General features: G+C 37.7%; 1 non-coding gene across 1 annotated transcript; it reads right to left on the minus strand.

The window, feature by feature from the left end:
- Positions 1-9,438: 9,438 nt before the first annotated feature.
- On the minus strand, positions 9,439-9,569 carry LOC121823626 (small nucleolar RNA SNORA76). Its single transcript, XR_006065137.2, has one exon. It is a non-coding gene; the product is annotated as a small nucleolar RNA SNORA76 (small nucleolar RNA).
- Positions 9,570-72,089: the final 62,520 nt, after the last annotated feature.

Below are 72,089 nucleotides of genomic sequence, written 5' to 3' on the forward strand. Positions count from 1 at the left end.
TATTGACGATTGGATATAAATAGTCAGTCCATCAAGGACAAGAATAGAAACAAACAATAATCCATGTGGTCAAGGAGATTTAAAAAAAAAAAGAATATGCAGAGATGCAGAGGTGACAGAATGAACATGGCATAAACATTGAGTTTGCCGGTGGTGATGGTAGGAGATGTAGATGAGAAGGCTTCCGATTTTGAACTGAAGGGTTAAGTAGAAGGGAAGTTTTGAGGAAACAATCCGACATCAGTCAGTGAAGCTACTGTTGAGAAGAGCTCTAATGTAGGAGACAAGGTTAGCAGGAAAGAGTGATTAGCCTAGATGTTTTTCACTGTTATAAGAAGCATCCTAACAGTTGAATTATGATTGGAAGTGAAGGTGTTTCTGAACTTAGCAGGAAGATATGTTCAAACCCTACCACGTGCCCCTTGTCCTCCCTCAACCTAGAAGTTAGCCACAAAGTACACTGCAGAATGTGGATGGCTTCTTCATTAGATTCACAACTGACTGGAACTGTGCTGACCCTATCACCCACTATTGAAAGAGTGTATCAGAGTGCCTCCCTCAACATTCAGAGCTTGAAGTCCAGTTTCTACTAAATATGCATGCTTTTCACGCTACTGCAAATTTGAAATATCAAGAAGTAAAACGGCTTAAGTAGAGGAACAATTGGGTAATACAAAATGTGAAAATCTTAGGCTCTGGGGAAGGGAGAGGCAACAGGCAATGTACATAAAGGAAAACAGAGAACCCAGGAGACCATTGTCCTCCCCACCCAAAATACCTGTGGTGAAAGGAGATGATGCAGAGCGAGAAAATGGATGGATTGGTCAAACAGAGGTGAGCAATAGGATAAAGGCTTGTACTTAGGTAAGCAATAGAAGTATAAAGATTTCCTAAGAAGTGATCTGTTTGGCACAGACCCTTTGAGGAAGTTGGACTTCATCTTTTATGGAAATGGAATTCCATACGAGGAGTGGAACTTCTACCACACCTCTGCATATGGGAAAGGGTTAGGTAGTGTTGTTATTTTCCCTCTACATGAAAATAGAGGGAAGGTTTTGGTTTAATTTCAGGAATACATCTCACCCCCCCTCCCATACCTTTCCATTCCAAACAAGAGTTAGATTTTCCACATAGGTAATCACAAAACTCCACTAATTTTCCTAAGCTATGATTTAAGTTGTTTTGTTTTGATTTCTATTACATAAATACCATGAAAGGAAAGATAGAGTTCGATTATCAGCTAAATTGTCATCCAAGCTGAAAATGAAGTGGGTAGAAAAGCTTGGGAGCCACTTATAAATAATGTTCAAGCTGAGCAGAAAAAGATAGTCAAGTAACTAAATATTGTCTTTAAACATCACATTTATCTTGGTGTCTAGGCAAATAAATGCTATTACCAATGTTTCCTCTAGTGTTCAGATTACCATTGTTCTTGATTTTCGTTTGTCTTCATAAAACATGTGACCTGTTGTCAGAGAATGTTGACTGGTTGCACTTACAGTAAGTATCTCATGTAAATAAAAAGGTCACAAAGGACTTTTTGCCTTTTTATTCACAGGCACGTGAGTGTTTTATGTCAAATGAAAATGTTCTTCTCTCAGCACCCATTAAACAATGTCATTGGTGAAATTCTTTTATGAATAGAGTAGCATCATTTTCCTGAATATAAAGATGTGGTATAAGGATGTCACTCAAGACATTGTCATCATTCTTTTGGTAGTATTAGCTGTTTGCAAACTTTTCCTTAAGCCAGATTAGATTCACATATTTTTCTATCATGCAGACAATTGCTTCTGAACCCTTGGGACACTTGTCTGTAAGCACTTTTTTTACAGCCTCACGTTTTATAGATTTTTGAGAAAGATTCATACTTACTCTACTGCAGAAGAAATATACTTAACCATTTATATGTTGTATTTCAAACTCCCAAAAGGTAAAAGAAGGATGTCTATCATTATGATCAGCAGGAACTCAGTTCACAAACCACAAAAATGCACAGGATTATCAAGATATATGGAGGCAATCTTCCAAGAAATAAAGCATTAAAGTTATGTGCAGAGACAGGGCACCCCAGAAGCCAGCATTATTTTAATAGGACAGAATGGAAAGTGATTTATATAAATACATTTTTTATACAACATTACTTACCATTTTGTTGTTTAGTATGTGTTCACTGGGGAAAGTATGTAGAAACTATATATCTCAACAGAATGCCACAACACCTATTTTCTCTAGGAATTCCTGTGCAAAAGGATTTGAAGTAGAAAAATTTTAAATTGTAACTGTGCTGGATTTAAAACACAGTTCAAAAGCAAGTGAAGCACTTAATATCTAGAGCTATCTGAAACTGCATGAGAATTCATAAGTGTGAGGGAAGTAAAGACAAATCTAAAAACCAAAACATCAACTGGCATTCGGTTTCAGACAAAAAACCTAGTGTCCCTCAGAGCACTTAATATAACAGGTGCAAAATGTACCACTGATTTGCAAAAAACACAAATCCAGTTAATAGATATGTAGCTGAAGACAAGAATCAGGTTGTTTGAAAAATGATTATAAAATTCTTGAATATTTTTAACTTAAAGGGCTAAATCCAAAGTGAACTAAGAGCTATTTTCTGTAATGTTTATGATTGTTACTAATAATATGCAATGAAAACAAGTACAATTCAGCCATGAATAATAATGAAGTAACTTCTAGCACAGTATTCCAGTTGTGTTGTAGAATATTATTTTAAAGTGTGTTACTTTTGTTTATCTTGCATTTGTTTAACTCTGTGAAGTTGTGTTACTGTGCCTGTTAAAACACCTGATGGTCTAATAAAGAACTGGATGGCCAATAGCAAGGCAGGAGAAAGGATAGGCAGGGCTGGCAGGCAGAGAGAACATATAGAAGAAGGAATCTGAGAGGAGGAAAAAGAAAAGAGATGGAGGAGTGAAGAAAAAAGTAGCAAGAGAAGGAAGAGAAATCCAGGGGTCAGCCACCCAGCCACCCATCTACACACACAGTAAGCCATGAAGTAAGAGTAAGATTTACAGAACTAAGAGAATGGGAAAGGCACAGTGGCAAAAGGTAGACAGAAAAATTTAAGTTAAGAAAAGCTGACTAGAAATAAGCCAAGCTAAGGCCAGGTATTGATAATTAAGAATAAGTTTCCCATCTGTGATTTATTTGAGAGTTGGGTGGCAGCCTCTCCCCCAAAAAGAAAGAAAATAAACAACAATATAGTAGTGTACAAAGAATGAGGCATATGTTAGTCATGCCCCATAATAACTGAAGTGTGAGGACAAACCTATTTTAAAATCTTCTGATCATAACTTTAGACAGGTAAGCTTTGAATTTGGCCACTTTCATTGATCTCTGCAGATCTGTGCCTATCAGGCCTATAGCTACATATCAATTACTTAAAAAATAATTTCTGTAGAAAAATGACCAGTGATTAACACATCTCATTTTTGCAAATGTTCCCTACTAGGAGATATTAGAATAGACTACAGAATAAAAAAAAAATCAAAATGATTGTTGTATGTGGCTGAATTGTTAAATTTTGACACTCCCGTTTTATGTGAATCTATAAAATAATTTAAAAGAAGGAGAATTACTTTGCCTGCCTGGCGCGACACGCATGGCCAGAGATGGAGAACTGGCGAGGGATGTCGAGGTTAAGCAGCACTCAGGACACACCGTGATTCATCATCCCAAGAGAGCCCGTTTACTGACTATCCATCAGCCTTATATACCCTGCTACTTCCTACTCTCCATGGGATCAGGGTACGGTCCTCAGGTTCCCATCCGTGTCCCAGCAGCTCAGCCAAACAGGAAAACCGCAAGCAGAGAGCTGATTCTTGAAACAATGTTCCAGCAACAGCTATATCGTAAACATCCTGTGATTTACTGACCACAGGAAAGGAGGAGGGACAAAAGGACACCTTAGGGCAACTTAGGGCAAGCAAACAGGCTATTCACAAGGCCTGTTCAGCGTCTGCTGCCAACACCTGCCCCCATTTAGTCTGCGCTTCCCAGAGTAGTGGAAGACTTGTCCAGCAAGACAAGACCTCCCCCAACCTTGCCCCAGTGACAGGACTGTACTTTCTGCTGGATGGGCACCTGTGTGACTTCTTTCTAGACATCTTCACTCAGAATCAGAAAAGGTCTTGTTTCTCTGAAATTTAAATTTTCTCTTCAAAGGTTCAAGCAATCATGATTTGTCAAAAATATTTCAACATGTTAGAGGACAAGGATGAGGTTTAGATGTAATCTTGCATAAAGTCAATCAATGAATGAAAAGTATACACTAATTGATGAGCAATTTAGACTTATAAAATCAACCCAGAGACTGAGACAGCATGTACAGGGCCTGCACAGGTCTGCCCCAGATGGGGTCCCAGCTGAAAGGAGAAGTGGACACATGCCCCCATCTCTAACCTAGAAACTATATTAAATTGATAACCATTTGCAAGTAAAAACTTAGTTTTCTTCAAGGGAGTCTCAATAGGGAAACAAAATACTTTTTTTTTAATTCTCTCATATATTACATCTCTAACATAGTTTCCTCTCCTTCCCCTCCACCACCCTCTCATCTCTCCCCACCACCAATCTGCCCTCCCTCCTTCCTTCATCTCCCTTCAGAATAAAGCAGACATCTAGGAACATCAACCAAACAAGGCATAATGTGGTACTATAAGACTATACTATTACATCGTGCCTGGGGTAGATGACCCAGTAGGAGGAAAAGGGTCTCATAAGTAGTCAAAAGAGCCAGCGACTGCCAATGCTCCCACTGTTAGGAATCCCACAAGAGCACCAAGCTACTCAATCATAACATATGCAGAGGACCTCAGTTAGACCCCTACAGGATCCTTGATCTTTGTAAATCCTCATGAATCCTGATCACCTGATTCTGTGAGCCTTGTTCTCATAATAACTCTGACCCCTCTGGTTCCTCAGATCCTTTCTTCCCTTCATCCACAGGGGCCTGAGCTTCACCTAATGTTTGGCTGTGGGACTCTGCATCTGCTTCCATCAGTTGCTGGATGAAGTCTTTCTGGTCTCTTTGATGAGGATTCTTCTAGGTTTCCTGTCCCAGAACACTCTGCATGCAGAACAAACTGTAGGTTGACATTTTTGAGGCTGGGCTGGTGTCCTAATCACTCCACTTTAGACCCTGCCTGGTTACAGAAGATGGCCAGTTCTGGCTCCATATCTCCATTATTAGGAGTCTTTACTAAGGTTATTCTCATAGATTCCATGGAGTGTCCCTTGCACTAGGTTTCCACTTTGCCCTGAAATGTGCCCCCCACATGATTCTAGTCCTTTCTCTCAGTATTTACTCCCTCCCTCAACTTGATCCCTCCTGTTCCCTATCCCTCCCACTCCCAGTCCACCAGCAAAAGCTATTCTATCCCTGCTTTCCCCTGGGAAATCCTTGTGTCAACATTCAAGCCCCCCTTGTTACTTAGCCTCTCTGGATCTGTGGATTGTAACATAGTTATCTTTGACTTTGCATCTAATATCCACTTATGAGTAAGTGCATATCATGTTTGTCCTTCTGGGTCTGGGTTATCTCACTCAGGATAATTTCTTCAAGTTCCATCCATTTGCCTACAAATTTCATGATGTCATTGAATAAACTACTTTTAAATATAGGCCACATGCCCAGCAGTAGGTGGTCAACAGGAAAAGAACTCAATGGCCTTTTTAGAGGTACCTTGTCTTATAATAAGGGCTTTTAAAAATTATATAAATACCATCTCTCTGTCTCTCATCTTTGTGTCTCTTTGCATCTTTCTTTCTCTTTACCATACAGGTCCTTTGTATATATATTATAGTTTCCTGTTCTGTGTTTATATGGGATTCCTAAGTATGCAAATGAGTGAATTTCTGCATCTATATATGTTTCTTGTGATACATATTGAGTTGTTTTTCACCTGTATGTTTGTATGTGTATTCTGATGTGTTACTTTTTGTTCTATATTATTATATTTTATTTTATTGTTAAAGAATCAAATGCCCAGGAGAAAAATGTCAATTCTTTTACAAAAAGCTGTCAGTAATAAATTCTTCTTACATTTGATATGTTCACAGAGATTGTTTTCCCCTCTATGTTTTAGGCTAGGGCATCTGCTATTTTATACGTAATTTCTTAGGAGTAATAACAGTGGTAGACTTTGGAGGTCGTCCTGCCTCACTTAACAATGCATACATGTTCTAATGTATGCATCTTCAATGTATCTCATCATGTTCTGGATATCGTAATGTGTGTTTACACAAATGGAGATGATTAAATTCATCAGTCAGAGTGACCTGGGGTGACCAAACAATGTAGTATAAGAGCCCAGAGGGGAACACAACATGGAGGTTCACAGTGGTATTTTTCTGTAAGTAGAAATAACATTCTAAAATAGTAACAAAGTCTTGCATAACAAATATATCAACCAGTCAGACAGCCATTTTTATCATTATCGGATATGTTTACATTATTTTTATGCCACTGACAGTGTAAGAAGTTCATTACACCAACACAGCCACAAGCAAGTGAGTGCCACATCACTCTATGATAGTAGGATTGATGGGATATGGAATTTTCACCCGCATAGTAGTTCTATAGGACTTATGGTATTTTGTTTGTACTTGAATGAGAAATCATGATGCAACACATAGCTGTGCTGTTGATTATTGTGACGAGGATAGTGCCATGGTCCTACATATATTATATATTATACATATATACAAATATATATATTATACACACACACACATATATATATACATATATATATAGTATTCCCAACAATGTTCAATAATACTATTTGCAACTTACAAGTGAAGAAAATGAGCAACAGAAAGTTTAAAGATAGACAAGCATATGGATGAGATGTGAACTCAGATAACCAAGAATTAATACTCCTATGTTTTTCAGCAATACCACACTATTTGCATATAGCCCCCAAGTGGTAGATAATGTATCTACTATCCTCACTGCTGCTTCAAAACCCAAGGTCTATTGGAAGAAGCATGAGTACTGTCCCCTCATTGAGAGGAACAAGTATTTCCATAAGGTTTCTTTCATGGTGAGTGTTTCACAATGAAGACTAAAGTGTATGGTAAATTCACAGTCACTCAGGTCAACTCAACTGTCCACAGCAGTAAGGGAGAGTGTTGTGTAAGCAAATGTAATCATCCTTGCCTAACATTATTTTCATCCAATATAAAGTTTAAAAACTCATATAAATAATTACTCATTAGAAACTGGATAAAATTTGTTACTTCCCAGTAATTTAAACACAAAATTATCACATTTGGCAAACTAAGCTGTTGATAAGGTCTTGAGACCCATGTAGACAGCTTTGAAAATGTTCTGGGAAACTGATAAATAAAGGTGTCCTTAAATCAAGAGCGGTAACCACAAAGCCTTGCCTATGGGCTCTGGCATTTCTAAGGAACTAGACATGATAGAGTTCTAGTTCTAGTTTTTCTTTTCTCTCTCTTTTTTAAGTGACAATGGCTAAGACACTAAGAGAACAAGGATTCAGGTTGGTGAGATAAAACAAAAGTTTTCAATACAACTCAGAGCTCATTATAGCAGTCAACTGAAGAATTTTGCAGCCTCAACCAATCAATAGGGAAGTGGATGCCATTCTCCTTCAGATACACATGCATAAACTTTGTGTAGTTTTTATCCCTTTTTCCTTCAAAATGCCTCAGTGCTTTCCTATTACTCAGTTTGGGCTTTTAATAAAAATGATGTTTCCCCCTTTTTTCTCTGCTTTATCTCATAGAAGTTTAAGGTAACTTAGAAGGATTTTTCTTTGGGCCACCAGCTCACAAAAACTGAAATGGAGACCTATTAATCATGAAAGTTTGATCCATATCTTAGGCTTGCCTAACTCTCATAACTAGCTCTTAAATTAACCCATATATATTAATCTACATTTTGCCACATGGCTTTTTACCTCTCTTCCATCTTGCACCTCCTGTTTCCTGACCATGTCCTGTGGTGTCTCTCCCACGCCTAGATTCATTGCCTCTCCTTCTCTCTCTGCCAGGAAATCCCACTTAACCTCTTCCTGTCTAGCTATTGGCCATTCAGCTCCTTATTAAGCCAACTAGAAGGTGACTTGGCAAAGGCACGTCTTCACGGTGTACAAAAATATTATTTCACAACATTTTCCCTTTTTTGTCTAAATAGAAAAAAGGAAGGTTTTTAACTCTAACACAGTAAAACTATACATAATAAGAACAATTATCAGGTAAGAATTGTATTTACAATGTCCAGTTCATTTGCATTTATTTCTTTATGACTGTAGCCAGAATTTAAACCTTGAATAAATATCAACCTTGAAGGAATCTACAGCCTTTCATTTTTCTGTGGAAACAAAAACATAAACTCTTCCCTAAAGCAATATGTTTATGGCTTCCATTTTAAAGTTAAGGCATCCGTAAAGTATCTAGGCTGGTTTAATACAGCAGTTCCTCTTACAATCCCATGTCTCTCAGCAGCTGTCATTCACTCATCAGCAATCAAAAAATTCAAAGTCAATAAAACACCATATATGGTCCAGACTTTCTGTGTGTTTTCGATCTTTATGTGGCATGTCCATTTTATATTATTTTATTCTCTTTAAAGACCATATCTTATTATTGATAAACTATTTCTTCTATGACTGTCTATACCCATTTTCCTTTATTTTTAAAGCCTACACATATGTTTAAACATATTGCACCCTTTTAGAGGTTTTATGCATGTGAACCTGGTTTTACTAAGCATCTGCAGTTGTCTCTGATCACGGGAGACAAATCTTAAACTGCTATGTCAGCCACTGTTGTTGCTTAGCTTAGCACATGGCACTCTAGCCTGCAGGCAATGACCAGTAGCTGCATGTCTGTATACTGCTAAGCCTACCAGAGAGTCTGGGGTCACCAGGAAGCAGCAGCTGACTCTGTGTTCTGAACTTATTTTAAGCTTTCTCAGGCCTTATATATATTATACATGGCCAGACATTGGGTGCCATGTGTAGGCAGATTTTTCTTTGTGCCTTCAGCTCACACACACACACACACACACACACACACACACACACAAGACATGGAGACTTAGTATAGATTATGAAATCTCAGCCTATAGCTTAGGCTTGTCAGACTAGCTCTTATAACTTCAATTAATCCCTTTATCCTAATCTATATTTTGGCTCGTGTCTTTTTATCTTGCATCTTCTGTTTCCTCTCCTTGTCCTCTAGCATCTCTACCATGCCTAGATTCATCTCCTCTCCTTCTCTCTCTGTCAGAAGTCCCACCTAATCTCTTCCTGCCTAGCTATTGGCCATTTAGCTCTTTATTAAACCAATCAGAATATGCCTTGGCAAAGACCCATCTTCACAGTATACAAAAAGATTATTCAACAACAAGGTTGCACTATGTCCTTTCTTGGACATTTTTTACCCTGTAGCTAGGGGTTAAAAGGGCTGCCTAAGATGGACAGACAGCCCCAGTTATAGACCAGGAACTGCTATGGTGCAACAGATTAGCCTACAGTGCCACAAAGAGGGTCCCAAGAGTTCAAAGGCAGTACATTGACAATTTAATACTGAATCCTACTCTCTCTCCTGAGACTGAAATACAGCAACCACCTGTCTCTTGATTCTGTCTCTGTCTGTCTGTCTGTCTCTGTCTCTGTCTGTCTCTCTCTGCCTCTCTCTCTCTCTCTCTCTCTCTCTCTCTCTCTCTCTCTCTCTCTCTCTCCTCTCTCAGCTTATTTATCTTAAATTAGCTATACTCACATGTTATCATCTAATACTAGTCTATCTACTACTGGTACCATTAAATTTGCTGGTTCTTTGTGTAGTTAACCTTCTGGAAATAGTTTCTTCCTATAGAAATGTAGTCCCATCTTTCTTTGGAATTATAAGCACAGTCTAGTATTGAACTTTTCACTTTTCACACCTCACTTATATATTTATCCATGTCCAGTCATATCACAGTTTTTCATGTTTTTCATCATTTTTCTTCCTTTTCAACTGAAACATATATTGAATGATTTTTTATGTAATATGTCACAAGTTATACACACAGGTATAAATTTATATACAAACAATAAAATCTATTTCCCTGAACTCAGTGTTCTACACAATAATACTGTGCTATGCATCCTTCCTATGAGCTCTCATGCTATCCTGTTTGTTTCTGCTTCCAGAAGAGAATTATTTTCTCAAGTTTTTCTTGCAAAATAGCTTTTGAAAAATTTGATCTCACACACTGTTACTTATAAACAATCTGTTTTGCAATCTTTCTTCAGTAGGCTGTATGAAATTGCATCATATTATATACAGTCTTCTGAGAATTGCTTCTATCTCAATATCATATTGGCACTTACACTTGTAATGCATTACTTTTCCTTGAAGGATGAGATTATGACATGTGAGTGCACATCACAAATTATATTACATACGAATTTCTCTGTTGATGTGGGGGGAGTTGTTTTTTCTTTTTCTTTTCTATCTCATGTTGATTAAGACTGCTATGAAAATCTGATACATGTCTCCTGGCAAACACTCATATGGGTTTATATATGAATGCTGCCGAGGAGTATGAAAACTGATGGCTTTCAGGATATGAGGATGTCTAAATTAAAAGAAAATGGTGAATTGTTTTTCAAAATATTTTACAAATTTACACTCCAACCATCAGTTGTTTTCTCTAAAAACTTCTTAGACCAATCTATCTATCAATTAATTTTTCTACCTATTTTACTACCTCCTTCAACTTCCCAAATCTCTTGGGAGAATTGCATTGTTAATTTTCTTGCTTTATAGGACTCTGCCTGAATACCGGAGCAGGTCTAAGATTTTTTTTTTCAGACAAATCAGCTGTCTTTCTGCCTCCTATAGAGTCTCCCATAACCTTCATCTATGTGGATAGATGCAAATTCATTTTCTTTTCCTTCCATTGTAGATTAGCTGCAGGAAATTCGATGCATTTCTTAATGTACAATTTTACTTCCTCTGATCTTCCTTCTTGGCAATCGCAAAACTTGGATTCTGTGATGGACTGACTCCTGGCCTCACTCCACATGGTTTCCATTATAAAACTTGCTGGAGGGTTTAATTCAAGTATGTCCACTCCTAAGCAAACTGTTTGCTGTCCAAAAATGTTTGAGTCGTATTTAGTAGTAATTTCTTGCCTTTTAAAAAACCATGGACATGCCTAGTGAACATAAAAGTATTAGGATAATTTGGGTAGTAATCCTGAGTGAAGAACTTGTCCTTTATGCATTTTTCTCAGGGATTATCCCTTTAATTGGTTATCCAATATCAAGTTATCAAGCCTGCAGTTGTCTATACATGAGTGACACTAAACAGAGTCAGCATGTTGTATTTATATATTTATGAATTGATATGTTATATATGTATTTACTTATATATTCATATATAATAATCAAATGAAAAGAGGCCATGAGTTATAGAGGGAGTAGGAGGCACAGGATGGGTTGGAGGAGGAAAAGGCAAGGGGGTAAAGATGTAGTTATGTTTTAACTCTTTATGTTGTTGTTAAAAAAGAATCACAAAATTACCTTTAAGATGCAAAAATCTTTGCATTGTATTTTTTTATTACCTAAAACAATGAGATCTTTTGGTTCCAGAGAGAAATTTTTATTTTTAAGTGGTCTATTTCAACTACATTGAACCAGGGGAATGTGACCCTCATCTGGCTACATGACACAGTTCCCAGTTATACAGAAAACAAGATTTTCTTTGTTTCTGATCAACTAATGTTTAGTATTAAACAAAGTCACAAAACACTCTAAAATTATTTTTACTCATGAATGATTTGTTAGGTTTGCCTCAATGGTCCAAAGGGCTTTCAGTAGAGGAAATGTGTGTTCATGTGTGCCTCTGTGTGTGTGTGTGTGTGTGTGTGTATGTGTGTGTGTGTGTGTGCGCGCGCGTGCTCGTGTGTGTGTGTGTGTGTGTGTGTGTGTGTGTGTGTGTGAAATGGGTACATAAACAGAATTTTTTGGCATAGTAGGAGTTTTCTTAAGCCTTTTTGACTGAAGGAAAGTGTGATCTTTCTCTTGAGTTTCGAGATCATCGTGTCATCCTTTCGTTTATGTTCATTATGAATTTAAAACCATTGGTGAGCCCCATCCTGGCCTTTCAGAATTTCTCTTAGCAGTTTATTTATATTTCATGATTTAATCTACTTCAATATCTTCTCCAAATATCTTTCTGTTCCTGTTCATTTTTCATTCTGTATGTCAAGTGGCTTCCAACAATGAATGGCATATACTATACCAGAGACAGGTATGGCTGTCTTCTGCTTCTCACCAGTGCACATTATGAAAGTTTCAGCATTTGTCTCACTGCATAATTGCTGCATAGATTACTTCTTTCTGTTCCCGTTGGATGTCTATATTAAACACCAGTAAGGAAAACTGTTATAGTAGTGTCTAGATACTTTGCCCAATAACATAACTGCATATCCCTAAGAACTTTTGTTGCAACTCAACAAATAATTGCTTAATAAATAAGAGAGAAACACATTAATCAAGAAATCAATTAGTTTAAAGATAATAATATATGCATACAACCCTTTGCACCATCTAGACTGAATATAAGTGCTCTAGCATTGAAATGAATTCCCAATGAAACATCAGGCCATGCAGGCAGCTTTGTCTGTATGTACACAAGGTGCTATCCAGAGATCTCCATATACCTAACAAGTCAACATATGTTTAGCACAATCCATTGTAAAATACAGAAGAATGGTCCCTGCAATGCTATGAGATCTTTGAGTGATTTTTCTATATAACACTAATAGAGATTTTATTATTTGTCATTCATTAGCTTCTTTGTCCAACCAATATATGTATCATACCATTGTCATTATCTTTACAAAAGTTCTGGGATATTATGTGTCTTGATTTTTAATTCTCAAAATAGAGAAGATATTTAACAACTGCCTTCCAAAGCAAAGTAAGATAGTGTCAACATTTTCCTGGTGTTCTAACAAAGGAATATAGTCCATGTAACCCACATGGACTACTAAAATTATCTATCATGTCTTCAATTTATAGCAAGTATATTAATTCTTCTTCCCAATTGAAATTAAGGAAATTTCCCCTTTCTTCACAGCCTCACCATCACTTGATATCTTTTTGAAGCCAGTGTAACAGATATGATATTATATTTTATTATGCTTTAAATTAGATTTCTCTGAAGATCAGCAATGCAGAACAATTTTGTATACATCTGTTGGCCATCTGTATGTCTCATATGGAGAACTGCTTATTCTGGTTCTTTGCCCATTTTCATTTAAAACACTTTATTTTTGTGTAATTTGCTTGATTCCCTTATCTGCCTTGGAAAGCAACTCATTATAAGATATGTGGTTGGCACAGGAGACCATTTCCTAAATATCACACCTGTAGCACAGATACTGAGAGAAAAAATTAATAAATGGGATGTCCTGAAACTGAGAAGCTTCTGTAAGGCAAAGGACACAGTAAATAAGATAAAATGACAGCTTACAGAATGGAAAAAGATTTTCATCAACCCCACATCTGACAGAGGGCTGATCTCCAAAATATATGAAGAACTCAAGAAAATATATATCAAAATAAAGAACAATCCAATTTAAAAATGGGCTATAGAGCTAAACAGAGAATTCTCAAAGGAAGAATTTCAAATGGCCAAAAGACATTTAAGGAATTGCTTAGCATCCTTAGTCATCAGAGAGATGCAAATCAAAATGACTCTGAGATACCATCTTATAACTGTCAGAATGGCTAAGACCAAAAGCACTGCAGACAGCTTATGTTGGAGAGGATGTGCAGCAAGGGGAACACTCTCACACTGTTGGTGGGAGTGCAAACTTGTACAGCCAGTGTGGCATTTTCTCAGAAAATTTGGAATCAGTCTTCCTCAAGACTAGCTATACCACTCTTGGGCATATACCCAAGGAATGCTCAATTGTACCACAGGAATGAATGCTCAATTATGTTCATAGCAGCATTATTCATGATAGCCAGAACCTGGAAACAACCTAGATGTCCCTCAGTTAAAGAAAGGATTACAAAATGTGGTACATATACACAATGGTGTACTACTCAGAAGAGAAAAACAATGACATCATGAGGTTTGCAGGTAAATGGATGGATCTAGAAAATATTATCCTGAGTGAGGTAATCCAGATTCAGAATGACAAACATGATATGTTCCCACTCATAAGTGGATACTAGACATAAAGCAAAGGATAACCACACAGCAACACACAATTTTAGAGAAGCTACCTAATAAGGAAGATCCAAAGAAGGATGCATGGATCACCCTGGGAAGGGGAAATAGATGAGATCTCTATGAGTCAACTGGGGTTGGGGGTGGGCAATGGAGGGTAGAGGATGGGGGATGAGAACACAAGAGAATGGGATGGAATGGGAAAACAATGAGAGAGATACCATGAGGGAGGGAGATATCATGGGGATAGAGAGAAACCCAGTGTTAGGGAAGTTGCAAGGAAACCCCAAGGATAACCTCTGCTTGGACTGCTAGCAATAGTGGAGAGGGTGCCTGAACTGAACTGGCTTGCCCCAGTGACCAGATCAGTGAACACCCTAACTGTCATCACAGAGCTTATCTCCAATGACTGATGGAAGCAGATGCAGAGATCCACAGCCAAATACCAGACAGAGTTCCAAGAGTCCAGTAGGAGAGAAAGAGGAGGGTTTCTATGAGCAAGTGCATCAGGATCATGATGGGGAAACCTGCAGAGATGACTAAGCCAAACTAGTGGGAAGTCATGAAAGTTGGATCAATGGATGTGGAGCCTGCATGGGACTGGACTAGGCCCTCTGCATGGTGAGACAATTGTGTAGTTTGATCTGCTTGGCAGGGGGGGGGGTCCCCTGGCAGTAGAATCAGAATCAATCCCTGGTGTATGGGGGAGCTTTTTGGAATCCACTATCTATGATGGGACACCTTGTGCAGCCTTGAGGCAGGGGAAAGGGCTTGGACTTGCCTCTACTGAATGTGCCTCCCCATAGAAGACCTTGCCTTTTTGTTGGGGGGAGTAGAAGGTAGGTTGGGGGAGGCTTGGGGTGCAGGAGGAGGGAAGATGGGGGTCTTTGATTGGAGTGTAAAATGAATGAAAAAAATTCTTAATAAAAAATGTGGTTTGCCGGGCGGTGGTGGCGCACGCCTTTAATCCCAGCACTCGGGAGGCAGAGGCAGGCGGATCTCTATGAGTTCGAGGCCAGCCTGGACTACCAAGTGAGTCCCAGGAAAGGCGCAAAGCTACACAGAGAAACCCTGTCTCGAAAAACCCAAAAAAAAAAAAAATGTGGTTTGCAAATGGTTTCTTCCTATTCTGAAGTTTTCTGTAAAATTATTACTTCCTAATAATGTAATTTTATTTATACATTTTGTTTTAATTACCTGTACTTTGGAGGCCATCACCAATAAATGATTGGTCAAAATAGTATCATAGAGATAATTCTCTATTCTTTACATTTTCAACACTTGTGAAAATAATACTTTATATCATTTGTTATGGTAAGATATACCATTTTATATCTCATGTTTAACTCTAATACATTTTTAGTTTATTGCATTTATTACGTTTGTTAACCATCCAATTACTAACATCCATGTGTGGACATCTATATTTTCAACTACACTAATTAAAGATACCATCTTTTTCATTAGATGTACTTAGTACTTGAAAATGTATAGATATATTTTTGTACATTCTATACATATATATTGGCCTGTTCTATTGGCCATTATTTCTATTTTATACTAGTATCATGTTGCTTCAATTCCTGATGCTTCATGGCATATTCTGAAATAGATTATGCTATTTTCAACTTTGTTCTTTTTGTTAAAGGTTTCTATTAAGAATTTTCATATTTTGTGATTCTACAAAAAAAAATCAGGATTCATTTATCACACACATACAAACACATTTGTGAAAAGGAGGCGTCATTAAGAAAAATAACGGGAAAGAACATACATATAGGTATATAATAAAATTACTATGTAATCTATAAATATAACATCTAAATATAAAGATGAATACAAATTTGCTTGTGTGAGAATACCCATACTTCAGTGATCATTGCACCATAATGAACCACAGACAAAACATGGAAGTAACTTGAATGCCTATCAAATGTCAAAAATTGTGGGTCAAAGATGGTATAGATATACAATGAAATTATGTGCTACCTTATAAAAGAAGGGAGTCAGTTTGTAAGAAATGAATGAATCTAGGGCATATATGCTAAGCAGGTTTAACTAGACACACAGAGAGAAATACCCTATTTATTATTATTCTAGAGAATCTAGCAAGTTAAATTCACTGACTAGAGAAAGGAAACAGTTTTCACTAGCTAGCATGAAGGGACATAGATAAAAATTTCTGTTGGATAGCTGGGAAAAATATTGATTGGGATGGAAATTATTGCTAATATTAATAAATTATATATTCAAAATTTCTAAAAAAGTAGATTTATAAAATCAGCTGATAGAAATCAATAGCCTTTCTATGCACCAATGACAAACATATGAAGAAATAAATGAGGGATACACTTATATTTACAACATCCCCCTGAAAAACATAAATATCTGATAGTTGAGAGACCACTACAATTAAATTTTTATCTCTGAAGAAAGGGATTGTGGAAGACAATAATGTGTGAGAAGGCTTCCCATAGTCGTGGAATGGTTGAATTAATATTGTAAAAAGACTAGTCTACCAAAATCAATCCATAGATTGAATAAACTGGAATTAAAACTGCTATAAGAGTCTTCATAGAAATAAAAAAATCACCCTTAAATTTATATAAAACCAAAAGAGACCCCAGATAGCCAAAGCAATCATGAGAAAACAGATTAATGCTAACAGGCATACTATTCCAGATTTCAAGATATAATACACAGTTATAGTAATAAAAACATCAGGGTACTGGCACAAAAAGGGACACATAGATAAATAGGAACAAACAGAAGACACAAACATGAGTGCAGACAGCTATAACTATGTGATATTTGACAAGGATGCCAAGGCTGAATGCACTGAATACAAAGAGCATCTTCAACAAGTCGTGCTAGAAGCTCTGCATGTCCATGTGCAGAAGAATGGAATTAGAGCCTCATCCATTATCACACACACACAAAAAAAAAATAGCGCAAAATGGATCCAATACCTAACTATGAAACCTGAAACTGCAAGAGGAAAATATAGACACTCACATTATGTGATACAGGTGTAGCAAGGCACTTTGGGAACAAGAACTCATTTACCCAGGAATTAAGGCTAAGCAAAATTAACAAATGAGACCTCATAAATATAAAAATCCTCTTTACAGAAAAGGAAGCAATCAACTCAACAAAGAGAAAGCCCACAGAGTGGGAGATCTTTGTCGACTATATATTTTAGGATTAATATTAAGAACACATAAAGACTAAAAAACAAGGAACCAATAAAAACAAATGACCCAAATTTAAAAAATGGACTATGGGTATAAACACACACACACACACACACACACACACACACACACACACACACACACACACACATTGCTGAGACATATCACAAAGAGTGTTCAACATCCTTACCAATAAGAAATACTGGAGGGGATTGGAAGAAGAGAAACACTCATTCACTGTCGGTGGGATTCAAACTGGTTCAGCCACTATGGAAACCAATGTACAGAATACTCAAAAATATAAAAATAGATGTGTTTTATGATCCAGCCAAACCACTTCTTGACATATGCCCAAAGTTGTTGTCTGACTCTAATGACACTTGTTCAACTTTGTTCACTGCCACTCTAGTCACAGCAGTGAAGAAATGGAAACAACCTGTCATTCAACTGATGAGAGATAATGAAAATATGATACATAAATGTTATGAAATTCTGTAGATCTGTAATGAAAAGTAAAATGTTCAGGAAATAGATGGAATAGAATATATTATAGTGAATGATTAACCCAGAAATACAAATACTGCATGTTCTCTCCCATTTGTGGCTCTTAGCTCTCAATCTATGCATGTGAGAACAAAACCTAGGGTAGCTCTCCAACCAGGAAAATAAAAAGGGATTTTGAAAGATCAATAGGACACAAAGATTTCTAGATTAGCGGATAGTAGTGCGTATATGATACCAAGAGTGGAATAGGGAAATGGGGGGGGGGCATTGTCTGGGGATGTAGAAGGGCAACACAGAGGGAGAAGGAGAGGGAGATACAAGGAGCACTAAAAAAGCAATATGGAAATATAATATTTTATGTTTACTTAAAAATATATAATGTGCATGAGTATGTGTATACATGCATAAATAAACTAAGTGAGGTCCTAGCACTTGGAGTAATAATGTTTCTACCCCAAATCCATAGCCTATCTAACAAAATACCCAAAGAGAGACATGAGTAATCTCATTTTTAGTTGTTATTAGGGGGAGTCCAGGAGAACCCCAAAATAACATAAGCTATTCAACTGTAAAACTTCATACAGTATCTCCTATCAGATTTTGCTTAACTAGGGCTAGATCTAGTTAGTTAAATTACAGTTTTCTGTGATACCCACTACTTCTCTAGTTCCCTGGGATCAATATTTATTTTAATATAAGATTAACTATGAATAGTAATCATAGTGTCAAAATGTAAAGGACTTTTTGAGTGTGTGTGTGTGTGTGTGTGTGTGTGCATGTGTGTGTGTCTGTGTGTCTGTGTGTTTGAAGTGGAGAGAAACTTGAAGATATGGAAAAACCTAGAAGATAACTTGGTTATGATTAACTTAATTTTGAGAAATAGAATCATAAAACACCAAATATAATCAGTTACACATTTAAGAGGATTTTAAAATATGGACACTTTGACAACATGAGGTGAATTGGGCAAACAATTGATACTTTAATTTTTTTAAATGTCACAGCCCATATTTTGGAGTAAGAAACTCTAGAAAACATATGATTTCTAAGGTTTCTCTTTGTGATAATTAATCTTCACTGTCAATTTGACAGGATTTAGAATTATCATGGAAATTGATCTCTAAGTGTGTATAGAAAGATGTTTCTACTTAATCAGAATCTGGACAGCAAGATCCTGTGGGCTGGAATGTTGGACTCCAAAAGAAAGGAAAAAGACAGCTAAGCTCCAGTATTCATCTTGCTCTACATCTTGAATGGGGGTCTTATGTGACAAGCTGTCTCCTGCCACAGCCACCAAGTCTTTTCTCATCCCTAGTGGTGAACTGTAAACCTTCCCAATATGAGCCAAAATAAATCCTGTCCTCAAGATAATGAGAAAAGTAATACATTCTCCCTCTTATTTCTTTTTTGAAATTAGCACTTCAGTAGTCATAATGTGAACTCATATTGTTTTAGATAAACTATTCTTGCTTATTATACCTAATATTCTAAGAGAATATCATAATTTTAATTAGCCTTGCTATCAGTGGAGTGTCTAAAATACTTTCAAAGAAATTAGTTTCTTAAGTGCCTTATAATTTTAGTTTAAAGTCTCTTGGGTTAATTATGTAATTCTTGGCAAAAGTTCACTCTGCATAATCGATTTTATTTAAAAAGTAGATGGCAAAACTGTGAACTTAAGATTTGAGAATCACAAATTAATGTTTCAAAAATATGTCCTGGCTCTTACTGAGCCAAACCTGTTATTCCAAGTTTCAAAGTGAGACATTTCATATAATTAAATTCAGAAGGAATCTCACTTGACTTGTGACTGTTGTCAGTAGAATAAAATATAAAGCTGATTTGATTTCTTTTCATTCAGGTTTTGAGTCCTCTTGTATTATATATCAAATTTTCTTCAAAACTTGTCTGGGCCCCTTTCAGCCTCACCTGAGACACAAAAACAGTCCTATGAGTTGTAAGTCATTAAAATACAAATATTTCTCCTAGAGTGATCTGCAAACTGAAGAAACGTTGAAGCCAAGTGAATTCTTTGAAGAGGTATTAAAAGTGACAGTCAGGAGCAGCCTGTGAACATACGCACAAAGGAATAAAGCGAAATCACACAGCAGTATAAAGGCAAACAGCATGTGTTCTCACTTAAAGTAGAGAGAAAAAAAAAGTCATGGCATCCACACAGTGCGTGGTTAGGATGAATAGAGAGGAAAGAAAGGGATAGGATGATGTACACAGGTAGACCAGAAGGAAAGAAGGGAATATTATGGTGTGCACAGGTACAAAAGAGGGGAAAGACAAAGATAGGACAGTGTGTCCAGGTAGAATTGTAGGAAATACAGGGATAGGATGAGGTGTTCTGGCAGAATGGAGGGAAAAGGTGAGTAAAGGATTGTGTGTGCAGGTAGACCAAAGGGAAAGGTAGGAACAGCATGATGTGCACAGGTATAATAGCGGGAAAGGATGGGACGAGGATGGTGTGTGCAGGTAGAGGTGAGAGAAAATATAGGGGTAGCATGGGGTACAGGTAGAATGGAGGAGAAAGATGGGATAGGATTGTCTGGGCATCCAGGAAAATAGCGTAAGTACTTTCAAGTACCAACACTCCATAATATAGAAGAATAATTATGCTTGATCCAAATTAATTTTGTATCTACAAACAGCTAGGAGAGAGATCATTTTAATGTTTTCCTCACAAAGAAACAATCTATGCTCAAAGTGATGGATATACCAATTGAGTTGACCTGATCTCACACAATGCATACATGCATTAGAATATCACAATATATCTCATAAACATGTACAACTATTTTGTTAATTAAAATTACAAAATGTGTTTAATATATTCATTGAAAAAATATTTTAAAGCCGGGCGCTGGTGGCGCGTGCCTTTAATCCCAGCACTCGGGAGGCAGAGGCAGGTGGATCTCTGTGAATTCGAGGGCAGCCTGGGCTACCAAGTGAGTTCCAGGAAAGGCACAAAGCTACACAGAGAAACCCTGTCTCGATAACCAAAAAAAAAGAATATTTTAATGTCATATGTCTGTATGAATGTATGTCACATGTGTGCAGGTGGCATATGAGATCAGAAGAACTGTTAAATGAAAGTTGTTGCAGTGACAGACAGTTGTTAGCTGCCTAACATTGGTCCTAGGAACCAAATTCCTATCTTCCACAGAGCAGCAGGTGCTCTTAAACACTGAGCCATCTTTCCAGTCCCTCTTCTAACTAATTTTATACACAAATACAGACATTTTAATGACTATGCTGAAAACCATCATCTTTTGTTTTCATGAGTGCCTGTTTGTGCGCCATTATTTTTAAGTGTTTGAGATAAAACAATGTACGTTTTGCTACAATCATCTAAGAACATCCCAGAATGTCTTTACAAATTCCAATTTGTGTCCTCTCAAGAGAATCATCAGAAGTTTCACACTGTCACTGAAATAGATGTCATAAACACACACACACACACACACACACACACACACACACACACACACACAACCAATAAGAACACAAATCAATAAGCTTTTACAAACAGTAACTTGGATAGGAAGAGATGGGTTATACTCAAAGCTGCTCTAATACATTATTTACTCTTTAGATTCTATAATGCAACATTAAAATAAAAGTATTATTTGCAAAGAATCAAGAAAACGTGGTCCACATAAAGGAAAAATCAAGCCACAGAAACTGCCTGAGAAAGGAACTACATATCAGACTTACCAGACACAAATGTGAAAGCAATCAGTGTAAATCTGTTCAAATGAATTTTAAAAGCATGATTTAAAAGCCATGATAATAATGTTCAATCATACAGTAGATTGTGATTGATAGGTGTGAATAGTTATTATTTTAAATGTAAACTCTGGAGTTGCAAAGTAACTAGAAATAAAATGCATTGGGGAAAAAAGAGCATTTGAACTTGCAAGAAAAATGCGAATGAGCATAAGAAAGTTATAAATTAGTCACTGCTAAGAACAGAGAGGAAAAAACAATGGTGTAAAATGAACAGATATTCAAGGAAATGTGAGAGACCATTATGTATATTTTTATGTACACAATAGGAAAAGTAATGAATAGAAAATGAAGAAAATTATGTACATAAGATAAATAAATAAGCAAAAAATGAACAGTAATGACTAAACCTTCCCAAACTTAAGGAAAAATTATTGATGGACACTTCTAGGAAGCTTATATGCCAGATCAACCAAATGAGGGCCACATGGTCACAAAGAAAAAAAATGATAACCCATGTCAAGGAGAGAATCTTGGATAAAAAACTAGAGAAAAATAACTTTTTATTTATAAATTATCCCCTGTAAAATTAACAGTTGATTTATCACCAGAAATAGAGAGTAGGAAACTGTATTCTACATGATCAAAGAAAAATAACACAATCCACAATGCTCTAAGTCCAAACCAATAAAGGGTAAAGTTTGAAGATTACAATTAAACATTCCTTGCTGGCAGAACATAGTTGCCACACAGTGTCAGTAATCAGAACGCAACAATTCCAGTAACACAAAAAGAAAATGAAAATTCAGAAGAAAATGGGCAAAGCCCATTGTTATCTTGGAGGTTTTATTAACAGCAAAAGCATTTATTAACAGCACACTCTTATTCTACATCCTATTATGGTAAAGGATGCAAGAGTTTAAGTCCAGTGCTGAAACATTTTAAATTGCTTCAGTTCAGTTATATAGGTTGGCTTTATTGAAATTATATAAGTCAGAAGATTGGCAGAATATTTTTAAATGTAAAAAACGTCTCCTAAGTTTTTAATGGAAACATTGTGAATATTTGAATATAGAGTTATTTCTAGATGGAAAAATACTTCAAAATGCAATACACATTCTTAGAGAAAATAATTCTTAAAATTGAGTGATAGAAATGTCCATTGGCATAATGGAAAGTGAAATAGAGTGTTGAGCTGTCAGAATCTTTTTCCTTACAGCTGTTAATAGTCCTTCATCTTGGTATAATGTTTCCAGGAGTACATTTTCAGCTTTTATTGTATTGCCATTGTGAAGCATTTCCTATCTTTGCTTTTCTTTGATAGCCAATAACCTCTTTTAGTTACCAGTTCAGTGTCTGGTCGAACAAAAAAAAATCATGTTATTCTAGGCCAGATAAACCTCCTTATGCACAGATTCAATAAATCCAAATAAAGAAAATGATACTCTAAAGTTTAAGGACCTTTCATTTCTAGTTGGTTTCTGAAATGAATCCCTGATGGCCGCTATTTATCTGTTTGTTTGTTTGGTTGGTTGTCTAGGGCAAACGATGTTAGAAATATCCATTTTTAAATCATTTAGGAAACAACTTCTGCAATTTTGATTTCCCATTGTTTTGGGGCTTCATCAGCAGAACAATAAACTGTAATAACAAGGTGGGTACTGCTAGATAGCAAGTCTTCAGTGCAACGGAAGCTGGTCCTCCAACCTCACACATAGTAATGGCCCCTTGTCAGAAGGCGGAGCGTGTACTTCAAGATGTTATTGTTTTGTTTTGTGTTAGCCTTAAGATTCTCACTTTTTACAGATCATAGCACTAGATCTGAAATAAAACTGAGTATAGTAATTGCACCTGCTCTAGTCTACGGAACTAAATTGAAGTTATTCTAAGAGGGTTTTTTTTTTTTGGGGGGGGGGGAGGCGGAGTTCCAAGCTATAGGCAGAATTTCTGCAACATTGTTATCCCAAATGTTGTTTGAAGAACATTACCACAAGCATTCTGTTTCATGCCCTAACTACTCTTAAGACTTTATTGAGGGGTTGCGCTGTAGTGTTGGCTCAGGGGTGGGCGGTGATGGCACACGCCTTTAATCTCAGCACTCGCGGGTGGCAGAGCCAGGAGGATCTCTGTCAGTTCAAGGTCGGCCTGGTCTACAGAGCGAGATTGCAAAGCTACACAGAGAAACCGTCTTGAAAAACAAAAACAACAAAAAAAGAATACTTGTTGCTCTTGCACAGGACCAACGTTCAATTCCCAGAAAGCATATGTTGGCTCATGACCATCTGTAACCCCAGGTCCAGGAGGTCCAACAGGCATGTATGTGGTATACATACTTACATGAATGCAAAACAATCATAAGCAAAAAATAAAAATGAATAAAGTTGAAAATGAAACTTTACTGAGTTACCCAAAGTATGTTGTTTATAAGGATTAAAGCAGTATTTACCAAATTAGGAAGACTGATAAATATTTTAAAATATACTAACATTACAAAGAACTACATTTTTAAACATTATGAATGTGTAACATTGTCGCATATTTTTGTAAATAAATTAAACTCTGTCTTTGAGGAAAAACAATTTTCTTATATTGTTTGCATTAATTTTATGAATATGTAATATACAGTAAAGTATATGAAGGAAGTCTTCCTTTACACAACCAGGCTTTTATCAAATAAACATGTATCTTCTCTGATGCCACACCAAACCTTGGCATATTCTCATTTCTTGAAGGGTGAGCTCTGTAAGGAATCAACAAGAATTTCAAATAACTTTTAATTCTCTGATACCTTAAAATGCTTTGATCTCTCCTGCAATGATGAATTTCACTGATACGTGATGTTTCCATATCATACATTCACCATTAGAAAAATACTCTCTCAAAATTATTGTGTTTTAATAATGCTACTAACTTGTCTAAAATACATAGGTAGTAGAAATTTCAATTTTTATCTGAAAGTTTAAATTTTATGTTTATAGTAATCCTTGATAATCATAAGCTTTGACAGAACAGATTCACTTTATTACAATTGAGAATATACCCCTGCATACCAAAATATGAATCACTTTTTATTATTCTTTAAAATCAATCAATTTTTCTCTTTAAAATGATTGCTTCTTATTTAATCCTTTCTGTTCCATTGTCCCCTTTATCCTTTTATAATCCTTTATTATATTTCTACTTCCTTGAAAAATAAGGTGAAGAATGAGAGAACAAGGTAGAGGAGGAAGAATAGGGAGGAATAACTAACAGCACAGACCTTTGGAAAAGCCATATGGGCCGGGCGGTGGTGGCGCATGCCTTTAATCCCAGCACTCGGGAAGCAGAGACAGGTGGATCTCTGTGAGATTGAGGCCAGCCTGGGCTACCAAGTGAGTTCCAGGAAAGGTGCAAAGCTACACAGAGAAACCCTGTCTCGAAAAACCAAAAAAAAAAAAAAAAAAAAAGCCATAATGAAACCTACTGCATAAAAGTTTCAAATATATATATGTGTGTGTGTGTGTGTGTGTGTGTGTGTGTGTGTGTGTGCTGATTATCATCTAGAACTTCATATTAAGACCCTATTGCTGGGGATACCACATATTTGAGTCAAAGAAAATACAGAAACCCAGCTGGTGCTCAACAAGAATCTTTAACCCTACTAGCCAATTTTAATGGTGCTAGAAGGTGCTCTACATGTTACAAGAGGAGAAAAGTATGTATTTGTTATTCTCATCTAATAATGTGCACTATGAGCTACAATAATGATGAGCCTGGCAAGATATTCCCATCGTACAATAATGGTATGAATGCTATGGGAGTAACCAACCACCATTTCAGATTGGATTTAAGGCGTCAGTGAGATGTAACCAAGAGCTCATTGTGCCAATGAGGCTAAAAATCTATGGCTAGATATTTTAAACTCTAAGGAAGAACCTATTACTATTCATCTGCGAAAATGACATAGTAATAAAATGATTCCCAGTAATATGTCTACACCCATATAACAGTTCATCTTTGGATTCCTTTCAGAGAGGCTTCTTCTTGCAGTATATGGCAATTAACAAAGAAATCCACACATGGTCGAAATGGGAGAATGAGACTTTAGAATGCTGAGCCCTAAATGCAACACCTGTATCTCAAGGTTCAGAATCTATACAGAGGAAAGGCTGAGAAAGATTACAAGAACCAGAGATATTAAATGACTTAAAAGACAAAACAAAACAAAACTAAGTATTTTCCAGACACAACAGGACACATCAGATGTTCACATAAATTCTTAGAGACTGTGACTGTGACAGCATGCAGAAGATCTGCACAAGCTCAATCCAGACAAAATCTTAGCATCGAGAATAGAAAGTAGGCACTAACTCAGACACTTAGATAAGGAGCTTTTGACATTTTATTACTGCTGGGAGACAAAAGGTTAATTTTCTACAATGGAGTGACACCATGACAGCTCCTGTGTACAGGAGTAGTCAGCCAACATAAAACGCAATCCTTCACTCTATGTCTTTTTATTTATTTATTTATTTATTTATTTATTTATTTATTTATTTATTTATTTATAGTGTATGAAATTCTCAAAGAATAAATAAAAGCATACTTTTTAAAAGTGATTACTTCTCAAGATATACAAGTTCACCTCTTGAAATCATCATGCCACTCTGGTGTGCCATAGACTTGTTTTGTAGCTATGCCCCACTTTGTGACATAGAAAAGTCTGAACCAAGATTGATGTGCTAACTTTGTTGATATAATAACATACCTGAAATAACTGAAAAGAAGGATGGGTTTATTTGGGCTCATGGTTTTAGGGCCCTCAAACTATTGTCATACTCATTCCTTTGTTGTCCTTGGCAGCAAAAACAGCACAGTGAGTAGATTATGATGGAATGAACCTCATCATGGTAACTGGAAATCCAAATAGCAATAAGAAGGGTTGCAGTAACCCCTCCAAGGCCATGCTCCCATGGATGGAACTTGTTTCTGTTAGATCATGCCTCCCTAAGGTTCTACCGTAGGCTACCAAAAGTCATAGGCTGGGCACCAAGACTTCAACCTTTGTGGAACATTTAAGACCCAACCTACAGCACCTTAATAAAATTTTGTTGGTACTGCCTCATTAAGTACACAACTAAAAATGCATTCATTTTTCCTGTACAAGCAAAACATAGCTATAAATACTATTATGACTATTTTGTCTGTTTGATGCTATTCTCTTGACTTCTGCCAAGAGGTTGTAATTTTTCCCATCTTTTGATATTGTTCTATCAGTGTGATTATCTACAGAGTAATTTTTAAAAACTTTGGGGTCATCTATAACCATCAGAAAACACAAATATTTACTTTATGATTTGTAACAGTAGCAAAATTACAGTTATGAAGTAGAAATGAAAATAATTTTGTGATTGGGGGTACCATGACATGAGGGACTGTATTAAAGGTTTGAGTACTAGGAAGGTTAAGAAGCACTGATTTAGAGGTTGGTCTCTGATAGCTAAGCTGGTCATCTTGTCTTTTTTGTATTGGTGGCTTTTTTGGGGGAAAATTAAAAAGAGCATTCTTTCTTTTCAAAAACAAACAAACTAGCATCTGTTCTGTTACATGTTTCTTTTGGTGTTTCAGTTCTCTGTGTCTCTGTACTCTTTAGTACTGGCAAGGTTCCTCCCCAAATTTTCAAGATGCTATTCACTAGACATATTTAAGCTATTTTAGCAAATTTTTATATTTCAAATAAGTGTGTGCCACTGCAAGTCATTCAAAGTCTGATGAGCTGAACAGATACCACTTCTAAAAGAAATATTTGCTCCATTTAATTTCCTTCTGTCAACTTGCTTCCTTTTACATAGACAGTTCATTTCCATTTATCTCTGTGAGAGCTCAATTGTCTTTGATGACTCAACATTGAAGAAGTCAAAAGAGAGGAAAGGAGTGTCACTCATTTTGGCAATTTTTAAGAACAAAAATATGTGTGTGGTGAAAATGAAGACCACTTTCCTGTGAGACACTTTTCAACTGCAAACTATGAAACAGAAAATAATCATCTCTCTAGTAGAGAGGAACAGAACCTAGTTTCCCAACTTGGGGACAGAAAAGTGGCTTTTCTCCAAATGGACAGTCACCAAAGATATGGTTCTTAATGGTTTGTGACAGACAATAGGTGGAGTCATCTGTTTTCACATCAGTGACTTTTTTTCCCACTGAGTATCAGAAGTGGAGGTGAATATCTGTGAACCACAGACAAAGCAAACAAGGAAGAGAAGCTATATCCTCCATTTAAGATGCTCCATTCAAACTGAAAGTAAGAGGTCCAAACCCACCATGAGTTGTTCCTTAGCTGCTTTGAAATTCCAGTTTGCACACACTTACCTTGTTCAACATCAATCCTATTGTAATAGGGACTCTGGGGATAGAAAATTGAATGTAACTGCACCTCTTTCTGTAACATATTTATGCTTTATTGGGGGAAATAAGATACATTCACTAGTTAATTCCCAAAATGAATTCATGATAATTTGGCATGGGGAAGTAAGGGCATGCATGGTGTTACAAAGTCAGGATAATTGTGAAAATGAGAAAGGCAAGGATTGAAGCTGAAAAACCGGACTCTATAGGGTAAGATTTCAACAGGTTATGACAATCATTGAAGCCCCCCTGTGGAATCCTGCCCCACCAGGAACTTAGGTCACCTGTGAAGAGGTGGACTGGAACTGAGGAAAGGTAAGTGCACACCACTGCTCTGTTCCCCAGCCAGCCTCCCTCTTACCTGGAGGCAATCAGATGGCAGCACAAGAGTCAACTCAAGCAAGAACTCATTTATTGCTAGGCAGTAAGCCTCTTTCATAGCAAAAACCTTAGAACCCTAGGAGGGGGTAAAGGAACCAACCAATCATTTTAAAGGTCACCCAATTTTACAAATTGCTTATGCACTAACATCATCTCCTGATCTTAGTATCTTATCGCAACACAAACAACTTGAGCTAACTTCCTTCCTCATCATTTGTCTCTAATCTCCATACAAACAACCCAAACTAACTTCCTTTCAGCCATCCTTTGTATCTACTCTCTGTATAAACAGCTTAAACTAACTTTCTCAAGCACCATTTGTATCTACTCTCTTAGTAAACAGCTTAAATCTTAAGTTCTATTTGTCTAACTTCCTCTCAGCACCCTCTTTGCAGCCCATGTATACCCCATACACCCCAGGTACAAAAGACACAAATGAAAAACGACAAATATAATAGTCTGTACATGTTCAGAGTTGGTATAAGCTAGGTGATGTGAAGCCAATCTACCTCCAAGTGTTAAAAAAGGTAAAAGTTTTCAAATAATTGATATAAGTGGTAAGACTAGGAAAACAAAAGCAAATTAAAACCCGAGGGAAATAATCAGCATAAGAAAACATAAAGCTTCAATGTAATAAAAATCTGATTTTCTGAAAGGTAAATAAAATTAACTTTTGGCCAAACAGAAGAAGAGCAACGATTACCAATGATAAGGATTAACAGGAGACAATTGTCTAACATCAGATAAATGTTTAAATGAAGATTAAGTAATATTTAAAATTACAACCAAAAACTCGACAATCTATGTTTAAGCAAATGTATTCCTTGAAAGCCGTGAGACCAATGCTTCTAACAAAAAACTAAATAATATAAGTAGTCCAAGTTTTAGGAAAGATATTAGAACATACACATCTATCAAAGAAAATGTTCAGGCCAATGTGATGCTTCTAGCAGAGAAGCACTCTGGTGTACTAGTACAAGGAAAGCCTGCCAGCAGTGGTAAAGAAATTCCCTGTATATGCCGGGCGGTGGTGGCACACGCCTTTAATCCCAGCACTCAGGAGGCAGAGCCAGGTGGATCTCTGTGAGTTCGAGGCCAGCCTGGACTACCAAGTGAATCCCAGGAAAGGCGCAAAGCTACACAGAGAAACCCAGTCTCAAAAAGCCAAAAAAAAAAAAAAAAAAAAAAGAAATTCCCTGTATATTTCCAGGTGCTATAGCTAGACACTGTCCTGAAAGGGAGTCAATGTTCATGACAGATATTCTTGAGACCATCTGTAACTCAATTCCAGAATATCCAATACCCTCTCTGGCTACTTAAGGCACCAGTCACATACAGGGTACACACATACATACATGCAGCCAAAACACTTATACACATAAAATAAAAATAACTAAGTATTTTAATTAACAAAAAAATAAAGGAGAAATAAAAAAATATGATTCATGCTAAGGAAAGCTAAAGCAACCCATCCAGTAACACAGAGAAGGCTAAATGAATATTACACACAGAGGAAGAAGAAACATAGAATCATAAAAGCTATTTTCTTTGTGCTGTAGCTAATCCCATTAGCAAGACTTGTACACACTAAAATCCAGAGTATGGAAATTTGTATGAAGAAAAATAGAATGCAAAAGTGTTTATACTCATATAGAACATGGCTGACTTCAGTACTTGCCAGAAGGAGTAAATAAAGATTATTAGATATCAAGAAGGGGAGTCCTACATCTTGATCCACAGGCAGCAGAAGGAAAACCTTGTGTGCCATACTGGGCATAGCTTGAACATAGGAGACCTCAAAGCCTGCCCCCACAATGGCACACTTCCTCCAACAAGGTCATACCTCCTAATAGTGCCACTCCCTATCTATGGGGGCCATTCCCTATTCAAACCACCACAGTATTGAAAATATAAAAGGGAAATTTAAAAAGTTTTAGGCTCAAAGGTGTATGAAAACATATTCATTAGAACATTTGAAATAAAGAAATTCCAGTTCTAAGAGGGAAATATATACCTACATGTCACTAAATAAATAAATGAAAGGTCTCAAATAAATAATGGCATGTCTTATTACCCAAAGTTCTCAGTGAAATAAGTTCATGGTAAATATCAATTTAGTTCATGAAAAGAAATAATAAATATTATTTTTAAAGTGAATGAAGTGAGGATGAAAAGAACATAAGAGATCAATAAAACCAAGAATTAGTTAGATGCAAACAACCCTGATAAGCACTTGGACACATTAGCCAAAAGAAAGAGAAGAGTCAAATTAATAAATTAAAAAAAAAAACAGAGGTTAAAAGGGTCATTACAAAAGATTACTTGACGATCTAATGATTGTTAGGGGATATTTTTAAAGCATATTTCATTTTATAAGTATTCCTTTTATTGCTCAGGACTTCTCTCTATCTCATTCCTTTTAGTGTTTTTTATATGAAGCATTTATATTTCTGCAAAGTATGTCATTGCCATTTCTGTGAGAACTGCATTGACTCTCTAGGTTACTTGGGGATATATGGCCACTGTCACACCATTGATTGTGCCCATTCATATATAGTGGAGGTCTTTCCATTTTCTAACATCTTCTTCAACCACTTCAGAGTTGCAAAGTTTCTATTGGTGAGGTTGAGATGATCATATGATTTTGTCATTGCTTCTATTTATGTTATGTATTATATTTATTGATTTACATATCTTGAGCACACATTGCATCCCTAGAATAAAACCAGTGTTTTGAATTCAGATTGCAAGGTGGTGGTGGTTGTGTGTGTGTGTGTGTGTGTGTGTGTGTGTGTGTGTGTGTGTGTGTTGTATTTGTGAATATATATTCATGTTCATGTAGAAGCCAGAAGCAAGCATCAGTGACTTCCTCAGTCTCTTTCCTGATATTTTGAAAAAAAGATCTTTCACTGGAGCTGAACTCACTGATTCCTCTAAAATGGTTGACCAGCCAGCAAGCCCTAAGGATCATCCTGTGTCAATTTCCAGGGTTTAATATAGATGTCCAACTTCCCTTTATACATTGTTGAGAGGGGACCTGGGTTCATGCTCTGTGTACATATACAAGAAGTACTTGATTTATTGAACTAACTCCCCAGTACCCAGTTGTGAAATTTTGCAGTTATATTCATCAAGGAAAATTTTCTGTGAGCTTATTTTAATTGTGCCCTTATTGAGTTTATATATCTATATAAGACTGGCTTTGTAGAAATAGATTATGTTTAAAAGAATGCCTCCTTTTCTATTTTAGAGCATAGTCTAAGGATTACTAGTGAATGTTCTTTAGAGGGTTGACACAATCAGTGGTAAATACATGACGCTAGCCTTAATGTATTGGGAAAATTTTTGCTACTATTTCCACCTCACTGCTTGCTGTCATTCTCTATAGGTTGTTTATAATCTATTGAACAAGGTTGAAAGTCATATGACTAAGATTTTATCCATTTTTAAGATTTTCCAGTTTATGAAATATAGTTTTAAAAATATCCCCTAATAAACCATTAGATCTTCATGTAATCTGTATTGTTGGGCCTTTTTATCCTCTGATATTTATTATGCTAGACATATCACATCAGGAGAGACTATAAGATAATCCTAAGAAAAACAGCATGTTACACACACACACACACACACACACACACACACACACACACACACACACACAACCACCACCAATGTCATACATAGAGGGCCAAGAAATGAGCCCATGCAACTAAAGACATTGGTTAGTGAACAAAGTTGACAAAAAGAAATGTTGAAAAGAGCCTCTTTGCTAAATGGTGTGAAAAAAAAATGAATATTTGCTGTAGAAGCTGGAAGTATATTCCTCTCACTATATTCAAAAATCTATTCAAAATGCATCAAAGACTTTAATTTAACACATGAAATTTCCAAGCTTATAAGAATCAACAGAGGAAACACCTCAATTCATAGTCGTAGGCAAGGACTTCAGAAAAATATTGTAATAGCGATGGGATTGCATGAAATGTAAAAGCTTAGGAACAACCAAAGAAATAGTCACTTGTGTAAAGGAAGCCTACACATGGGAAAAATCTTTTCCACATATTCATCTGACATTCAGAATATATAAATAACTCAAAGCAGAATAAAGACCAAATAACCCAAACAATTAATGGGCAAATGGACTCAATAATCTCAGGAGTATAAACAGATAATAAAGTCATGAAAAAAAATTGTAGGCATATTTAGCTTTACAAGAACTACAAGATAAAAATTCATTAGATTCCATCTCATTTCATCTCAATCTATTTAGAATGGTTAATATTATGAAACAAACAACAACAACAAAACCCAAATGCTGATGATAAAGAGGGGAGAGGGGAACTTTTTTATGACACTAGCATGCATATGAAATAGGTCAGTCACTATGGAAAGCAGTTTGCAGGGTTCTTGAAAACTAAAAATAGATCTACCACATAGTGTAGTTAAAACACACCAGAGTATGGAAACGATAAAATGACATTGCTGCTGGATTCTATCAAAGATTAGATGAATAAATAAATATCATCCTAAAAACTGTATCATTTTAATAATGAAGAATGAATGGAAGGGCTTTCCAACTTATTCCATGGGCTGTTGGTACTATAATATACAAATAGTAAAAAGGTGGACCAGATGGCTAAGAGGCTCAGAGCACTTTCTGCTCTTGCAGAAGATTTGAGTTCAGTTCCCAGTATCCACATAGAAGCTCAAAACCACCTATAACTCCAATTCCAGGGGATCCACCACCCTTTTCTGGTCTCTGGGAGCATCTTCTACAGATATGGTGCATGTGCATATATGTAGACAAGCATTCATATTCATAAAATTAAATATAAAATTTTAATAGTAAAAAGGAGCCAGCAAGATGGTAAAGTCACTTTCTGCCAAGCGTGAAAGCCTGAATTCAATGCTCAAGCCCCACATGATGAAAGGGGAACTGACTCCTGCCTGTTTTCCTCTGACTTCCACAGGAACACACTAGCACATACTCACATGTGCATGTACACACAGATACACACAAGCAAATGAAAATAATGAAAGATATTTGCAAGAAAGGAAGTTTCTCCCATGAGAAGTTGAAGTTAGCAACAAAAGTATAATCATATAAATGCAGTATTATATGAAAAACGTTGTTACTGTGAAGGCGGAGCACTGTTAATTTGACTGGCATTAAATCACCTGGGACACTAACAAAAGCCCTTGGATTGATCTGTGATGGTGTTTCCAAAGGATTAATGTAGGGGAAAAACCTACTCTAAAGATGAGTGACCCCATGCCATGAATAGGGACTCAATAGAATAAAAATGAAGCTTGTAGAAAATCAGTATAACACCTGTGTTCCCTTTCTCTGTTTCATAGCCTGTCAATCTTCCTCCCTGAATGGACAGACTACACTAAATTGCCAGAGAAGCTAAGTCTTTCCTCTAGTCAGTTGTTCTTGTCAGGTGTTTGTCAGAGTTGAGAAAAGCTAACTAAAGAAAAGACCAAGTGAAGTGTATTCGAAGAAGACATAATTAGCACATTACATTAAAATCTGTTGTAATTCAATATCAAAATACAAAAAGTTAGAAAGACATATAATGGTCTTGATCTACACTGATAAAGTATTTGATAAAAATTTCACTAATTCGGTTAAAAAAAGAATTTTTTTTTATTTTTCTAGACAGGGTTTCTCTGTGTAGCTTTGTGCCTTTCCTGGAACTCACTTGGTAGCCCAGGCTGGCCTCGAACTCACAGAGATCCGCCTGGCTCTGCCTCCCAAGTGCTGGGATTAAAGGCATGTGCTACCACCTCCCAGCTAAGAAATATTTTTGTAAAGCTCATGGAAAAATAGGAATGACGGAAGATTAATGGATTAATGAAGGACATATAAATAAAAAAGATTTCTAATTATAATACTCAAATGTGAATGACTATTTTCTCATTAGGTTTATAAACTTGACAAAGACATCCATTCTTACTGCTCTTAATTGATTAAGCTCAATCCTTAGTCTGTGTCATTTGACAAATTAAAGTTACCATGTTCAGAATAACAAGCAAATTTCTATTTGCATTTGCTACAATTTTTTTCTACCAAAGAAAGAAACTGATATGTTTAAAAAACAATTAGAGACTTTATTATCTTACAAGATGTTGTGAATTGGTTTTTCACCAACTATCTTCCCATTTAGAATCAAATCAAATTCTGAATGGAGTAAGCATCAACCAAAAGAGGTCTCTAAAAGACAGTAGGAAAGTGATGAGCCAAGGTGAGGTCTCAGATTTGGAGGAAGAGGACAGAATCAGAGTATCTTACACTCCCTAGAAAGCAAAGGAAGGTCTTAACTCATGACTGATTTTTCCTAACTGCCAACCAGCAAAGGAAGGCTACTCTTTCCTCTCTAGATTGAGCATCAGTGTTTCTGAATTTTCAGATGAACCTATCATTGCCAGTAGTATAGAATCCATTTGGAGCACTGAAAATATTTAACAATGATTATAATTATTACCTTTCTTCTACCAGGTCCAAGATTATCCTTTTTTTTTTTTAACCAAAGCAGGTAGTCATAAGTACTAAGAAGAACATAAATTGTCACTAGAAACATATTTAATGAAACTAACAGAAAACAAGTGTGCTAAATCTAAATAACAAACTGCTTAAAAATTGCTTTATAGACACAGGCTCCAAACATAAAAGATAAATATAGAAGATAATTGCAATTTGCTTGTCATGCCAAACCTTCCTATAAACTCCCAACTTCCATGAACAAATATAATCTGCTGTTTACAACAGGATGAGTCGGGTAGCAGACTTGCCTCACCAGGATTTCAAAGAATACATCAGAACAATATGCAAGCAATCATCGATTGATAATTATTTTGGAACAGGTAAAAAATTTTAAAATCATGAAGGAAGAAATTCACTCAAAAAAAACTATAGAAAAATTATGGAACTTAATGGTAAGACACTATTACTGAACACACTACATATCTGACACGTAGAACAGGACAAAAAATAGCTGGTGCTGTGGAAGCACCTTCTTACTGACAAGCTTTCTTAGTGCTAGGAGGTATTATGCATGTGCCCAAACGATGAAGATAAACATCAATCATACCCAACGCTGAACCTTGAAAGCTACAATAATGAAAGACCTGGCAAGACATGCTCACTGATACAATAGTGCAAGTCTCAGGGGAGTAGCTAACCACTTACTAATTGGATTTAAGTCTCCCTCCACAAGAGGAAACTTATAACTAGCACCGTAATTGGGCCAAAATCTATGGCTAGACAGGTCATAGGCCATAGGCAAGGATCTACTACTATTATTCTCCTAAACTGACATAGTTTTAAACCAATTTCTAGAAACTTAGAAATCACAAACATCAATGTGTCTCTCAGTTCTTATCTGAGAATCATCTATTTTTTGGTAGAGATAGATAACTGATCAAGGAAGATTTTCTAACAGAAATTTTTCTATCAGAATTTATACTGAAACTTAAGGAATACAGAAGAAACAATGAAAAAGCCAATGCTTAGATATGGAAACATAAAGTATAAAAAAATCATATATTTGCATTACGTCCAGAGCACCAAAACAAGATATACAGAAAGATAAACTGATAATACTATAAATGAAATATAATATAATTTAAAAAATTTCAAATAATACTCAAACATAGGAGAGAGAGAGAGAGAGAGAGAGAGAGAGAGAGAGAGAGGGAGAGAGAAATGAGAAATATAGGACAAAAATGTCTAATTGTTACAGCAGAGTTAAATATTCCAACAGAAATACTAGCCATGTGTAGCAGCTCATGCATATTATCTCAGCACTTAGGAAGCAAAGGCAAAAGAGCCACAAGTTCAAGGCCAGCTTGGGCTAGAAAGTTAACCACAGAATTGCCTAAGCTACACAATGAACCTTTGTCTCAAAAACAAAACTAATTATGACATGTCTGCTATTTATGTGAAATATAAATGCCCTGCATTGATCAATCAGTGTGTGACTATATAAAATACCTCAAAAATCAAACAGCCCACACACTTTCAAGTAAAAGGATATAAAATCATATACGCCATAATGTTGATTTAAAAAACTGAAAGAGCTATAGAAACTTCTGGTAAATTTGACTTCAAATAAAACAGTCTAGAGATAAAGAGTAATACTACATAATACTGACAAGAGGAAATCATGAGGACAACAAATTATTCAAAATCTGTGCAACATTTGGAGAAAGTCTCAAAACACGTAAGACAAACTGACAGAACTCAAGAAGAAAATGAGCAAATGCACAGTTTTTGCACACATGTGTGTATGGGCACATAGAAATCATAATGTGGGTAAGAACCTTTATCTATCAAACTATCACATCAGTCCTAAACAAAATACTTCTAAATAATGCAATCAAGACAGAGAACAATCACAAAGAATGTTTAAAAAACAAACACATACACACTCAGAAATGCACATACACACACACATACAGACAGACACATATACACACATATACATATGCACACACACACACACACACACACACACACACACACACATAAACACAAAACTAAATAATGAGATATAAATGCTCAAGTATATCGGATGCAGCTACCACAGCACTGAATGAAACTGAACGCTTTATTCAATATTGTTTTAGCTCTTCTGGGCTTGTGTCACTCCGTATAGGTGTTTTAATAAACATGACACTGTCTCCGAAAACCTTAGTGGAATTTGACAGGAATTGAATTAAATCTACATATTTGACATCCTACAGGATGTGATAGTTTTCATTACCAACCCTAGTAACCCATTCGGAAAATGTTGGCCTCTCCTACTGATGATTTTTATAAACTACACATATTGATGTTATTTTAAATGACAATGTCATATCATAACGAAGTTGTAGAGAAGTTGCTGCCTGGAAGGAAATACATTTCTGGCTTAAAGGAAAAGTAATACAGACACTGGAGAAATTATTTTGAGGATTGGCATGCAGTTAAGCAAATATATCAAGAGGCCTAGTCTTCCCATTCCTGTGTAGGGAGCCGCCATTCAAAGATGGCGCTGGCTTCCTGGTAGCCTAGCTGTAAACAACTCCATATTTGGCTATGATGCACGAGTATGGTAATTGGCCTTATGTCCTCAGCCTATCCCGTGGCTCCCCGTGCTAGCATTCTGGCGGGACCCAATCACAGTACGGCACGTTTGCCTGATTCCCTTTATAAGCAGCGGCAGTTTAGTCCTTGCTGCCCCTCACCTCCCGCTCTCCCTTAACCAAGAGGCGCTCCAATAAAGTGTGATCTGAGAAGAATCCTCTCGTGGTGGTCGTTCTTCCTCGCTGGCCGAGGAGCGCGCTGCAACTGGTGCCGAAACCCGGGAAGGAAACTTCAGACACCAGGTGAGGGGTCGAAGAGGATTCAGAACTCAACACACGGAGCAGTGATGTCGGTAAGTTCTCCAGGAACGGTGACGTCGGAAAGTTCTTCAGGAACAGTGACGTCGGTAGTAAGTTCACCAGGAACGTCTACGACGTCGGTAAATTCTCCAGGTATGCTGATTACTGGGATTAATCCGCAGCCCTTCGCTCAGACATGGTAAACGGGTATCGGTAATGCGGGCGTTACCGCGACATTCCTGGACATTTTCCCAAGAGAAAATAAAACTTATGCTCAATAAAAAGTACGCATTTAGAAGCAGCTTTATTATTATGTTATGTTTATTACTAATCATTTTACCAAATAAAAAGATGATCTATAGCAGTGAAAAAAATAGGGCATCCACATAAATGGAACAGCAACCAACTGTTGCAAGGTTGCAACAGTTGCAACTGTTGGCTCAACTGGATGCAAGGTTGAGCAACTGTACTTGTTGGTTTTTCATCAACTGGACACAGACTTGAGCTATCTGGGAAGAGGAACCTCATTTGAAAAAAAAAATGCCTCTATAAGACTGACCTGAAAACAAGTCTGTGGGGCCATTTTCTTAATGATTTATGTGGATGGGTCTAGCCCATGGTTCTGACATGTCTAAAGTCGGGAGCAAGCCATGGAGCACAAGCCAGTGAGCAATGTTCTTCCACGGCTTCTGCTTAAGTTCCTGCCTCTGGGTTCCTGCTTGAGTTCCTGACCTGATTTCCCTCAGGGAAGGAGTGTCCTCTGAGTACAAGCTGAAATAAATCCTTTCCTCCCAAAGCTGTTGTTTTATCACTGCAATAGGAAAGCAATGCCAGTAACACTCAACACAAACAATGTCTTAGTTGGATTTCAGTGTGGTGATTTTGTGTTCCCAAAACATTGTGTACCCTAATAAACTTATCTGGGGTCAGAGAACAGAAAAGCCACTAGATACTTAGGATAGGCAGTGGTAGCACACGCCTTTAATCCTAGCATTCCAGAGGCAGAAATCCATGTGTTCAAGGATACAGCCAAGCATGGTGACTCACGCCTTTAATCCCAGAAAGCAAGCCTTTAATCCCAGGGAGTAGTGATAGAAAGCAGAAAAGTATATAAGGCGTGAGGACCAGAAACTAGAATCATTTGGCTATTAAGCATTTGGCTGGTTAAGCTTTCAGGCTTTTGAACAGCACAGTTCAGCTGAGAGCCATTCGGATATGAGGACACAGAGGCTTCCAGTCTGAGGAAACAAGATCAGCTGAGAAGTTGGCCAGGTGAGGTTAGCTGAGGCTTGTTCTGTCTCTCTGATCTTCCAGTGTTCACTCCAATACTTGGCTCCGGGTTTGTTTTATTAATAAGAACTTTTAAGACTCCTGCTACATTTCAGTTGCATCATAGTAAGTGAGAAGTACTTGCATCAAGAGATCTACACATTATCCTTTGATTGATGTGATATTTCAGGAAAGAAAACTCTACGTGGATGGAAAGAAATCAATATTAACCAGGCTCTCCAGATCCAATGGAATGGTTTACAACAAAATTTCCTGGGGCTTGGAAAGGGGCTATGCACTTGTGAACATGAACAGCTTATATCTTGTGTTGGTTGTCACACACCATATACATCTGTTAAAACTTACATATTATACTCTATATTAAAAGGGTTATTCTATGTGTGCAATATATGCTACATATAATTGATGCTTCATGTTACATATTATGCATGAATTATAATTAGCTATGAAAGAGCTTTTCTGACTCTCAGCCACTCTTTCCTTCAAAAAAATTGTAGACGTCAACATGAAATTGTAATTTAAGGATCTTCAGAATTAGAGATAGATATTGAATTAATTTAATTTCTGTACTTGATGAACTAATCATTAATTAAAATCTCAGTATTTCCTAATATAATCATTAAGGCTTATTTGAAGGTCTAACATACCTATGTGATTCTACTAATGAAATTAGTGCCCCCAAAAGAAAAGGATTGTTAATTTCCATAAATATGGTAGTAATTTATCCTTTCAAGAGAAAGTCAATATAGTGGATAGCAATAATGTATTGATAGAGAGATACTATTGATAAATATCAGTAAATTGTGTCCAATTTGGACACTCACAAAGGAAGGTATTCACTAGTACACATATGACTATCTGATTAATTACATTAAAAACTAATTATTACATTTGTTGGAAAGCTCGAAGAAATAGTTTTCCAGTTTTGTCATCAAACTTATCAGACCCAAATGCTATTTCAGCATTTATAATTTGTAGATTCTATTTTATTATTTAAGAAAAGTGGTTGCAACTGAGTTTCTAGAAGGATATAGTCATTATATTTTCTTCTATTCCTGACAACTAATAAATCATAATTCTAACCTTCTCTTCCTCCTCCTCCTCCTCTTCCTCCTCCTCCTCTTCCTCCTCCTCCTCTTCCCAGAATTTATTTTGTAAACCATCATGGTACCTCTTTTGTTGGTACTTATCAATAATTTATATCTGTATAAAAAAATACTGCAAACTTTTGACTCCACATAATTTTCCATTTAATTTCCTTATGGAAATCCCAGGTAAGCAAAACACTTTAGTGCAAAAACAAAAGATTAGCCACATAAATAGATTCAACTCCCTGCTTCAGAGGTGAAACCCACCTTTTCACCACAGTGTTCAAAATATTCGTAGTCTGAAATCAAATACCATCATTGTATAAATAAGTGTTTCTAACAACTTTAGTTTGGGACCAGGCTTTGTTTTCTCTCCCTGGCTCTGCTCAGTAGTTAATTGTGCCCTCCCACTCTAGGACAGACTGCTCCAGAAGCAGAACAACCCAGTTGCCCTCCATCTGTTTGTTCCTTACCACATTTATCCTCAATGCTGCCAGGTGTTGCTTAGAAATGAGAAAGAAGCATTAGCGATCCAGATAAACAGAAACACAAGAGGCAGAGATTGCTATCAACCATTGAAATGAGGACATCTTTGATTTACTTTATGCTCACAGAAGCAAAACATGGTCATAGGTCTCTGAAAGTAGGATCCCCATGTTTTCTTCTCTTTTTCTTTTTATATGATTTATTTATTCTCACTACATGTGCATTGGTGTTTTACTTGCATGTATGTCGATATGAAGGTGTCAGATCTGCTGTAATTAGAGTTACAGATGGTTGTAAAGTGCCATGTGGGTGCTGGGAATTGAACCCACATCCTCTGGAAGAGCAACCAGTGGTCTTAACCATTGAGCTATTTCTCCAGGACTGGCAGCCCAGTATTTTCAACTCTGATCTGCCATGTATATTGGTCTTAATTCCTCTGCCCATTTTTTTGTCTTTACATATTTATTAGGAAAGCCTGTGGTATAATTCAGCTGAAAAGAGCATGAATATTTGGGCTTCTGTGCAATTTGAACACAGAAGTGATGTCAGAGGATTAAGGGAGTCATAGGGAGTCTAAGAAGTAACCTAGTTGCTATTGACTAGGGACATATCTAACACATCTATAATACTCGGTACTTAAGCTAACTATAAAATAGATGCAGACACTCCAAATAATTTTATTAGTTATTGATTCAAGGGTATAACCCACAAACGCTTAAACGGTATTTCAATTGGAAACCACAGCTGAGAAATCCCTTAAAACAATTCTTTATTACAACAAAGCTTATAGAACTATGTTGAATGTAGGGAGGAAGGAATAACGTGCTCCATATTTGATTAAAAACAAATTGAAGTCTTAGGGCTAGGCTCACATAAATAACCCTTACCTTCTTTTTATTGACACTGGAAAAGACTAGAAAAACTTACAAAATTAAGAAAGGCCTATAATGAAAGATCATTTCTTCCCGAACCACAATTACGTTTCATTCAATTTTGCATAAGGGTGGCTGTGTCTCAACAGTTGTGAATAACTCTTAAGCTTAAAATATTGTTTTGGTTCACATCTAGTATCCACTTATGAGTGAGTACATACCATGTTTGTCTTTCTGAGTCTGGGTTACCTCACTCAGGATGATATTTTCTAGTTCCATCCATTTACCTGCGAACCTCATGATGTCATTGTTTTTCTCTGCTGAGTAGTACTCCATTGTGTTTATATACTCACACATAAGTAGATACTAGATGTAAAGCAAAGGATAACCAGACTGCAACTCACAACTCCAGGGAGGCTACCCAGTAAAGAGGACCCTAAGAAAGACACAAGGATCATCCTGAGACAGAGAAATGGATATCTACATGAGCAAACTGGGGGGTGAGGAGAGGGTAATGGAGGGCAAGGTTTGGGGGGAAAAGAGTTTAGGGGAGCAAGAGGTCCCAGCTGGATCAGGAGCAGAGTGGGAGATCAAGGAAAGAGATACCATGATGAATGAGGACCCCATGGGAATGGGAAGAAGCAGAGTGCTGGAGAGGTCCCCAGAAATCCACAAAGATACCTCTACTATAGACTGCTGGCAAAGGTTAAGAGAATGCCTGAGCTGACCTTCTCTGGCGATCGGATGGCCAAACACCCTAACTGTCATGATAGAACTCTCATCCAACATCTGATGGAAGTGGATGCAGAGATCCACGGGCAAATGCCAGGTGGAGCTCCAGGAGCCCAATCAGCGAGAGAGAGGAGGGATTATATGAGCAAGAGATATCAAGACCATGATTGGAAAAAGCACAGGGACAAATAGCCAAACTAGTGGAAACACATAAACTGTGAACCAATAGCTGAGGATCCCCCATGGAACTGGATCAGGCCCTCTGGATAAATGAGACAGTTGATTAGCTTGAACTGTTTAGGAGGCCCCCAGGCAGTGGGACTGGGACCTGTCCTTGGTGCATGAGCTGGCTTTTTGGAACCTAGGGTCTATGCTGAGACACTTTGCTCAGCCTTGGTGCAGAAAGTAGGGGACTGGACCTGCCTCAGGCTGGGATGCCTCCCCAGGGGAGACCTTGCCTTGGAGGGGGTGGAAATGGGGGCTGAATTCGGGGGAGGACTGGGGGGTGGGCGGAGGGAGGACAGGGTAATCAGTGACTGTTATGTAAAGTTAAATTAATTGTAAACTAAAAATATTTAAAAAAAATATTGTTTCGGTTTTTGCCTTCTTCCTCACCGAGTAAAACACTATCGTCAAAACTGTTTGTCTCATCTCAACCCTTCAGACAACTGTAATTATCAGCTATGAATACTGAATGCAAGCTGCAGTGAACTAAAGGTGGGACCTTAGGGAGCTTCATGCGACCCCAAGTATCAGCTGCTCACCTTCGGGGAAATTCATCCTAGCTTCGCAGCCACCCTTCAATCGCTTGTCTGATTCCAGAGCTGCACAATTCCACCTATGCTCAGACTCTGCTCTCCTCTTTCGTAACAATCCTGGATAAATTCCCTATGGTGTCCTTATCTCCTTTGATGCTGTGTTCCTGTAATTCAACATATGAAATACTTCTTTAAAAAGATATATATATATATCTTTATATATACATATATATAAATATGTATATATATGTATATATATATAGATATATATATATCTTTATATATACATATACCTTCAAGTAACATATACCTTTATATATACATATACCTTCAAGTAACATCACACAAAATGATCAGGAATATGTGTACACACACACACACACACACACACACACACACACACACACACACGGGAAGGAGAATTGAGAAAAGAAAGGGAAGGGGACATAAATATATGGTAATCTCAAAAAATTGAAAAAAATCCTTTGAAAAGTCACTGATAATGCATCTCCCTCGGCCCTTGAGCTTTTTTTCCTTGAGATTACAGTGTTAGTAACATCCTATTTTCACCCTTTTGGAGATTTTTCTGATACTCAAAAGCTTTTGTTTGTATTTATTGCCATTCCTGGCTCAACATCCTCTCAGGCTCAGGGTGTGGAGAAACAGAGAAGAAAAGAGTGAGTACAGATGCACAGAAGACACATCTTCTCCTTCCCCTTCATCACAGTCCAGGAACTTTTTCTGGCCTGAGCCTCCTCTCAACCAGTATTGCTTTCTGCCTAAGCTTCTTCATAATGATGCTATAGGACCTATTTCTGCATGTGTCTGTGTGTGGAAGAAACTGAGGGCCAGGAGGAAGAAGATGAGAATATTTTAAAATTATATTTTAAAATGTATGATCATAACTATATTATATGATCATAACTAAATGTATTCTTGTTCTCCATAGTCTCTGTGTTACAAACCTCATCACCATTGTAGCAGGCTTGAGACGTGATTGGCTAAGAGCTCTGCTCTAGTGAACATATTCATTTTGTCTAAAAGGAATTGGTTCTTAATAAAAGATGAGCTTATTCTCCTCTCTCTCTCTCTCTCTCTCTCTCTCTCTCTCTCTCTTTCTCTCTCTCTCCCTCTCTCCATCTTCCTTTCTCCCCTCTCCCTGTCCCTCTCTTTCTCTTTCTTTTACTCTCCTGCCCTGAAACCTTTGCTATAAGCTAAGGGAGCAAGAAGAGGCTCACCAGCCATACTCTACTAGGCCATGAACTTCTCAGCCTCAGAGTAAAAGGAATATCTATTCTTCATAAATTACCCAGTTTCAGGAGCTCTGTTGTGGCAGCACAAGATGGGCTGGGACACTAAGTGTTCAAGCTTCTTCTTCCAATCCTAACAGCCAAAACAAAGTGATGTGTGCACAAGGCACACAGAGGAACCCTCACTGTCCTTATCTTCTCCATTCTAGCCAAACAGTGATTTTTGCATGTGCTTGAAAGAAGTGTCCCTAAATGATTAAATTTGTTAAATGTGTTGCTCTGATTGATTAATAAATAAAACACTGATTGGCCAGTAGCCAGGCAAGAAGTATAGGTGGGACAAGGAGAGAGGAGAATTCTGGGAAGTGGAAGGCTGAGGGGGAGAGATGTTGTCAGTTGCTGCCATGACAAGCAACATGTAAAGATACCAGTAAGCCACAAGCATTGTGGCAACTTATAGATTAATAGAAATGGGTTGCTTTAAGATATAAGAATAGTTAGCAAGAAACCTGCCACGGTCATACAGTTTATAAAGTAATAGAAGTCTCTATGTGTTTACTTGCTTGGGTCGGAGCAGCTGCGGGACTGGTGGGTGAGAGAGATTTGTCCTGACCGTGGGCCAGGCAGGACTGGAGAAAACTACAGCTACAAATTTGTCATGGCATTTGCACACCCCCTATTGGCAGAGCAGAATTATGACACATCAAAAAAAAAAAAAAAGAAAGAAAGAAAGAAAGAAACATGAGGACATTTTTTTCATCAATACAAACTTAATTATTTATTGGCAGCTAAAATTTATGTTCATATAGAATTGAAGCATATAGAAATATCCAAAAAGGAAAAAAAACAAAATTTCTTTCACTTATTTGCCATGCAGTATATTAATTAGTTCTATCAGGAAACTAGTAGGTCATGTGCTGATAGAAATAAGAATGTCTTTTCAATAATGGTTTTTATATCCTAGCAAAATGACATATGAGAAAAATAATAGGTAAAAGCTGCTTGTTCAACTCTATGTATTAGCTACAGCAATAGCAGTCACACTTTAATCTCTAGTACTAGTTACAGAAATGATGCAATATGTTACTAACACGGTCATTAGGTTTTTATTTATTTTTGTTTTGTTTTCACAATCTAATCAAAGTTTCCCCTCCCTGCTCTCTTCCCAGTGTCCAATCTATACCCTATCCACTCCTCCTCCACTGTTTCTCTTCAAATACAGGCAGGCCTCCCACGGATATCAACAAGCCATTGTATATCAAGTTACAGAGAAACTAGGCACCTCTTCTTCTATGAAGGTTGGATGAAGCAATCCAATAGGAGGAATAGGCCACAACATCAGGCAACAAAGTCGGAGACAGGCCCTGTTCTCACTTTTAGGAGTCTCACGGGAGGACAAAGCTACTCAACTGTAACATGTATGAAGAGTGCCTAGGTCAGTCCCATGCAGGCTCCGTGGTTGTCAGTTCAGACTCTGTGAGCCCCTGTGAGCCCAGGTTAGTTGGTTCCGTGGGTTGTCTGGTGATGTCCTTGACAACACTGGGTCCTACAATCATTCCTCCTCCTCTTCTGCAGGATGCATGATCTTCTGTTTTAAGATTTCATAACTATTTCTAAAAAAAAAATCTAACGACACTGGATGCTGGTAAATGAATAGAACTGCTTTCAGGTACGGGACTCCTTACAATTATAGGTAAAATACAATAATTCTCCTATAACATGTACATTCTAATTTGTCATAGAGTTGCAGGCTTTTTCCACCACTACTCAGACAGAATACATATGTACATATAGAGATGCACATTTCAGATTCGTGAGTGATGGCACTCTTGTCCTTCCTTTCTCTGTTGCCCTTTGGAATTATGTGTGGGATGCTATCTCAGCCATCAGTAAGATGCCAGCAGACAAGAGGGAACTTGGCTCCCTTGTGTCCTTTTGCTTTTTCCAGCAGTCAAGTACATATCTTTCTGAAATTGCAGAAGCCTCTCAAGCATATAATTTGTGGCTTCCAGTGAGTTTGAACTTCATGCTCGAAGTGATACACAAATAACTGATTTAATTCATGCACCTGTGTCTGGACTTTTTCCAGACATAATGATACGAATAACTACTTCAGAGTTTCTCTAGTACATATTGCAGCAGGACATCAGAAAGGCACTGATTGGCATATCTGGCCAGGAATGGGAGCACTGTGTTTCCACAAGGGCTGTGATAGACATCTGGGTTCCGCCCTTGAGAGAAAAACAGCATTTCCAGGCTCCAAGGCCAAGCCCTTTGGCTTCAGAGATGTTCAATTTTCTCATTACAAACGCTATGGTACCCAAAGGAATTCCTGTCGGCTTTCTAATTATTTTCTCAGTTTGAAATAAGACCTTGTCTTTAATAAGAGGGAGGTTTATGTCATGGGATTGTTTTCAGCATCAACACAACAACGCAGAGGAACCGTTCACAGGAGAACAGTCACAAGGACTCAAGAAAGGAGGGAGGTGTTTTTTTTATAAATCTCCCAACTGATTAGCAAAGTAGGACGTGCCTCAGTCAAGTGTTATCATCTTCAGGGACACAGATTTTAAAAGTGAAAATAAAGGAAAATACTGCTTTCACTTTTGTTTTGATGCTAGTATTTTCATAATTACTATTCAGAAAGTCACACAATTGCTGCACTAGTCAAATAATCCCAAAGGCGCATTGAGTTTAGAGCTTTTTCTTTGTTGTATTTGTGTCTGTTTCTAACCAGCACATCTAAAGAAGGTACTTGTGTGCAATGCTGGGAAGATATTTTGCATTTTGAAACCACCGAGTATCCAGGTTACTTGGTCTCTATGTAAACTACAGTCTTAATTTATCCACAGTCCACACAAACACAGACATCCTCACACATTCTTCCCATGAAGAGTACTCTGAGAGAAATGTCGTCTTGTGTTTGTGCTCTCTACTGCAAGAGCCACGTGAAATATCATCCCATTGAGCAGTTGAAATACAGCCAGGGAAGCACCTTCTTCCTGAACAGTGAGTATAAAATTAACTTCACAGAGAATAGACATGGCAGGACTGGAAGGAGAGATGACAATCTCCCTGCAATGGAAAATCTTAGCCATCATGCATGCAAGTATGGACTGTACAGTGAGCATCCCTTCTCCATACCCCACCATTTGCTCGCTTAGCCCTTCCCCCTCCCATTAGTCCCTTTCTTTCTTTAGATGTTTTTACTTCCAATTTTCCATCACGTATTTTTTACTTCCATTTTTTTACTTCCAATTTCCTGTTCCATACTTTCATGTAACTCCATAAAATACTTTATCTCAGCAAATGAGAGAAAATGCACAGTATTTGTCTTTCTGAGACTAGCTTATTGGTTTCTTATGATTATCTGTGTTCCTTATTTTGAAAGTAATATAACTTTGTTTTTTAAGGCTGAAAAACTCCATTATATATATATATATATATAAATGCATTTCATTCATCCATTCATCCCTCTGTTATTGGACATCTAGTTTGGTTTCCACATCTTAGGTATGGTAAATAATACTGCAAATATTACTGACATGCAAGCACTTCTGTGACAGGTTGACGTTGAGCCCTTTGGTTAAATATCAAGGAGTGAGATAGCTGGGTCATACAGAACATTTAATTTTAGTTTCGTGAACAATGCCCATAATGACTCCATAGTGAATGAACTAATTTATATTCCTAACAGCAGTGTGTAAGGCTCCTTTTGTCCACATGACAAAGAAGATAGTTTTGTTCCTTTTTTTCAGCTGTTTGATCCCACAGTTTCTTTTTCATTGTTTCTGGGCTGCCATGTGTTCCAATACTATGGTATAAAGGACAGATAGGATCAAAGTTGTTCACCTCATGGCTGCAAAGAAATACAGAAAGGGTGCCAGAGGACATGATACAGGCCACAAAGATACATCCCAAGTAATCTACTTCCTCCAGTCAGGTCCCACTTCCTTAGATTTGGACTTACCCAAAGCAGCATAATCATCAGGGTACAAATCCTCCAAAATATGAGACCTTTGAAGAGTCACTTCATATCTAGACCATTTAAGCATCTAAATAGGAGGAATAATTAGTATTGAATGGTATCAGGAAGGCCAGGATAGGAATGAGCTCAGATCGCACAGATTAATACCTTGTAATTCAGTTCAGTTCCCAATCAGTTTATTTGCATTTGCTCTCTGCATGGCATTATTCTTAAGTCAGCAACTAGCTCTAGAATATACTGTAAAATTGTTCAATATGCTTTCCCACATACTCACATGATTCTGCTTCATTCTGACATTCTTATGAACTTTAGAGCCTTCCTACATACATCTTGTAAATGTGTTCTATTTTTAATGCAGAAATCTAATAAAATGATGCCTAAAACCTTTAATATAAATGTCACTAGAAATCAAGAAACCCATACACAAAATATTCCAGAACTTGAAAAGAAAATATATGATACTTTCCCCTCATATTCACTGAAAAACAAAAATATTCATGTCAAAACCACTGGATAGATGTTTTCGAAAAAAATTAATAACTCAACAAATTTTCTATTGGCCTATGTATTTTCCTTGATTCTAGCCTGATTAATAATGAGGGCCATGTTAATATAGTCTCCAGCATGAAGAAATACAGTAATAATTCTGTAAGCATCGGTGCCAGTATGTGTGTGGGGGGGGAGGAGTTAGAAATGGAAAGATAGGGGTGTATTTCTGTGGCTTCCAGATAATTTCTCTAAGTCTGAAGCAATTGATCCATGCTGAGTATGAAATCTAAGATCAGTCCAAGACTTGAGCTCATATATCAATCTCCTATTTCCCTAAGGCAAGCGTTATAATGTATGAAAAGCCTTCATTGCAAAATACCTCTTTACACCAGGAATGATTATGGAACTATGTCCACATCCACTTTTTCTAATCAATTATTAAGTGGCTGTTATCATTTATAAATGTCTTTATATTTATATATCTGCAACATCCTTGTTCCATGATATTTTTCTTGGTTTGCTATTTTGGTCAATTATTAATGAGTATCTTTGAAAACTTTTTCTTTTACCAGGTCAGTAATACTTGATTGACAAATAGTTCTTTGTTTTGCCTACCTCTGTGGAAATATAGTCCTTTCATAATGCTCTATAAGTGTGTTACTTACTAACTTATAGGATTATAGGACTTAGACAAATAAAAACACTATGCAGAATATACAAAATTATCATTCTTATGAAATTAAAGTTGAAATAGTCACTTTGTGTTTTGTCTGTGGATAATTATTTGATAACTTTTATGAATTATATCTATACTCTTCCATCTCCATCTCTCTTAGTGGTTTTGGTCAAGTGAATGATCATAGCATCCAATTTTGTCCTTTGAAGTTCCTGGAATTAAAGCTCCGTAAAAATTCCACCTACAGAAACCAAAATAGGAAGCCTTCTCAAGCTTTCCAGGTAGAGTGAGTGAATCTTCTTATTTCAAACTCTCACTTGTCTGTTGGGATTTGTGTTTCTCACAGATTTGGTTAGTTACTTTTCCTCAATCTAAAGTTCAAAGAATGCACATATCCCCCAAATATCTGTTAGTATATCCTTGAAGACTCTTTATTAGGGACTTTCAAATATCTTAAGGAAGTAAGATTTCTCTCTGTCCATTTTCAGACCATTCAGTCATCCCCTGTGCTCTTTCAGTCATTGTGTGGAAAAGAATAAATTGTAAATGTCTCTACTGAAAGTAGCAAAAACCGGTGAGAGAGAAATGAGATCATCAAAACTACAGAGGCAAAGAGGAGAACAACAAAGTCAGCGGCCAGCAAGGGAATGAATACTGAGACAGACTTGGCAAAATGTTAAAATCAATTTCCTGTGGCAAGTGTCAACCTGCGCATGCACGATCCATATACAAGAATAATGGGAAAGGCTATGTCTGATGCAAATAGAGGCCAGGGGTACACTAAAAGTTCATGGACAAATAGGATATCAATACCAGCCAGGACTATAACATCACTAGCAAGAGCTACTTTAGGATTGTAACTGACAGACAAACTTATGTAAATGGTCCCTGTGATGAAAAGCATTAGCAAGTGCAGTGTATTGCTTCTAGACACATTTTCATCAGTTTCAAAGGTACACTCTGCACAAAGAATTTTAATTCTTTATATTCTATTGTGCCCAGCACAATGTTAGTACATTATATAAAATTGTTTATAAAGATTAATGTTATTGTTTTTATTCTGTTATTTCTATTTTAAATGACATATATAATTTTATTGCAACAATAGTTCAGATAAAAATTTAATGTATTATGTCTTGGTTTTGTCTAGAATACAGAATATCTTTTTAAAAATAAGGAAGTAAAACTCATATAAAAATTAAACACAATGAACCATATTGTATGTATCTACCCAGCAGTAAATTCAAGATGCCATGTTTTTTTTTTTTTATCGTGGTTCATCTCCGGATGTAATTTTGATGACTACCGACATCATATGAAAGAAACCATATAATCTTGGGGACAAGAGGGAGGCCCACAGTAGAGTAATTCTATCACATTTTTAAGATTTAAGGTTGAATTCCAAGAACCACCACAAACAGCAACAAAAATCCTTTTGTTCCCAAAGTATGGTATGTAGTCAGTAACCCAGCTATCCCATAAACCTGAGAATATTGTGTGTACATAAATACTCAACAAAAAAATGTAATAGCTACTGATGAGGTCATGCTCAGATTAGGACAGATTTCAGTTCATCAGTCACATTCTTGTCTTTAATCTGATTGTTGTTTTAATTATTGATTGTATTTCAAAATATAGAAATTGTGACATTAGACGAACACCGTGGTACTAAGGATTAGTTATGTGACAGCCACATAAAACCAAGCTACATTTGGCAACAAGACACCATCAACCCCACACTAAATAAAGATGGCTTTCCTCGGCCACATAGGGTGCTCTCCTCCAAAACAGGGATCAGCTGCTCATTTTAGCAGGTGGAAGAGAGTTGGACTTTTTCCATGTATCTATTTCTATCTATTTATGTGTGTTTGTAAATATATTTATACTCTCTGACAAGGCAAATTTGGTTAGTTGGACCATTTGGAAGGCTTAGAAAGCTCGGGTTCATGGGACAAATAAAATTCCCTTCTGGCAGAGAGAATGGCTATCCTTTGTAGGAAATATATATTTAAAAAATTATAGATTCTAACATGTTAAATTCACTGTATCATTTGCCATTTAAAAACAGTTCTAATACTATTTTTTATAAAAACTAGAACTTAAGATCAAGGTGAAACCACTAATTACATCATAAAAAATACACTCAGGCTTGCAAGATGACTCAGCCATTAAAACGGGGAACTGCTTTTACAGAAGAAGTTTGATTCCCAGTGCCCATGTTGAGGATCTCACAACATCTTATAGTTTCAGCTCCAGGAGATCCAACTCTTTCTTGTAACATCCACAGGCACCTGTACTTGTATGTACTCACAAACAGATATGAATCTGTACACATAATTACAAATAATATCAACCTTTAAAAAATAAACTTTTATTTATGGCATGTTGGTACAAACCTGGAGTCCAGCACTAAGGATGGAGAAGCAAACAGATCATCATGAGGGAAGGCTAGTATACACAATAAGGGATAGTGTATATTTTTAAAAACAAACAAAAAAAGGATGTTTCAATGAATGTAAATATTACTATGGGAGACACTGTGCTGAATCCTTCATACCAGTAAGGATTTTATTTGAATTTTGAAACAGATCTATGAATCCAGTATTGACACAGTAATCACACACATGTGCTTAACAAGTTTTAGAGAGCAACCCTGCTTTGCTTTCTGATACATGCTGCTGGTACATGGCAAAATCTAAGCCAAATCCAGGTCTGGTATTCAGTACGTTAGTATTCTCGAAAACCAAATGGTTCTCTTATTATCAAACTGGCCACATATCATGTACACAAGTTATTAGTTGGTTTTCTTTCTCTTCTCTCCTTACCCAGTGTGTTCATTTACATAAGCAATCTAAAGAATGATTAAATACTGAGCCATCCCACACTCTTCTAGCAGAGCTGAGGAAGCTACCAGGGCCCATTTTTCATTCATACAATTTTTTTTCCCAAAACCACTTGTGATGCTGGGTAATATCCCCAGATGGAAGTCATTAAAGCTTAATCTGTATGCATATGTGACATCTTGCTTTTCAAAATCTTTTTGACTTTCCTCTTTCCATTACAGAAACTAATTGATATATATGTGAAATAACTAATTAAAATGAGTGTAAAGCAGTTTTATCAAATATAAAACATGATATAAAATGCTAATAAAACTATAAAAGTATATAAAAATATTCTGTCAATTGCAAAATTAGCTTCAGATGGGAAGCAAATATAATTTACCACTATCCTTCACAATGTCCAAATAAATGGTTTGTGTGGAATCTGGGGCTTTATTCCTTAATTCTATCAAAATCAGAGCAATAAGTGTCCTCCCTTCATAATGCTAAACAGAAGATTTCAAAGATAACAATTCTAGTTATACATTAAAATTTGAAACCATGAAATAACTTGACAATGGGACCAGGACTGATCCCGGGTGCATGAAATGTTTTTTCGGAACACATTCCCTAGGGTGGGATGCTTTGCACAGCCTTGACACAGGGGGGGGGGACTTGGTCCTGCCTCAGCTAAGTATGACAGACTTTGTTGACTCCCCAAGAGAGGCCTTACCCTCTCTGAAGAGTGGATGGGTGGTGAGATTGAGAGATATGGTGGGGGGACAGGAAAAGGGGAGGCAAGGGGAACTGGGATTGGTATGTAAAATTTAAAATAAAAGCATTTAAGGAATTGCTTAACATCCTTAGCCATCAAGGAAATGCAAATCAGAACGACTCTGAGATACAATCTTACACCGGTCAGAATGGCTAAGATCAAAAATGCTAACAACACCCTATGTTAGAGAGGATGTAGAGTAAAGGGAACACTCCTCCCCTTGCTGGTATGAGAGCAAACTTGTACAGCTCCTCTGGAAATCAGTATGGCAGTTTCTCAGAAAATTGAGAATCAACCTACCTCAAGACCCAGCAATACCAATATTGGGCATATACCCAGAAGATGCTCAACCACACCACAAGGTCACTTGCTCAACCATGTTCATAGCAGCATTATTTGTAATTGCCAGGACCTGGAAACAACCTAGATGCCTCTCAACAACAAAGAATGGATAAGAAAACTGTGGTATTTTTACACAATGGAGTATTACATAGTGGGAAAAAAACAATGACATCATGAAATTTGTAGGTAAATGAATGACACTAGAAAGAATCATTCTGAGTGAGGTAACCCAGTCCCAGAAAGACCAATATGGTATGTACTCACTCTTAAATGGCTATTAGATGTAAAGCAAACAATAACCAGGCTACCATCCATAACCCCAGAGAAGTTAGGTAAAAATGAGGACCCTAAGAGGGTCCCAGCAAGGTAAAATAGTTAAGATCTGCTGGGTAAACTGGGAGGGGGTAGAAGGGAAGGGGTGGGGAAGGAGAACAGGATGCACTGATATGGCCCAGTGGAGGGGAAAACAGAGAGGGAGATCAATAAAAGAAACATCTTGGTAGAGGAATCCATTATGGAGTTAGGGAGAAACCTGGTGCTAGGAAAATTCCCAGGAATCCACAAGGACGACACCAAGGAAAACTCCTAGCGATAATGGAGAGGGTGCCTGAACTTACCTTCCCCTTTAAGCTACTTTTCTATTGCTGTGATAAAACACCACAACCAAGGCAACTTAATGAAAAAAGAGTTTACTTGAGCTTATGGTTCTAGAAAATTAAAGTCCATGATGGAGCAGACTAGTATATTGAAGGCATGGCAGCTGGCGCAGGAAGCTGAAGTTTCACATGTTGAAATTAGGAAAGAGAGAAAGCAAACTCAAAATGGCATGGGTCTTTAAACTTTCCAAGTCTGTCTCCAGTGGCATACCTCCTCCTACAAGACCACACACCCTAAGTCTTCCTAAATAGTCCCACTACCTGGCTTCCAAGTATCCAAACATTAGAGACTATGACGCATATATCATTCCAACCACCACAATGTCCAACAAGTACTAATTTTAGTATCCTCCTTATCAAACCTATGCCTGTGGAATTTATTGCCAAAGCAAGGCATTTTATTTATAATTACCAAATGATATAAGTGTAATTTTGATGTGTTAAAGGATAGGGTATTGTCTCCTGTAAACTGAAAAGCACAAACACAAGACTCCAAAGTAAAGACAGTTTATGTGTCCTGCAGGATGGAGCACCCAAAGGATATCTGGCATGGTAAAGAATTCAGAAGAAAATATTTTCCAAAAGACCACAAAGTACATGGCAATCCAGAATGGCAGTCATGTCTTCTAGCTTCCTCATTGCACACCAGATTTCTATTTGAAGGAAATAAAATTTAATTACAAAGTAGCAACCATGTTACCAAGTTATCAAACAGTAGAAAACCAGCCTTGCTTGGAAAGAAGAATGTTGTTGTATTATCTTTGAGACTACTGGTCCCTACATTTCCCTGAAAATGACTGTGTGGTCCCCCCCCCCCCGATTATGTCCACTTATAGTAAGTGTATTATAATATCTGAGGAATATTTCAGAGCCAGTGGTTATGGAAGAGGAAAAAGAAAAAAAGCAAAGCAACTGAGTCAAACATGACCAGAAATTTTATACCTTCATCTCCTCTGTCACCTAGAAATGCAGGTAGCGGAAGAGGGATGAAACATGGTTGGAGGCATCTTGTAGAAACTACCACTGAGCTTTAACGTCTGGTATTGCACCCAGAAGCTTTCCCTGGCTTCCGCTTAGGAGAATGTCAGTACTGAAAGCCCAGGAGGTAAGTGTTAAACAATTTTGTATTCCTTTGCATCATCTCTATAACCAGTTTTTTTTCAAAGACCAGACCAAACCTGAGATGACAATATCAAGTCTCAGTTGCTAAACTGCTCCAGAAAAGTGAGGTTTTTCCGATTTTATTTGTAAAAGCATTATAAATTTAAGGATAGTCCAAGCAGTATTGAATAACTTTAGTCAAATTTCTTACCATGAGATAAAATTGTGACCTGGGTTATATAGGGACATAACTAGCTCAAAAGCAAAATTCAGGACAGTCTTGCTTCCCTGTATTTCTTAGCATTGTAATTTTAATTGTCATTTGTATATTTGTTTGCTTCAGATTAGCACTAAAGATGGAGAAACCTTAAACTTAGAATCCATTAGAGGATAATTATTTTTAAAAAGTCCTTGGTTTTCCATTACCTTTACCCTTTCAACTTAGAAGAAATTTGGAGACTGAAGATAATATTTCAATATACAAAAGAAAAACATTACTGCTTTACTTAGCAGTAGATGAGAAAGCCCATTTTAATATTTTCTGAGCTCAGCCACCAAGGCAAAGAAGATGTTGCCAATACTTTTCTAAATGATTTAGATACCCACTAAATATTTTTTGCACACCACCGCCGCTCTGATTTTAGCAGTATATGTGGCTGCATCTGTGCTTCTGGTGCAACCAGAACCATCCGGTAGCCATCTACTGTGTCTGCACCCACCATCCCTGACCCATAGAGAGCCTTGTTGTCTGAGATTCAGAGACACAAGAAGCCTTCCAATTTGAGGAGTCCTGTGTTCATTTGTTCACACTCCACAATCTTGGCTATGCTTGAAAGGAAATGTCCCTGTGAAGCCTAACCTATGTAGTGCTTCAAAGCTGAACTCAGCAGCCACCACAAAATGTCTCGGGTCAGCTACATTGCACTTTCTTTGAGTGTCTGCCTAGAGCTCTAAAAGTCTGCCCTAGAATTCATGGTTTAGTGACTTTCTCTCCTATATGGAGTGGAAAAATAAATAGTCATCATGACACAGACAAAATAGGTATGTGGAAGTAGTTCTAGTCACATGACCGGAGAAAACTCTTGGTCCTGCTTTTCTCTAAGTGATATGCTCTGTGCACTGGGAAATTTCAAATGTCAGTCTGATTGGGCAAATGAATTCCCAAGCAGCTTTCAGAAAGGTGCCAGTGAATGCCTTTGCCATACAAATCAGTAGACTGAGTACCAAGAATTCTTATCACTGGAGGTGAACATCTGTGGGGAAACAAGCCCCCACATTTATTTACCCCAGTAACCCTTGAGGAATGAGGGATAAGAGACTGGGTTAGAAATAGAGGGGAAAAACAGAGAGACACAGGATAGACACAGGTGGGCCTGGATCCTGATCCACCAGCCCAGAACTTTATTCCAAAGGTCAGTTTATAGCAATGCCAAGACCTTCGCTGTGCTAGTTACCATCACCTGGTACCCAAGCCCATGGTCCAATCAACCTCTTATACAGTCTTGCTGGGTACAGCCACTAGGAAACCTAGTGGGCTCCAACAAGCATTGTCCACTCATGGGTATCAAGATAGAAAGATACTTCAAAGAGGTAGCAGAGGGGAGCTTGGGTACATATTTTATACCCTGATTATAACACTGCTGATGTAAACATATATGGTAGTTCTGAAGCCTAAAGTGTATGCTCTGTAGCTACATCCATTCCAGCTTGTGAATAACATTCTCAATCTAGTATTAGGAGGAGTTTTTATCTATTTGTAATAACCCACTATGTTTATTTTTCCAATATTTACTGAGACACAGTTTTTACTTCAAGGATTTGTCACATCAAGCTTATATCAAAATCTATGAGCAAGCATAGCTGTACATCAACATGAAGTAAATCGCAAAATTCAAAGTTCTAGATGATGTCTTATTCGAGATAAATCCTATTTAAAAGTATCATTGCACTATTCCTGGAAAATAGTGTTGATGAATGAATAAAATTTTAATACGTGAAATTTGGAGGCAAATTATTTAAAGTTTTAATAAACCTATATAAACAAAAAGCAAGGGAAAGTGCTAAACCCAGTCACAAACCTGAACACTGTGTCCTATTCTTTACAACTAAGGGAGAGAGAACCAAGCCTGGGATGGGAGAACATACTTAAGATCCTTGAACATACCAGTTAATAATCTAACCTTAGGAAACAATAAAGGAAATGGTGGGACATCTGCATGTCAAAATGTCCCTCAGCATTCAGATAAATCTCAGATGTATGCTGAGTAGCAGACAGTCTGGGACAATCGCATCGTGGGCAATTTCATTTATATAGTTTTCTAGCCATGACACACCTATAGTGACAGAGAATAGATCAGTGATTCTCAGAGCTTTGGAGTCTGGGTAGAGTGAAACTATAAAGAGAAAAGCTCAGCACATATTGTTAATCACGATTGTGATGACCCTTACATAAATCTAGATGGCATCACCCTTAACCCATCATTTTGTTTTCCGAAAATATTCTGGAAACATTAATTGGGAAATTCTAGAAACAAATAAGTTTAAAATAAGTGTTATTACATATGATATAAGTGTTCTTTAGTTTTATCCTGTGACTCTCTTTCTGTGAATAATTTGCAAATTGAACATTATTATAGGTGTAGGTGTGCATAGGAAAAACACTACGCATCTGGATTTGTGTGATGGGTTTTTAAAATACACAACTAACTCTTTTCATGTAACTTTTAGAAATTTCTCTGTGGGTGTGAAGTTAACACAGGGGTGAGAACTGGGGTAGTAACTTTCATAAGGGAAAGAAAAATTGATATGCACTCAATAACAAGGAAATTGTCTGATTATTTTATAGTTCAGCAAAACCAAAGAAGGGAAACAATCAAAAAAGTAGACAAAAGTCAAGCCTACATGGGTTGGTGTTTATTTTGTGGTAGTAACACAAATAGCAATGGACTTGGGACTTGATTTGGGGGCGGGGGATAAAGGAAAAGGGTGATTCCTCTTTAACGCTGTCTCTGCCGAAAAATAGTCTGGAATTAATCACCAGCCCATTGAAAGTATACATCTGGGATGGAAAAGAATATTTAAACAAGATGAGTCAAATTAAACATGGGTTTTTCTTTTACTCCACCAGCTTAAAGGTATTAATTACAACCTATAACCTTGGGGAAAGTCACCCAGCAGGATCCATCAATGAACAAGATGAAATTTCACAGGTGAATTTATAGGCAGGAAAAGCTGTTCCCAAAGCCTGCTGTGGAAGCAAAGCCAAACCTGGGTTCCTCTCCAGTCAGTTACAAAATTCATTCAGCATTAAGTATTTACTGAACACTTTGATACTCAAAAAAAAAAACTATGTATTCATCCTAAGTCGTATCCAGATTTGAGCATTTCCTCAGTAAGTGTACATTGCACATCCACAATGTAGAAGACAGTGTTAGATGATATACATGACTATTTATTCCTGGGAGACAACCCTGGCTTTTCTATTAAACTCTAGGTGTCGGAATGGAACAAATTATCCAAGTTTTCAAGCTACTTGCTCATTCTTGCCCTGAATAGAGGTGATAAATTGAAGTACTGAAAGTAGGTATGAAGGATGCAGAGTGTAATGTCTGGTAGATTGCATTTTAGGCAGATGAAACTGGAGAGTCTCGCTATAATATAACATTTTTTCCTTAGGAAATGTCCCCTAAACTTCACCAACATTTCATTAACTGTGTTATGAATAATCTGTAAAAGGATCCTGTACCCTTGCAACGTGACTCTACCAGACACCTGCATCTCAGTTTCCCTTTCCTCCCCTTGCTGAAGTACCGTTTAATGAGTCATGTTGGCTCGGGAAGTCAGGTGAAATGACTTACCCAGATTCATTTAGCTTCCAGGAATAGGTGCCTGTCAGAAAGTACCCACCATTTTTGAAAGGCTGTGCTTCCCATACTAATACCCTTGTGGATAGGAACCCTGAGGGATGATTGAAGAAAGCCCTCCTCATGGGGCCATGAATTAAGTCAAGGCCTCAAACTTTGGGTATGAAAAATATCTTGGACCTGTAGATGGTGATCCGTTCATGTAATCTCAGCCCCGAGGAAGATGAAGCAGCAGCATGTCAATTTTAGAACCTGTCTGAGCTACACACTGTGGCACTGTTAAATGAGATATTTTGAAAAGCTATTAGAAACAGTTGCAACTAGCCCTTAGTGTTCTGTTACAAAAGCTGAATAAACTTAATGAATTCATGTGAGGATAGTGGTGTTCCAGTTCCTCAGCTCTTTCAGGAGCTGGTGGGGGTGAAGGGTGAGTTTCTGTCGTGGTGAGGCTTCTGTGGCAACTTCAGAAATAGCTTTTTCTCAGATGGCAATGCTCCTGAAGCAGCTGCAACAGTGTTATTCAAAGATTCCTCCTTCATTCTTGCCCTCTATTCCACAAACATCCACTTTTCTGTATTATATTCATTCTTTTTTATTTGAAGTTCTTAATGTTTTCTCTCCCTTACACTGAATTTAGCCAATGAAAAGAAAAATTTCTTAGTGGTAGGAGCAATTTCTGAAAAGGAGTATAGTTAATAGTTTGCTCTCCAAAAGTTGTCTAGAGAACAGAAAAATAAACGCTAGTAAATAATAGAATCCCAGACCTATGGGGAGGACCTAATTTGTAATATTACAGGTGTATGTTCATTCCTTCTTGCCTGATTATAGACAGCATTTGGGACACCAATATCTTTTACCAGCAAGACCCCAGATGATTTTCTTTAAAGATGTCTCTGCAGAGAACACTATTAAAAAGAAAATCTAAAGAGAGGAGGGCAGTAAAGGAACAAAGTGAGAAAGCCCCCATCTGAGATGAACCATCCCCCTGGCAGAATCTGAGCTCCATGATAAGGACCAAATAAAATTGCTTGCTGTTTTTTTCTCATTTTCAGCGTATCTTAAGAACATCACAATGGTGACCTTCCCTCCTGCGTTCCTTGTTTCGGTTGTAACAGTGATTCACAAATCTGCCTGGTTATCACGAGGATCAGTCTGCATTTTACAGCGCTGCTGCCTGTTTCCTGAAGCAGTTCCTCCATGTAGTACTACTAGGCGGCTGGCGATATCACTGCCAACCCTCCCGGATGCAGCTCTGCAGGTTGCTTTGCAGTCACGGGAAATGAACATGGCATCTCCAGCGGCTCAAAGCTTCGGATGTAAATTAATGAAGCTCCAACCTTGACCCATCGCAGTGGGCAGGTACCTGAGTTGCTTAAAGGCGAAGCCAGTACAATCATCGTTTGAGCACGTGCACAAAATCAAGAAAAGCTCATTTCTCACCTATCTTATGTGTGTTTGACAGAGCACAGGGGATTTTTTTTTTTTTTAGCAGTGTTTGGGAGAAAAACACTAGAGACTGCTGAGTAAGACTGTTAAGTGTTTTATGCTTCATTTCAATTTAGATCCTTGCATTTCTTGGCACAACATCAAGGGCATTAATGTTAGGATAACAGCTAATACACTTGGTAAGCACAGGCAGAATGGAGAAAGCTCTGATTCTGTTGAGGGTAACAGGAATATACCATGCTCTGGAACTCAGGACTGAGATCTCAATCTGATAGTTCCAGAGGTCTGTTAACTTTTGCATTTGATATTTTATATTGATCTCATTGCATATTTAAAATTAAGGAATAGGTGTACTTACATTATGAAAAAAAAAAGTGGGAAGAGGAAAGAACTATAGGAAGACAGAAATGATGAAATGTGTTTTTACTCAAAAGTCCTCTTCTTTTTTTTTTTTTTTACTTTCCAAGACTCAAATACCCTGTTCGATTAATTTCTGATTAATGATACATAATGTCCACATTCTTTAATACTTCTCACTTCCACCAGTTTAATTCTAGGTAGTAGAAACTTTCCGGAAGGATAGCTTCTAGTCTATCATTCTTTGAAAGAAAGAACGTAAGAGAGGGAGAAAAGGAGCAGAGCAGGAAAAGAGATATAGAGATCACAATAAATGTATAAATGTATTCTCCCAAAACACTATTTCTGGCGGGGGAGATAACATCCTTTAGTTCATTTGAATTTATAGAATTTATAAGTTATAGATACATAATAATGCATGCCAATCCCATTAAATTTGGAAATAAGCATCTCAAAAGGATCCACTAACTGCTGTGCATTAATTTGCTTCTCTGAGGCTCTGATAAAAACCTACCAAAACCAGTTTAGGAATTAAAGGGTTTATTTGGTTTAGAGGCCACAGTATTGCATTGAGGGAAGTCAGGCCAGGGGCTCAGGGCAGAACATGGAGGAAGAACTGAAGTAGAGACCATGGAGTAGTATAGCCTACTGTCTTGACCTCCATGTCTTGTTCAGCCTGTTTTCTTGGAATGTTCAGGTGTTGCAGAATATTTAACTATATAAAGATGTATTACAATTGTTTATGCTGTGGAATATTACTTTAGCTACATGGAGGAGTCTTTGTTTCTTCTACATTTGTTTCTTCTGCCTTTGTTAATTATGTAAAGATATGTTACATTTACTTAGGCTGCATTTGTTTAATTATGTAAGCATGTGTTGCATTTATTTCATCTTACCTGCCTAAGGCATCTGATTGGTCTAATAAAAAGCTAAATGGCCAATAGCTAGGCAGAGAGAATAAATAAGAGGAGAACTATGCTTAAGAAGAAGAGAGAAAAGAAGAAGGAGAAAAGACTAAGGGGGAAAGAGAGGGACATGCCGGGGCTAGCCAGCCAGGGAGCCTCCAGACAGACAGACATGGAAGAAACAGGAAAAGTAGGACATACAGAAAGAAAAGGTAAAAAACCCCAAGGCAAAAGGTAGATAAAGAGAAACAGGTTAATTTAAATTTAAAAAGCTAGCCAGAAATGAGCCTAACCTAGACGGAACATTTATAACTAATAAGAAGTCTCTGTGTCATGATTTAGGAGCTGGTTGGTGGCCTAAAAGAAAAAGCCCACAGGACAATCCAATGAAGGTAAATTCTCAATTAAAGTTCCATTTTCCAAGCTGACTCTAGTTTGTGTCAAGCTAAGCAAAAGTAATCAGCACAGATGATTTCCTACATGTGCACGAGTGCCTCCCAATCCATTACATGGCCCTTCCACAAGTCTCCCCCTCAGCTGATGACTGAAACTGTGTTCAGTGGGAGAACAGAATCATCTGTTAGGAGCTTCAGTCACTCTGACAAAAGACCACGGCACTCCCGACTCCCATTCTCTTTGTGCCGAAGAAAGACTCATCTCTCACAGCGATCTTGACAGTGCATCGTGGTCATCTGTCCTATATCCTTGACCACTTATGTGCTTGTGATGTGTGTGTGTGTGTGTGTGTGTGTGTGTTTGGTGTGTCTGTGTGTGTAAACCAGCAGTCTACATTGGACATCTGCCTCTATCACACTCTAGCTTAATTTGTCTTTTGAGGAAGGATCCCTCACCGAACCTGAACCTCACCAACTTGGCTGGGCTGGTTTGCCAGGGCTCCCCAACATCTTACTGCCTCTGCCCTCCCAAAGTGAGGTTTATGGGATATGTCGTCAGAGCTGTCTTGTGACATGGCGGCTGAGGACTGGAACTCAGACAACCATGCTAAAGGAGCAAGAACTTTACTCACTGAGCCATCTCTCCAGCCCCATCTGTAATCAGTTCTGAACGGAGTCACTCCCATGAGCACAATGGAGAGAGATGAGGAGAAATGAGCAGGAGAGGAGAGGGAATGGGAGGGGGGAAACGGGGCAAGAAGGGGATTTAGTGCGAGATCTAGAACAGGATAACCAAAGGAAGTTTCTGTTTACATTATGTATATTAGTGATCACTGACATCTGTATACCGACCCCCCCGCCCCCCCCCCCAAAAAAAACACTGAACAAACAAGCAAAAAGAATCAGTTTCATTTGGGGAAAGATGTAATAAGATAATGACATTCTGAGCATTCTCCTATTACTCAACTGTATATAACAAATGTAACATATCACATGCCATTTATCTGTTGGAATCGGTCATAACTTCTAATTTAAAATAAAAATTTAACCAAACTTTTTCTTTATAAAATAATTGCTCAATAATCTGGAATAGAAGAAACACATGGAAAATAAGTGTTTGCCACAAAACTTAATCTCACAGTGAAAAGTTAAATATTAGTCATTATTTTAATATTTGTTCCAAAACACACTTTAGGGAAATAATGCCAAGAAAATGTTAAAGATTGTGATAACAATCCTGGTAGCCCAATGATGAAAGAATTTATGAAATTATGTGTAGCAGTAATTTCCAATGATAATAAAAGTTAGCCTTTGCACAACAGGGCCCTAGAGAGCAACAAAAGACCCCATAGCATGGCAGGAAGAAGAACCCTCTTTTTAAAACAAAAATAAATAAAAACTTTCCTCTGATTCCATATCTCTTTCTTCATACAAGTCTACTTGCAGCCCTGTAAGTCTGCAAGAGGCTCAGTAACCAGCCAGTCCCACGTATCCTCCATCCCCACCTAACTCACCAGTGTCACTACAATTCCAGAACAGTTTTGCCAAAGACACCACCCTCCTAGCAGCTCTTGAGTGTTATTGTGTAACAATTTCCTCTGAGATTGAAACATTCCGTCCTGCTGGGAAAGTTCCTTAAGCAGAAGGTAAACAACTCAAAACAGCTTCAGGAAGTCCCTGAAACCAATCAGATTCTCTATGCTTTTACCCCAAAGTAAAAATTCCAAGCTGCAAAGAAGAGTGAGACCAGACTCATTGCCTTGAAGAAGCAGAAGCCCGTGGAACTGCATGGAAAAGGTTTAGACCTGAATCACATGGAAAGGACACTCCCCAGCTTGTTGGGCTGCCTGAAGGCTGTGTAAAGTATTCTAGATTTCCAGGTTTTGTGTACTGTCACACATGTTGGATGGGCTTTGGTGATGCAGCTGACTCTGAGTCATTTCTTTCTTCTCCAGTAAGTAACTCTTCACCCATATTCCTGTAAGTAACTCCAATCAAACTCATTGGCGGACCAATTTGGACTTTGGCAGTATCTGTACTTGGTTCATGGGATCCCTAGCAGGCACAGGTAGATGTGTATGCAGCATCTTCCTCCGAAAAGTTTTTCTGCACAACAAACAGAAGGACCTTGAAGTCAGCACCAGATACTCTAAGACCAAGTTCTCAACACAGAGGACATTAATCTGCCCCGGAGGTGAAGAGATACTTGTCTACTCGAGCATGTAGCTCTGGCAGGCATGGCCCTTCCCTCCCACTCCCTTTCCCTTCCTAAAAACAGATTATATTCACAAAGCTTGCCACCAAGGCATATTCCCTTATTTGGCCCCTTCCTTCTCCTGAGGCTGACTACCAAGTTCCAGTTATTAAAATATTGAAGTTTAGCAATCAAAAGCCCCCTTGGGCTCACCTAACTGACTTGCCCAATTAAAATTAACCACCTCATCCTAACACAGGGTTTCCCCCTTTATAAACCACCATTTTCCTATGGACCACATCCGTTTTCCGTCTATCCAGAGGCAGTCCTTTGTTCCTCCAAGACAAATGCTTCTGCCTCCTTTTCTCTTGTCCTCTTCCCTTATCCCCTGTCTCCTGTACCACTGCATCCTAGCCCATTCTAACAGAGACCCCTTCTTTTCCTCTTCTTAAAAATTACACCTGCAAAGGTCATTTGTTGCTGTTTTTCTGCCTACATCAGAAAGCAGCCACTTTAACTTTTTCTTCCCCACTCCCTCCCCTTCCGACTTAATAAAGAACATATCTCTGAAAGCAGGTGTTTGGGTGTGGATTGTGCCTAATTTGGGGTCTAGGAAGGAGCCCCTGCTGTGTGTTGGGGGGGGTCTTCTTCAAGAGGGACAAAAGACAGGAGGGAATAAGAAAAAAAGACAAGAGATGGGGACAAGGAAGGAGGGAAAGGAAAAAGGAAGAGAGAGAAGTGATATTTGTCTCAGGGGGCAAAGGACTGCCTCTGGTTAGAGTGAAGACAGATGTGGACCAGGCAAATGTCAGTTTATAAAAGAAAAAGGGGGAAACCTCATGTTAGAATGAGGTGCTTAATTTTTTTTGGACATGTTATTTAGGGTAGTCAAAAGGGGGCTTTTGATTGCTGGACTTCAATACTTCGATATCTGCACCTCAGCAGTCAGCCTCAGGAGGAGGAAGTAGCCAAATAAGGAAAAGGACCTTGGTGACTAGCTTTAGGAATGTAACATAATTGTTTTTAACAAGGTAGAGGGAGTTGGGGAGAATGGTAAAAGGCAAAAACTGTCAGCAACCTGTTTGCCATGTTTGGGCCTGTGTTTGCCATGGTTGAGACTGTTAGAGTCATTCCACAAATGTGCATCCTGTGCTTCTCTTGCTCATCTCCCCATAGCACCTAGCTAGGTGTAAATTCATTTTTCAAAACAGTATCTTTCTTTTAACCTTCTATGACACATTAATATCAGATTATTTCATCTCAGGTTATCATTGGTTGATGTATTTATTATTTCTACGATCTTCTCCCCAGTTTCTTGTCATTGGTCTCATAGGTGGTACAGCTGTGAGGGGGGTTGGTTTCCCCAGTGGAGGTGTTCTGAAGGGAAAGGCAGGCAGACAGTCAGGAGCCAAGGAATACCACAAAGTCGTACCACACAACAAACCTCAGACAAATGATTTATTGGGGAGACACAAGAGGGTGGCTGACTCCACTAGGGCAAGAAACAGCCAGGAACTGAGCAGGAGAGGAGAAGGGTTTCTTGGAGGAGGAGTTTTCCAGGGATTGGTGGGTTTTCAGGTTCAGGGGTTGATGGATTTTTTTTTAGCTCAGGGATTGGTGCGTTTGAGAGGTTTTCAAACCTGGGGGTTGCCTCAGATGGATTTTTTTTAGAAGCCTCTCCTCTATATGGGGCTCCCCAAGATCTTTGGCCAAGATGGAACCACTGAGACACCAAGATGGATGATGATCTGTGTGGGCCATAGCCTCTTTGGGGACATGGAAACATTCTGCACTTCTCAGTCTTTAGAACCCTATCTCAGTAGAATAGCTTGACCATAATGTCTTGCTCCCCTGAAAGCCAGAGCCTCCCCGCTGGATACTTTGCTTACAGCACTCATTTTTGTCTTCTACATTTCCTTCCTCAATGCTTTTCCACCACTTTTCCTTCCAACTTGAACCACTAAAAAGGCAAACTCTGTTTTTTGTTTGTTTGTTTGTTTGTTTTGGTTTTGGTTTTTTGGGTTTTTGTTTGTTTTTTTGCAGGGCTGCACTTTTTTCACTTGAAAACAGCCAGCAGTTCATACCTTGACTAGTGCTTTATCTTTGGTCTTCAGCATGGTCCTGGTGGTCTCGTTCTCTCATTAAGCCTCACAGCTTGTCACTCTTTCCCTTATAACAATATCTTCTCCCTTGATGGTGCCTTCCATTGCCTTGACCATGAATAGCCATAGTTTGTCATGTGGACTGCACATTAAAAACACCAAGGGCTTCTGAAAATACCCGAGACTAAGTATTCCCACCTCATAACACCTAAGATATAAGGTCTGGAATGTGGTCTATTTTGCGGATCTGCATAAATGTTGAGGGGATAGTGAAGGAGACAGGATGCTGCTTTCACATTTTACTTTTTATTCTTATCATTCTTATTTTCTCAAAGTTTTTTTTTTCTATGACAATCAGCGTTCAGAAACAGGACCTGTAACAGGGCAGATCTCTATCCTGTATCTATTTCAAACCAATCTGCACACCATATATCCTTCCTCTCACACCTTCATACAACATATCCAATCCACTCATAACATCATTTAATTTTACCAACATGTATTTAGTGTTTCCATCTCTCTACAACCAGTAGGGCAGCAGCAGCATATCTTGTTCTAACTATTACAGCAGTCTTTCTTCTGTTCCTGACCCACTTCTCCATTGCCTTCACCCATGAACTCTCTTCAAACATTAGACCAGGCCAGGTCATTTTCTTTTCTTGGACTTTTCAGTGAGGCACCCAAATATACAGAATAAAATATGAACTTCTCTTCATGTTTTATCTATCCTTTCTTGTGTCTCTAAATCATTTTATGCTGCTTTATGCCCAGCTCATATTTCAGCTCCTTGGCAGTAAACAGTTTTCTGCTAAATGCTGTTGTGCTATTTTAAACCCTAATGGGAATCAAATTAGTGAATTAAAAGAAAGAAGAAAAATGACATTGACCTTGAAATGGAAAGAAATGCTAAAGCCTAGAGCACATAGGAAAGAACTGCACCTGTATAACAACAATTACTTCTACTACAACAGGAAGGATTCCTGAAAGTTACATGTAGCCACTGCCACCTCTGGTACTGATGTTACCTTGCCCAAATAACTGCATATTGTACTTGTACTTACTCGTCAGGACCACCAGCCTGCAAATAATGACAGAGACCCATGAAAGCTTGGCCTTATCTTAGGCCTTTTTTCAATTAGCTCTTATAACTCAAATTAATCTGTTTCTAGTCATCTACATTTTGTCACATGGTTCGGTTACCTCTCCTCTGACTTGTTCTGCATCTTGCTGGTGTCTCCCTGACTCTATTCTTCCCAGAGTTGTCTCTCTTCCTAGAAATCCCGCCTATTCTCTCCTGCCTAGCTATTGGCCATTCAGCTCATTATTAAACCAACACAGTGACACATCTTCACACAGTGTAAACAAATATTCCACAACAACATAAGCTTATTGTTTCCTTATTATAAGAAGCACCATATTTGATGAAACTAAGAGGAAAGTTGAGGTCCTTTGAGATAATATAGTCTCCAGGACTTAGTTTTAAAAGGTTGTTGTTAAAGATGAACAGCTAAGTAACTAGACTGCAATCATGCATGATAGGCAGTGTTGTGGATCAGTGAGAGACTACAGCTGTGATACATAAAGAGACCATACATCCATGTATCTTCAGCTGTTTGGGGAAGATATTCAGAATCAGATCCTAACATTTATCAAGCCCTTTCTCACCCATGAGAAAGACCTCTAGTTTTTCCTGAGCATGACTGGACTCTCTCTAAAGTAAATCTTTCCTTATCCTGAAGATCTAAGCCTCTGCTTGTTAGGAGATCACATTATTCTAGCAAAGCCAGGACTCAAAAAGAAAATCTGTTCAGTATTTTTTTTCTCCTGAATCCTTGATTTTACATTCCAGTTCAGTGAAAGTAACCATTTTTTTTTTCCTTTGGCCAGGTAAATTAGCTTATCTCCACGAATTCTAAAGATGTGGTTCAGAGTCCTGCTTGCACACTCAAAATTTGTGAGTTTTAACAGGCAATTGTGGCTAGTTTCCGCAACCCAATTGTTTCAAGTTATTGATCTGCTAGGGACTGAGTCTTAAAAATACCCCAGAAAAACTATAGATGACATGAAGAAAGCCGATCAAAATACTACATATTCCACTCCACAGTCTCTTATTCTCTGCACTGTAATGAGTTGTAAGTTTTTGTATCAATTACCATCTACTGCAACCAGAAACTTCTTTGATTGAGGGTTGAATACTGCACAACCACACAAATGTATGGGCATATAACACTGTCACCCTGCAAGGCCTGTGGGTCATTGAGGAAGAGATAGAAGGAAGAATGTAAGGACAATAGGCAATGGAATATTGCTGTGAAACCATGATGTACACTTGTACTTACAGCATTTCTGACTGTACAAGCAGACAAAATCCTAGCGAGGATAGATGCAGGGATCATGAAGTCCCAACTCTAGCTAAGGATTTATTGGCAATTGATGACTACTGCATGAGAAAGAGACTTCAATTTTTTTAACAAAGTAGCCCATGATATGCTGTTCATGTTCAAGTGGATGGCCATACACCCATGCATATACTGGCAGCATTAAGGGGCCCGTGGTTTTTAAAACGATTATGTAAAGATGGGATGGATGTAGCTTGATTTTTTCGCCTTGCCCACAGTCAGGACAAATCTTTGTTACCCGCCAGTCCCACAGCTGCTCAGACCCAACCAAGTAAACACAGAGACTTAATTTGCTTACAAACTGTATGGCCGTGGCAGGCTTCCTGCTAACTGTCCTTATCTTGCTAACTGTGCTTTTATCTTAAATTGGTCCATTTCCATACATCTATACCTTGCCATGTGGCTGGTGGCTTACTGGCGTCTTCACATGCTGCTGGTCATGGCGGCGGCTGCAGTGTCTCTGGTCATGGCGGCGGCTGCAGCGTCTCCTTCTGCCTTTCTGTCCTTTTATTTCTCCTCTCTGTTAGTCCCGCCTATCTTTCCTGCCTAGCCACGGCCGATCAGGTTTTATTTATTAACCAATCAGAGCAACTTGACATACAGACCATCCCCCAGCACAGCCAAGTGCAGACCATCTCAAACACCTGCACTCAGGCCCATGGTTCTAATCATCCTCTATACGGACCTGCTGGGTAACGCCACAAAGAACCCAAGAAGGGCTCCCACAGGACATACAGAACATCCCACAGCAGATGGAGAAGAGGTGGATGGGGAATAAGAGGAAGTAGAGGGAAGGTAGAGGGTGTGGGTTTGATCTAAATTATATTAATGTGCAAAATTCTCAATAAAAAGTAATAAAACATATTAGAAGGTTAAAATATATACTACACACTGGATTGAGAGCATCCATTTTCATTTTTTCCTGAGAAATGGCTTGAGATTTGGACACACACACACACACACACACACACACACACACACACACACACACATATTCTTTAGAGTTTATCATATTAAGAGGACAATGTAGATACCAGAATGTTTTTGAAAACTAACTGAAGTCAATCTCTAGTAATTATGTACCAATAATGCTCATTCTATTACAGCAATTTTAAGACATTAAAGTGAAGTCTATTATTTAGTCATAAATAAACTTGTAAGTCTCCCCTATATATATAACTGTGCTAAGTGAAAATTCAGTTAAATAAGTTTTCTTCCTTACATTGCTTTTTATCGGGCATTTTGTTTCAGCAACGAGAAAGTAATTTTTGCAAAGGTTAAAGTTGAAATTGTATGCCTGTAAGTCCAACTAAATGCTACTCTAATAGTATTTAAAGTAAATAGAACTTGAACATTTTATCCAAATATTTTAGTGGTTCCATTTTTTACCAGAAAAAAAAATGAACATCACAAATAGAACAAGCAAATGTCTCTGTAGATATTCTGAAAACAAACAGAATCATTAATGACTATTTGATAGCAAGAATTCTAGTCTGTATTTTGCTTTGCTCGCTGCAGAGATAAATTTTTATGGACTATCTAGAAAAATGGATACAATGGCCACAGACATTTTTCCATCACATGCTATTCCCTCAGGTCTTGTTGTATCTGACATAAAATCATCTTCCCAGACACTTGATATTGCCAACTAAAATGCTTTTAGGTTTTTATGCCTCTTAGTGATTGCTTCTTCCAGCTCTTTCTTACTTACTTCTCTTCCTCCTCTATTTTCTTTGCTTCCTTTCCTTTCTTCCTGCATGTATGAGAACTGTTGCTACATAAACTAAATTTGGGAATAATAGCCCTCCATATCCCTTTTCCTAAGCAAGCAAATCTCACCAAAAGCAAGATGTTTTGAGACATTATTCCTAGTAATTTAAGAAAGACCAAAAAAAAGTATTTTGAGATGTTATTTAAATATCCAAGAAAATATTCTTGTTTATTGTTTGTTTATTGATTTATATTCTGTACTTTACTAAGTCACTGTTAGTTACCTGCTTCTTTTAACATTTAAAACTAACTAGTCTTGTAAGTAATCTATCTACAAATTGAACGTCCTAAGAAACCCTTTAAATACAGTTCAGAAAAAATAACAGAAGTGACTGCGTCTTGTGAATCTGAGTTCATTATGGTGAAAGCCAGATCTCTATCTAGGTTCTGTTTATTTGTGTGGGAGGCAAGGTCATTGAAATCAGTAGCTCACTTTTTATTTCATTTGCAAATAACATTGGACATTTTATGTCGACATAACTTCAAGTGTAACACTGAGTGAGATTAAGATGAACGAGTTTGTTTTATGACAGTTATTGCATCTGTATAAAGTCTACGATCATGATAGCACACACTAAATATGCCAAGACGAAGGAAACTGCTATGTGAATTCAGAAGAGTGATTCTAAAAGGACTTTCCTTGCATGCATCCCCAAGTCTGCTGCTCCTCAGGCCGTCTTCATTACACTGGTCCCTTTGCAGGTGAATTACTAGTGCCATTTTTTTTAAATGATTTTTTTTTGAGACAGTTTTCCTGTGTAACAGTCCTGGCTGTCCTGGAACTCACTCTGTAGACCAGGCTGGCTTCAAACTCACAGAGACCCAGCTGCGTCTGCCTCCTGAGTGCTGGGATTAAAGGCGTGCGCCACCATTGCCAGGCTTTACTGATGCCACTTTATTCACTCACCAAGCCCTAGTCAGTGTAGGGGTATTCTTTCTGTAGTCTCTAGGAAACTTGTCATTCTTCCCTTCCTCCCCTGCAAATGCTAGAGCTCTTTCCATTTCTTTAGTTCTTTCCTGATAATTTATTTCTCTCCCAGTGCTCTCCAAGGATGGCACACTGTCTTACTGTTAATACCTCCCACACAGTCCCAAGCACTTCCAACCACCTGTATTAGCTGGATCCCAAACCCTTCTCCCCCTAAACCTAGGTTCAAGACAAAGGATGTCATCATCCACATTGCAAAGTCCACCTCCCTAAATACCTTTTGAATAATATTTCTTTTTCACCTTGCTCAGGTACCCATTGAAATAGTAGTCAGGTGGTAACCAGTGAAGAAAGACCATTCACCCCCCCCCATACATGATTCAAATTTTTTATGTATGCATTGTTAAACTTCATGCTCTTGTACCCCTCACCATCACAAGTCCTGGAGACTGAGGCTAGAGCCTTGTGCATAGTAGGAAGGCTCTCCTCTGCTAAGCTCCTTCTACAGCTTGGCCCCAGTTCTCAAGAGCATTTGTTCAATTTTATCTCACACTCTGCCCTTCCCTTCCCCTTTATTCGCTTGCTCACTTCCTGCTGCCATCG

This window comes from Peromyscus maniculatus, chromosome 17, assembly GCF_049852395.1.
Source record: "Peromyscus maniculatus bairdii isolate BWxNUB_F1_BW_parent chromosome 17, HU_Pman_BW_mat_3.1, whole genome shotgun sequence".
Classification (NCBI taxonomy): domain Eukaryota; kingdom Metazoa; phylum Chordata; class Mammalia; order Rodentia; family Cricetidae; genus Peromyscus; species Peromyscus maniculatus.